The sequence below is a fragment of the Amaranthus tricolor genome, chromosome 7, assembly GCF_026212465.1.
Source record: "Amaranthus tricolor cultivar Red isolate AtriRed21 chromosome 7, ASM2621246v1, whole genome shotgun sequence".
NCBI classification, from domain to species: domain Eukaryota; kingdom Viridiplantae; phylum Streptophyta; class Magnoliopsida; order Caryophyllales; family Amaranthaceae; genus Amaranthus; species Amaranthus tricolor.
The window spans coordinates 29,554,376-29,612,921 of NC_080053.1; the positions used below are offsets into that span (position 1 = coordinate 29,554,376).

Sequence of the window (58,546 nt, forward strand, 5' to 3'; positions counted from 1 at the left end):
TTTCTTTATCGACGGAACGTTGACGATCCTAAAGGAAAGTCTTCTCTAGAGTCCAAAGAGTGAACCGGAATCTGTATTTTCATACGGATTTCCGGGTCACTTAAACTGGACCGTTACAATTAGTTTCATGCATTATTGAGAGAGCAGTGCAAATTAATTGTTATGGACCTTATGCATGGTGAAAAATTCACCATCTCTATTAGACTGACTCAATTATGTACATTTACGGCCTATTTGGTAGGTGGTAATAAACGGTGTAATGGAAGTGAAAACTAGTGTGATTTTGGTTGAAAAATGTCTTGGCTACCTTGATGGCTATGCTTGTCCCCCACTTCAATCATCTCATTTCTTCATAAAATTCATTCCAATGCATTACCATTGGGATAGTTGGTAATAGAGGGTAATGAAAATTTGTAAACAAAAACACTTTTTTTGACTAAAGTTTCATCACCATGGGAATGACATGGAACTTTAAATGAAATTTTATATTATAAATCATTCTCATTACCACTATTTAATATCACTAACTAAACGTGTCGTTAGTGTCTTAAAGTAATTAAATATGATCACTAATAATTTTCAAATTATTACTTTTTATAGTCTTAAGGTCATCATTTATATAACCTTAAAGAGTTGGATGTAAGCCTTGTGAATTCAAACCTTAATAAAAAAAAATTTATAAGTGTATTTTAAGAGTCTAAAACCTAAATCCTTGAAAATTTTATCGAACTCAAACTCAAGAAAAACCTCAGCTCTTAACTATTATCATAAAAGAGAAAATTCAAAAATTAAGTATACTCCTTTATTCTTCGTCAAAACATTGGCAAATTCATGGAAAAAAAAAAAAGAAGCATAAATTTATGCATCATATTTCACAATTGTTGTCCTTTATATTGATAGGGGGCGCTAAATTTAAATTTACAGTTCTTTAATTTGAATAATACTAGACTATATAATAAAAATGACTCAATAAATTTTTATACACCCAGTCTTAATGGACCCTATATATTATGAGATCATTTTTATTGGATTGATTCGCTGTATATTTAGTGTTTTAAAGTGATCACATAACTTTAATTAAAGTGATCATTTACATTATAAAGTGATCAATTAGAGAAATGAGTTAATTATATAGGTTCGTTTCAATATGAGACAATCTCATAAAAGGCGAACTGAAAAGAAAATCCTTTGGGAAATTCCACGTGGTAACCCTGAGGTATTGAGTTTTCCACGTGGTAACCAAAATTTTTTAAAAATCCACTCGGTAACTCTACGGTTTATCAAACTCTTTCTTCGTGACCTTTTTACACAAAAAAAACGTTTGAAAACTTAAATTACAAAACTTAAAACTTGTTATATGTTTTTTCGTGACCTTTTTACAAAAAAAAACGTTTGAACTTAAATTACAAAACTTAAAACTTGTTATATGCCTATTTATTCATTTCACCAAATCAAATTGCATCAATTTTATAATTTGATAGTAGAAGAGAATACCTCAGGAATACCACATGAAATTTCCCAAATCCTTTTTTCAAGTCCTTTCAACTCCCAAGTCCCTTTTTATCCCTAATAAATTGCTAGCTAGTATTTAGGGAATCAAGTGTCTTCTCTTAATTAGAGAGTAAATATTATTTTTTGACAAAAATAAATTTGAATTTCACCCTAATTCATCTCTTTTCCTCAATCTACTATTTTTTTTTTTAAATAGAAAGTTGCTAGTATTTAATCTAGCTAATTAGGCCATTCTTTACGTACCTATCATTTTCATGTTTTAAACTAACTATGGATCGATATCTTTGGGTCAGGTTTTATTCTAATTTTAAGGGTGACTTGATTGAAAATGAATTCAAACTCTAATATAATATTTTCATAAGTGAGTTTTCACTTGATTGAAAATGAATTCAAACCCTAATATAATATAATTTCTATTAAATTTAAATTTAAATTTGGACCTTTAGGATTCGAAAAAAGGACCCCAACATTTTGTCATTATCATAAAAGGAAAAAATCAAAAATTGATTGTACTCCTTTATTTCTTCATCACAACATTGTCAAACTCAGCATGGTAAAATGAAGCATAGTTTTTCTCAATCATATTTTACGGTTGTTGTACTTTATATCGATCGAAAGAAATTACACATTTATAGTTATTTAGTTTCGAATTATAATATATTATAACAAAATGATTTATCAAATAATATGCACTGATTTATGCAAGTCTTTTTAGATAATATTTTAAGTATTAAGGGTCAACGATATATCACTCGTATTCCTCTTAATTTTTGCAAGGCTTTTAATTTTTGGGGTAAATTTGACCACATTCCTCTATCAGTCGTCTATATCGTCTCTTTCAGAGACGTATCTTAATGCTTACTTATTGTATTCTTAATATCTACTTACATTATCCTTAATGGTTACTTACCATATTCTTAATGTCTACTTTCAATATCTTATATGTTTACTTACATCATTCTTAATGCCCATAATATTCTAAAAAATGTATAATGGGCCGGCTCAATTAGAGATGGTTTTTCAAAGAGACCGTCTCTCACAAGAATTTGTGTTCCTCTATTCCTCTCTATGCTGGAAAGACGGGTATAAATTGTCCATCGTCTTTTCTCACCCAGAACCTGTTTTCAAGCAGGGTATTGTGTTGATGATACTGATGATAAATCAAAAATAATTTTTTTTTATTATTTAACACATAAGAACAAAATTGTGTACATTCAACCCTTTCGAACTCGCACTCTATTCATCATTGGAGCTGAACTATATATTGCTGTTGTGCAATTCATAGCTGTACTGATAGTTACCGGTTCTTCATATATAGCGTGCATAATAATATACCAGCCACAACAACTCAGTACTCCGTTTAATTATAGTCTTATGGTATCTTCATTCTTCAGTACCAAAAAAATAAATAAATAAATAAATAAAATAAAAAATAATTTGTTTTTAAAAAATTTACACCATTAGTAATTCAATCTTTTATCCATTGAATAATTTTACTTTTAAACTATTTTCTAATAATCTTATGATGTTTGTTGTACTTTTGACCATAACATACCATAAAACTAATAATAGGTAATGATAGGGTATGAATAGTCCTATGGTGAAATGAGTTCATATAAAGAGCTCAAATTCATAAAATGAGTACTAAAATACGAAATTAAACGCTTTAATTAATTTATCTGATATATTTAGCCTAGTTTAAGAAGATCTCACGATCTGATCGTCCTAAGTAAGACTCACAAATACTTTAATGAAGCGGTCTCAATGTGAGACCACCTCTATTGAATTGTCCTAATATATAATTATTGTCATAAAGTAATTACTTATAACCTTATAGTGATTTATTGGCGCATAGTGAAACGATTTCAAACACAACTTACTCAATGATAATTTGTGTAAAGTATATTCCTTGATGGCGACTCTTTTTACTCAAGTGCAACCTTGGACATGGGCCATGTCGTTCCTCCCATGAAAGGCCCATGACCGTGCTGGTATACGCTAGCCCGTTGTGTAGCATCGTTCAGCATGCCAACATAAATTTTTCAGCTAGTCTCTTGAGAGACCGTCTCTTTAAGAGACGTCTGTCAAGCTCAGCTCATTAAAATTTAATATCTATTTACAATATTCTTGATGTCTGCTTACCGTATTCTTAATGCCTACTCACAATATCTTAAATCTACTTACATTATTTTTAATGCATACTTACAATATTTCAAAAAACATACAATGGGCCGGCTCAATTAGAGATGGTCTCTCAAAAAGACCGTCTCTCACAAGAATTTGTGTAAATTTTTTACTCTTTTTTAAGTACTTAATAATTTGGAATATTAATTAGTATTCATTTTTTCTAACAATTGTAATGAAGTTAAGTATATTATTATCTACAAACAATTTATTATAAACATCTTAATTTTTTAATATTCAAATTGGTGAATAAGAAGTTTTAACAATATAAATCTTATAAAACTTCATTCACAAATAAATATAAATAAGGTGCATTATTAATAATAAATTAATTTTCGCATATTTTATATTATTGCTGAAAATAAACTCATTAATTGTTAATTCATAATTATTTGGCTTATAAAGAATGAAAGCGCAAGCTTCAAAGAGGTTCAACAAAGAAAAACAAATGAAAAATATAATGCAAAATGAGAATACAAGTGTTTATGAGGTATCTTGAATACCTCCCCCTCAAATGTAGTTTATTATAATGAATTCAACAATTACAAGTATAATAAACTCCCTTATCTTGAGAACAACCTCTCAAGATCACAAATACTAAAGCAAAATAAGAACACTCTCAAGTTTCTTACAATGCAATAGCCCTCTCAACAATATGTGTGGTTGTGGTGTGTGTTACTATGAGTGATGAATCATATTTATAGCCAAGATATTCATCACTCTTAGTATTCCCTCATAAATCACCATAAACATACAATTAACATCCTAATTAACTATGTAATTAACCATAGTAATAAACATCACAATAAACATTACATTAAACCAGCAAGTAATGCACCTATTCAATGACTACACAAACATTCTGACCAAAACAGAATCCAATGCAGTCTTCTGATCTTCCGCTCGACCCGAGCCACTACCTCGCTCGGTCGAGCGAGCTTCCAGAGAAGCTACTGACTTATTCTGCACATATTGCTCGACACGTTGCTCGACCGAGCCACTCCCGCTCGACCGGTCGAGCCACTCTTTGCTCGATCGAGCGGTTGGTCGAGCCTTACACAATCTGCCTCTTTATTTGTTGCTTTGATCAAACAACCCTCATCAACCGTTCCAAACCTTAAACCACCCATATTCGACACATCTTTATCGACCCTCTCTAAAGTACAAGACAAAGCATGTTCGATTATATGTTTAAAATTAACGTCATCATTAAGATTATTGGCACTTGCTTTAACAAAGAAAATTTAAAGATGGTTATAACTAATAAGTAAATGTTAGAAAATACATAGATATTTTCTTGCCTGTTAGAGACTATATGGAGATTTTATAAAAGTTAATTTATTTAAAAATAAATAATAAATAAGTTTATGCAGTTGAGACCTCATGTAATTATCATTTCACTGCCTATTATAACTTATAACGGATAAAATTTTTCATACCCCGTATTCGTTGACTGCAACCTTACACACAAGTGCAAAACTACACTAATACCTACCAAGGCCCTCGTCAAAAAAGGGGCAGCAAATTACTACACCTAATTTTGGCCATTTAACGGTCTCAAGATTTAACAGTCCGTTTGATTAACAGTCTGTTTGATTAATATATTGTATTAAATGGTGGTAATGAGACTGATTTATATTGTAAAATTTCATTAAAAGTTTCGTATCTAATGAAACTTGAATCCAAAAAAAGTTTTTTTGTTTACAAAATTTCATTACCACTTAATACCACATCTCTCAATGATAATGCATTAATGAAATTTATGAAGAAAATGAGATGATTAAAGTTGGATAAACTTGACCATCAAGGTAGCAAGAGATTTTTCAACCAAAATTACACTAGTCTTGATTCATTACCACTGTTTATACCACCTATCAAACGGACTGTTAATACTTTATTGTGTTCATACAATTTCAAACATTTGGACACATCAATTCTTGGCCGGATATTTTAAGTTATAAAACCACAACTATTTTTCAACTGATGAAATAGCCATTAAAGTTTTCCTTATTGAGTATTGTGCAAATAACAATATATTAAGTATTGTTTATAAAAAAATATTGAAAGTAAAACTTGAATCGAAGACAATGTTATCACACATTAATATTTTGACCAACTCTAATACATTCATTAGCATATTTAGAGATATAACTTGTTAAATGCTGTCAGTTGACTGTATTGAACAATGCTGCGTAAACACAGGCGGATCTACAATAGAGCCAAGGGTAACCTACCGTTCAAATCTTTTTAACAAATTAGTTTCTGCAATTGTTTTATTCTCTCAATGTTTCACTTCTTCCTCTCATAAATACAAAAAATCATGTTGCTTCTCACTCTTGAGTCTTCATCCTTCTTTAAGTTCAGTTCAACAATGGTCACCTAAGCCTCCAACCGTTCGATCTTTCTTTATCTTTTTTCCAGTTTTCTTGTAATTTTAATTGTGTTTAAAATATTGTGTTTAATTAGGGACGGAGTAAAAATTCATAAATTTTTTTTATATTTCAAAAATTATGATATTTTTCTTTGTATTTTTAAACATTTAACATATTCTACGTAATTTAATATTAAGACTCTTAATTTTTAAGAGCATGCGCCGGTCAAACTTATTGAACATGCTCAAAACCTCCCATTAGTTTAATATTATTGATATTGGTTATTTCCTGTTGGTAGTTTAGTATTGTAGAATGTATATTGTCATGGTACTACTTACTCAATTAATTTGTTTATTTAAGTAATTTGCATCATATTACCAAAACACCCCTTGACCTTTACAGTGGACTTTGACTGTTGGTCAAACGGGCTTTCTTTTGGATCTCCCATCTTCCCTGATTGACCCATAGGGCTTCTACTTCCAGGATATCTTAACTTCCGATTTACGTTCTAACTTGAGCGTCAGAGGGGTATTTCGGGAGATCACCCCCGGACAAGGCTAACGTGTTGTGTTGTAGGAATCCAAGTTGCGTCCTTCCACAAGTCGTCGTTCCAGACCACGCTTCCATTCACAGTGTTGTAAGTGTCTTTTGCACTTCCTCGTTTCATAACCGAAACAGTTTGGCGCCGTCTGTGGGGAAGTGTTACAAAAAGTCATGGCTCCTAAGAAGAATCCCACACAAACTGCAACCGTGCATAGCACAGATACAGATACTTCCGCAGGTCACGCTAACAATCAAGCCGTGACTTGTCGTGATCTGGACATGCTAGCACGCAACCTTACTGCCGCTTTTACTGAACAGCTCCGCGCCGTCATAAATAATAATCCTGCTCCGCAACACGTATTGGAGGATATGGCGGATCAAATAAAAAATCTGCGGGAAAGGATCGAGCCCCCTAACGAGACACCCAAATCCCACGAATCTCAGGATGGGAACTCGAAGATGTCACGTTCCAGCAAGAGAAACAAGAGGCGACGGGAGAGACCAAGGACTCACGCAAGCCTCAGCAGAAGTGATCCTAGAGACAGAGAGTCTAAAACCGCCTCTCAAGATGCCCGTACTTATTTAGAAAGCAAAAAGCATAAGGCATCCGAAAGCGTCCAGTCGCTGGTGGATCGACGGAGGCAAGAGAGGAAGAGGGCGCAGCTGGCAGGATCTAGCCATCCAGCGAGTCCTGTAACCATGCCGCGGAACGAAGTCGAGGTCAATATCCTCCCTGGAGATCCTACGCCGATAATCTCTCCAATAGCTCCTGAAATCCTAAACATTCCCAACCCGGGGAAAATAAAAATCCCAAATATGGCAGCATTTGACGGCACGTCGTGCCCCGAAAAACACTTGATGGCGTACAAGAATTTGATGGTGCTGCACACTACCAACCCTTCCTTATGGTGTAAATTCTTCCCAACTACTCTTACGGGAGCAGCCTTGACGTGGTACACCTCCCTTCCACAAGGGAGTATCCACACTTTTGCCCAACTAGAAGGCAAATTTCTGGGCCACTTTATAGCCTCAAGAAGGCAGGAGAAATCAAACTTCCACCTACTTAGTATCACTCAATTGGAAGGAGAGTCCATATCCTCCTACCTTAAGAAATTTCATGAGGCGGTACTAGAGGTGACGGATTTAGAGGAATCAGTCGCCTTAAACGCCCTTATCAATGGAATGAAGGCTCAAAGGCTCAAGTTCCAATTGGTGGAGAGCCAGGTGAAGACGTATGCGGAGGCCATGAAGCAGTGTCAAAGTTACGTCACGGCCTCCGAGGTATGTCAGGCATATGACCCCAAGAGGCGGAAGTCTGACAAGAAAGACGTCGCAACTCCCCAACAATCCTCGAGGAACAGAGAAGAGCACCAGTCGAGGAGGGAAAGAAATTACACGCCGCGTCGTCCCGCGCCCCCTTCAGACATGGGACCCCCGCGTTCCCATCACATTTATACCACGGAAGGGGAATCCAGAAGGCGCAATTTGTTAGACGGAGGAAACGACCCGATGTTTAATCGAAACAGAAGGGATATTTTCTTTGCCGTTCGCGACAGGTTGCCAACTCCACCTCCCACTACTACTCCTTCCGACAGGCGCAATTACAATTTGTGGTGTGACTACCACAAAGAGCACGGCCATACCCTTGCCCAATGTCGTGAACTCAAGCGTATCTTGCATCAGCTGGCCGATGAAGGAAAGCTTTCCAGGTTCCTCAACAAGAGGGACTACGACGCGGGAGGAGAAGCAAACAGAAGGCCGTGGAATCAAAGACGCGGATCCCCCAAAAGGGAAGAGGCAAGGCGCGAAGGTTCCCATACACAGGGGACCATCAACATGATTTTTGGAGGATATACCGAGGAATACCCCACCGTCCGCGCCGCGAAAGACAGTGTCCATACTCTGCTGAAAAGACCGACAACGACCGTAACCAGCGGGCCGGTCATGAAATTTGATGCCACGACCTCTCAAACGCTGCAACAGCCCCATACTGACCCTCTGGTGGTCACCCTCAAAATCGGACAGATGAAAGTCAAAAGGGTACTAGTGGATACCGGAAGCACGGCTGATCTCATTACAATGGAGTGCTTGAGAAAAATGAAGTTTGAGGAAAAACACTTGCAGCCCCTAGATAAGCCGCTGATCGGGTTTGGGGGAAGTCAGGTCATTCCGCTAGAAACGATCATTCTCCCCGTGCGCGTGGGAGAAAGAAATGAAAGCAGGTCCATGCCCATACGTTTCACGGTAGTGGATCTCACTTTCCCTTACAACGCCATCATGGGACTTCCCCTCATTAACAAGATCAAAGCTGCAATCTTCCCTCATCAACTCTTACTGCAATTCGAGCGGGACGATGGGAAAGTTGGCATCCTCAAGGGAGATCAGGTAACGGCCCGCCAATGCCTTATAAACACTCTGAAGCGCAGACATTCCGCGACACCCGCCAAAAGGGAAAGGGAAGATCAAGACGCTCCCGCTGTCATGAGCGTGTATATGGAAAACCCTAGCACACATGAAAGGCCTCGCCCCATAGAAAGATAGAGGAAGTAGACATGTTCGAGGGAAAGCAAGTCAAGATAGGGAAAGATCTTCCTGGTACGATTAAACAAGAAATCGTGGCCACCATTGCTGAGTTCCGCGACGTCTTCGCCTTCAGCACGGAAGAAATGTCTGGCATCCCTACTAGCGTCATGTGCCATAAACTTGACATAAGACCAGGCCACAAACCAGTAAAGTAGAAGCTGCGGCATCAAGGAAAAGAGCGGACCGAGGCCGCCAAAGAAGAAGTTGAAAAATTGTTGAGAGCCGGATTTATTAGAGAATGCAAATACTCTGATTGGCTATCCAATGTCGTCCTCGTGAAGAAACCAAATGGCAAATGGAGGATGTGTGTCGATTTCACGGATTTGAATAAGGCCTGCCCCAAGGACGACTATCCACTTCCAAAAATAGATCGCCTGGTGGACTCCACAGCAGGCCATGCGCTACTAAGTTTCATGGATGCCAATGCCGGATATCACCAGATTCAATTGGCGCCGGAGGACCAAACACACACGGCCTTCATTACTAGCATGGGTGTCTACTGCTACAAAGTCATGCCCTTCGGGTTAAAAAATGCTGGAGCCACCTATCAAAGGATGGTAAACAAGGTTTTCCAATCTCAGATTGGACGAAATTTAGAAGTATACGTGGATGACATGATAACAAAAAGCAAGCACGCAACTCAGCACGCTGCGGATTTGCGTGAAACGTTCAATACCCTCCGTAAACACCAGATGAAGCTCAATCCGGACAAGTGCGTGTTCGGGGTAACCGGAGGAAAGTGTCTCGGCTTCTTGGTAGACGAGCGGGGCATCGAGGCAAATCCAGATAAGATTCAGGCCATTCAAAACATGAGATCCCCCACCTCCGTAAAAGAAGTACAAAAGCTCACGGGGTATATAGCTGCTCTAGGAAGATTCCTTTCAAAGTCCGCGGACAAATGCTTGCCTTTCTTCAAAACGATAAAGCAACAGAAATTCGAATGGACCACGGAAGCAGAAGAGTCTTTCCGCCAGCTTAAGGAGCACCTATCGGCCTTGCCAAAACTAGTTTCGCCCATCAACGGGGAAAAGCTAGTCTTATATGTCTCTGTCTCCGAATACTCGTTATCCGGAGTGCTTGTGGCGGAAAGGGAAAAGAGGCAGCTCCCAATATACTATGTGAGTCATGCATTCCGTGGCTCGGAAGGGAACTATTGCGAAGTGGAAAAGGTCATATTTGCGATAGTGATGGCCAGCAGGAAATTGAAGCCATACTTTCAGTCCAACCAGATCATTGTCCGGACTGATCAACCTTTAAAAAAGATTCTGGAAGGGAAAAACAAGTCAAGCCGCGTCACAGATTGGGCAAACCAGCTAGCAGATTTCGGCATCGAGTACGAACCTCGAACAGCAATTAAAGCACAAGCTCTGGCTGACGTTATTGCTGAAAGCACATCCCCCCCTCCTGCTGAACTTAATCAAGAATGGAAATTATATGTAGACGGGTCTTCAACACAATCGGCGAGTGGGGCCGGGCTCCTCATTATGTCTTCCGCCGGGGTCCGCATGGAAAGGGCGGTCAGATTCGAGTTCGCGGCATCCAACAATGAGGCCGAGTACGAAGCATTATTGATGGGGCTGAAAATCTGCTATGAGGCAGGGGCTAAAGAATTGGCCGCATTCTCAGACTCCCAATTAATAGTGGGGCAAGTAAACGGGGAATTCGAGGCTAAAGACAATAGCATGAAAATGTATCTGCAGCAAGTGAAGGACTTTGTTCCAAAGTTTGATAAGTTCACGTTGGAGCACATTCCACGATCCCAAAATGCCCAAGCCGATTCCCTAGCAAAATTTGCCAGCTCCGCAGATACTTCCGCGGCTCGTGATATAATTTGGGAAGTGCTCCCTAACCCCAGCATCAACTTCATGATCAATACCATCGACAGATCTGAAACATGGATGGGGCCATACGTTAAGTACTTGCAAGATCAAACGCTCCCCCAAGACGAGAATCAGGCCAAAATGCTCCAGAAGAAGGCCAAATGGTTCGAACTTCACGAAGGAACGCTCTATAAAAAGTCATACACGCATCCCCTTCTGAAATGTGTTGCTCCTGAAGAAGGAAATTATATCCTACGCGAAATACACGAAGGAGGATGCGGAATACATCAGGGAGTGCGAACTGTCATTAGCAAAGTCCTTAGGAGTGGATATTATTGGCCTTGACTCCGGAAAGACGCGGAAGAATTGATCCTACGGTGTCCAGAATGTCAGTATCACTCAAAGATAGGGAGAAAACTCTCTAATTACTTGACCGTCTTGCAAGCCGTCCTGCCATTCGACAAATGGGGTATGGATCTCCTTGGCCCTTTTCCACCAGCAAAGGGGCAGCGTAGGTTCATCATTGTGGCTATTGATTACTTCACCAAGTACGTAGAAGCAGAGGCTCTTAGTTCAATCACAGACAAGCAAGTCTGTCAGTTCTTATGGCGGAACATCATCACAAGATACGGCATACCGCGGGTAATCATAACGGATAATGGAAGGCAATTTGTCAGCAAGAACACCATCGAGTATTGCGACAAATTCCACATCCAAATCAGACTTAGTTCTGTGTCTAGGCCGCAAACTAATGGTCAAGTCGAGTCCGCCAACAAGGAGATACTAAATGGTCAAGGGCAATTGGGATGAAGAACTACCCGGAATCTTATGGGCCAGTCGAACCACCGTAAAAGAAGCCACGGGGCACACACCGTTCTCTTTAGTGTACGGGTCCGAGGCCGTACTTCCCGTGGAAATAGGAGTACCCTCTACAAGGGTCACCTACTACTCATACGACGAGAACGAAGATGGAAAAAGAGCAAACTTAGACCTTCTACCAGAGACAAGAGGAAATGCACTGTTGAGATCATGGCCCAAAAACAGAAGATGATTCGTAGCTTCAACCGCCATGTGAAAACAAGACGTATTCAGGTCAATGATCTCGTCCTCCGTAAAGTCGAAGCTACTGGGAAGATAGTTGAAAAAGGAAAGTTAGGGGCCAACTGGGACGGACCTTTCAAAGTCACCCGCGTCATCAAACCAGGAACGTTCGAACTAGAAGACATGAAAGGGAAAAAACTACCCTGTCCATGGAATGGAGACCACTTAAAGAAATTCTTTATTTAATAAAATTTGCAAGGGGCAATCAGATACTAGTATCAGTCTTAGCAGCTTCATCAGTGACAGTCTTATCAGCATCAATCCGCGACTACCTTCATTCCGCAACATAGTTGCGTTGTCATTCGAAATCACTTCTGTCATCGTCATTTGTATTCACTTCTGTCATCGTCATTTGTATTCTTATCAATCATTTATAACAGAAGTTTCATTTTCAGATCATCCGGCTCTTTTGTTCGCAAATATTTGGTAAAGATCTATTGCAAATCTTATTAAATCAGTAATATCCATAAGTCGGACCCCTTGAGAGGGGGTCCAATTATCAAATTATTCTAAGTCACCAACGAACTTGTGATATCTATAAGTCGAACCCTTAGAATAGGGTTCCAAGACCAAAAATCACTTGAAGCATTCACCATCTGTTCGGGACATCGATAAGTCGGACCCCCAGTTTGGGGTCCCTGAATTCAAAAATATTCTAAGTTTTTTCACAAAGATGTTTCCCAACCGGGACATCGATAAGTCGGACCCCCAGTTTGGGGTCCCTGAATTCAAAAATATTCTAAGTTTTTCACAAAGATGTTTCCCAACCGGGACATCGACAAGTCGGACCCCCAGTTTGGGGTCCCTGAGTTCAAAAATATTCAAAGTTTTCCACAAAGATGTTTCCCAACCGGGACGTCGATAAGTCGGACCCCCAGTTTGGGGTCCCTGAGTTCAAAAATATTCAAAGTTTTCCACAAAGATGTTTCCCAACGGGGACGTCGATAAGTCGGACCCCCAGTTTGGGGTCCCTGAGTTCAAAAATATTCTAAGTTTTTCAAAGATGCTTCCCAACCGGGACATCGATAAGTCGGACCCCTAGTTTGGGGTCCCTAAGTTATTTAAAAAGGTGTTTTCATCCGAGACATCGACAAGTCGGACCCCCAGTTTGGGGGCCACAATTCAAATATATTCAAGTTATTTTCACTAAGTTGTTTCTTATCCGCAAACATCGACAAGTCGGACCTTCTGTTAAGGGTCCTTAAGTCATCCAACCGTGACATCGATAAGTCGGACCCTTAAATCGGTCCCAAGGTCGAAGTTGTCGAATGCTACCCAAGTAAATATCTTTTAGCTGTGACATCAAGTAGAAATTATTTCTCGTCTGATGATGGGAAGAAGCCGCGGCCAATAAAAGAAAAAATATTTAAAAAACAATTCAGCATCAAGATCAACGTACAAAATTGATTATATTCAAGGTTGCAAAAGTTAATATTACAAAACTTATATTACAAGAATTAGAGATCATCCAAGAAGGCGTCTACATCTCCCTCTGGATCTTGAGGGGGGGACCCGGCCACTCCCTCGCCAAGGCTCGGAGTGAAGCTTATGAATTCTTCAACATCGAACGGCTCCACTCCGATCTCGGATAAGTCCCTGGATAAGCCTTGGAGGTTTTTGCCCTCGTCAATCAGCATATTGGATAAGTCTAAACACAAACTCTCCAGCTTAGAAAGCGCCAAGCTCTCGGAGACGTCCGAGGCAGAGGGAGGAGAGAGAGAGAGTTTGTCCAAATCAAGACATAAAGCCTCCTTTTCAGCAACAGGGTCCACTCTCTCCGACCACTCCCTAGCCTCTTCCGCGTCCCAATGGGGGTCCACCAGCACCGCTGACTCCCGATCCAAAATCGGAGCTAGGTTAGCCAAAGCTTCGTTCCCCTTCTCATTGGCCTTCTCAAGGAGGGAATCAAAGTCGACGCCTAACTCCGCGGCAGCCAGGCGGAATCTTTCACCGCTTATCATGGTACCGGCTCCCACCATTTCCGTGGTTAGCGCCCCCAAGAAACTTGACGCCTCCGGCTCATCCGAGGACAACCAATCCCTTACCATCCGCGACTTCCTACCCAAGCAAAGCTTGTATATTCTTGCCGCGGACAGCAAGGTTTGGAACTTATCCGAATCATCGGACACCTGATGCAGAAGTGACTGGTTTTGTCGCACCAGCTTAGCATGAACATCCGTCAGGTGCCCGATCTCATGGCCAAGGGTGGCCGACATATTTGAAGTCGTGTCCAAGTTAGCCACGGTCCCCTCAAGCTGCTTCCTGGCCCTTTCTCGCCATTCTTCTGTGCTAACTAAGCGCTCTTTTAATTCAACGCACTTAGCCAGCTTCTCCTTTAAGGAAGGCAGCTCCTCAAGATTCGCCCTCAGCCTCTTCAGCTCCTCCTCTTGTTCTTGGCAATGAGAAGTGAGGGCCGCCAGGGTTTCTCTGTCCGCGGCACTCTGACGGCTAAGGTTCAATTCAAACGATAGCCTTAAGTACGTCTGCAAAGGAGAATAAGGTCAAATAGATCATCCGGCAATCTAATTCGAATAGACTGAAAAACTGACATTGTACCTCAGTCGCCGAGGCCTGGAGTTGGCGAACCCTGTCGACAGGAGGCAGGGAGTCCAGATGATCGACGTCCTTCCGACTGATCAGATGGGACGTCGCCCGGTTGAAACGGGTAATCATACCCTTGTGCCCCAATTCATTGAAGAGGGTATCGGGTTGGAAGGGTGTGACCTCCCTACGACGATACACCTCCTCTATCCGCGGCTCTGGGGCCGCAGACGACTCCCCGACCGTCTCTTTGTCTTTCGGGGAGATGGGGGCTTCGGCCGGGGGAGTCGACTCCCCTCCCGCCGACCTCGCCTGTAGAGGTACGGCGGTATGTATGGTATCGAGGGAGACCCTCTTTGCCGCGCTCTTCCCGTGGGAAGGAGAGTCTCTTTTTCTCTTCCTCCCCTTCCCACTTTTCTTTTTCCTTGATTCCCTCTTCTTAGAGGGGATTACCCTTTGGGATTCATCGGGAACGTGTACTCTTCTCCTCTCCTCGAGGAGACGGAGAGCCTCTTCCTCGCCGGGCACCTCGTCAAGACCTTTCTCTACGGTCGTCGAGTCCTACAAAAGAAAAGGTTAGGAGGAATCAACAGAAATCTTTCAGAACGAAAAAATGTGTGAAGTTATACCTTCGGAGGAAGAGGTAGAGGCTTATCCTCGGGTCGTTGGATGGCCCCTTGAGCAAGTCTCAAAACACTGAATTTCTTCATTAGGTCTGGACTTTTTGCTCGAAGATTTTCCTTGGCTATCCCTGTAAAACCATGAGTTAGAAACAGGTAAAAATACCATGGAAAAGAGAAGGAAGAAATCCGACAACTCTTACTCCGATCGATAGCCAAGCTGATGCCGAATGCTGAGAGGAGGTTTTCATTCTCCAACTCAGGACGACCTGGTATCCAGTTGAGCTGGACGTTCATGGGTTTCCTCCCCAGTTGAACGTCCATCTTTGCATACTCGATTATTACCGCGTCGCTAAGAGAACATTGCGGGATACCATTATTGAAACCCGAAAGGTTGGGTTTGATGTCGAAGGAAGTCTTGATATTCCATCCTTCCGAATTGTAGAGGTAGGCAAATTTAGTCCTATACCCCTTTTGGTTATCAGGGAGGTCGTGGACTATCTTCAGTCCACAACGGTGGGTAAAAGTTATCCAGCCGCAGCCGTATGATTGAGAATTACATAGGCGGGCTCTAAATATATATCTAAAGGCGGTGAGTGTTGGTGGCACGGCCAAAACTTTACACAAGATCAAAAATGCCACCATACAACCCCAGGCGTTTGGGTATAACTCGGGCACTGAAACGTTCAAAAACTCTAACACCTCCCTAAAAAACGGGTGAAGAGGAAACCTAAGTCCTAACTCAAAAGAGGGAAAGTATACAGCTATACAGTGTGGGGGAGGAAACCTAACAGTGTCATAATTCCCCGGGGTAATAATGTTTATGTTGTCTTTCAAACCCCATTTTTGAGAGATGGCTTCCCGACGGTTGTCTAGGTCTCTCTTGGTTTGTAAATCTATGAAATAATTAAGGGGACCGCCGTTGGGAATGTAGAATGGAGGAGGAACTGGCGCTGCGCTCTCCCTTCCAGAAGACTCGGCTGATCCTTCAAGGTTTTCCATATCTACATACAATAACCCTTCCAGGTCAGGATTTATTCGCGGCAAGTAATTGGGAAAGAAAGCAATACTCACTTCCCAAGGAGCAGTTTTCATAATCTCCGGAGGATATATAGGGGATACAGACGACTCATCCCCGGCTTTTATTGGTTCATAATGGGGGGTGATTCTCACTGAACTACTTTCGTCCGAATCATTCATTAATAACCCCTGTTTATTAAAACGTCTATATGCTACCAAAGGAATTTCTGTCGGGATATCCGAGTTAATGTCGATGTTAGCTATTATCTCATGAGTAGCCGTGACATCCATATTAATGAATCGAAAAATAGTAGGCGAAACTTTTGAAGGATTGGGGCTAATTTCATAAAATTAATTTAAAAATTAAATATTCAAGAACGCGAAGAACAATCTGAAGAACAGTTTGAAGATAATGTGAAGAAATTCAAGAAATTTGAGGAAAGATTTGAATACCTTGAAAATATTTTGAAGATTTGTCAGAAATTTGATGAAGTTCTGTCAGAATCCTTGAAGATCTTCGAGAGGATTGTCAGAAGTTTGAAGAAGGGATTGAAGATTCTCAGAGCGTCTCTCTCTACTTTCTCTTTCTAAGCGATATGAAGAATTGAGGGAATTAGTGTGTTAGGTGAAGAAGGAACTGTTCCAACCACCCTATTTATAACAGCAATAAATGCCTTTGGGACTTGATGCATTAAATGGAAAGGAGAATTCCAAACGGGAGCCGGGAATAAGATAAGTCGGACTCCCCATGAGGAATCGTAGGGGATTTTTCTAAGTGTTCAACACTTTCCGTAAGGTCTACAAGTCGGACCCTCAATAGAAGGGAAATATTGAAAGATCTTTAAAGTGTCAGTTCTTAACTATAGCCGGGAGATCGATAAGTCGGATCCCCAATGTGAGGGGAACCTCATCTCTTCAAGCATCCAGTTAACCAACTCAGGCAACCGTCGGGTCGATAAGTCGGACCCCCAAGGAGAGGGTGAATGTGGAAATTTGTTCTAAGTCTTTCCATATTTGAATGCGTCCAGGAAGTCGACAAGTCGGACCCTAAACTGCACCTCCAAGAACGAAAATTATTCTAAGTGGAAAGTTGCACATTCAGCTGTCCGACTTATGGATACGGCGAATGTCATGCCGCATTATCTTTGCTCTAAATCGTCGTATGGATAAGGTGAAATATTTCAGAGAGTCCGTATGATTGATAACTCGGACTCCTTGGAATTCTCAGTTATGGTGTAAAAATTCTAAGTATGGTATAATCTGCATATATCCGTATGACCGAAGACACGGACCTGAATGCCCCTCCCGCGTCATAGGAAAGCTAGGGATATGTTTTGTGGTTAGTATTAATATTAGTCCGAGAGGTCGATGAGTCGGACCCAGAATTATACTCCAAGGATGATAAAAATTCTAAGTATGGGGTTGACTCATTCCACTGTCCGATTTATTGATTCGGTGAATCCATTTGATGCGTTATCTAAGAAGGCCATGTCATCTACCTAGGTCTGTATAATCTGTGATATCCATAAGTCGGACCCTCAACTGAACCTGGTCCAGGGGAAAATTCTAAGTATGGGAGATCTCATGTATGTCCGTATGATCGAGGGCACGGAATACGGTACTCATTCCGGATCATGGAAGGGCAAGGGACTTGCTTTGACGATATCAAGAGTGTTCGTATGGTCCATAAGTCGGACCCTCAGGTGGTCCTTATCACTTTCGAAATATTCCAGGTGCAAGAAATTTTCATAACGAATGTGTGGTAGAAGATGTGGACTTTGAAGTTCTTCAAGAAATAGTCACGCCTTCGTTGGTTTATCCTAACTTCAGTTTATCAATAAAATTGTTTGATTTAACCGTGTGGTAGACAAGTCGGACCCCCCTTGGGTCTAGCTTGCTAATAAATAATCAAAGTATTGGGTGTTTCCGTGGCATCAATAGAGTGAAGCCAGGATCCAGACTTTAATTATCTCACAACATGGTATATGTCACGGCTCTATAAACTGTATACTGGGAACAAGGGTCCTTTACGTATAGAGCTCATCCGTCAAGTTGATAAGTCGGACCCCCCAGTGGGCCTAGATTTGAAAGAATATTTCAAGTATGGGACAGGTTATGTGTGATGTCGCGGAACATGTTGTATGCGATGTCGCGGAATAAGTTGTATGGTATGTCGAAGATCCGCATCCTCTCCTCTACGATTGTGCTGCTGCCTTATAAATACGCCTAGGGCTATTCCGCGGCATGCTACAAGCCGCGGCTTTGTTTGTCTGCTTAATTCGGATTCAATATGCTTTTGTACGACCACTTTGAAAAGTCATATCTTTTTCAGCACAACTCGAATTTCGACATATGAACAGTCAATCCGAAGCTTACGAGCTCAATTTTCATGATCCCTTAAAAGATTCACCTAATTGGGTATATGTTCATGCTTGTGGGGCTATTAAATGATCATTATGATCATATCCCTTCACTGTGACGGGCACGTGATTTTCCGCATAAAGGAAGATGTTTTCTTTTGCTGGGGCTATCTCTTCACATCATCCTTCATGCGTGGGCTTAACTGTCATGGTACTACTTACTCAATTAATTTGTTTATTTAAGTAATTTGCATCATATTACCAAAACACCCCTTGACCTTTACAGTGGACTTTGACTGTTGGTCGAACGGGCTTTCTTTTGGATCTCCCATCTTCCCTGATTGACCCATAGGGCTTCTACTTCCAGGATATCTTAACTTCCTTCCTTGGAAGCAACTACCAGTGGGACCTAACTTCCCACTCACCCACATTCTTTGGTCATCCTTCTTCTGGGGTGGATAACTGCCCACTACCTTCCACTCTCCATCATAACCATCAGTTGTTGCCCATTATTCCCATGACCATCCACTCCTCCTCAACAATAACTTCCTTTCCTTCATTATAAATAGGGGCATTCACCAAGAAGGAAGGGGACATCGGAAAAATATAGCTTTCCTAGTATCCTTGCTTACATTACATCCTAAGCTTATCCAAACACTAACACTAGCAATCTCAATCTCGACATTCCTTCTTGTATTCATTCAGCAACCATTCATTAACTTCCGATTTACGTTCTAACTTGAGCGTCGGAGGGGTATTCCGGGAGATCACCCCGGACAAGGCTAACGTGTTGTGTTGTAGGAATCCAAGTTGCGTCCTTCCACAAGTCGTCGTTCCAGACCACGCTTCCATTCACAGTGTTGTAAGTGTCTTCTGCACTTCCTCGTTTCATAACCGAAACATATATGTTTTTGATAAGTTTGATGTTAGAGATAACCGTTTTGAGGAGTCCTTATTGGAAAATCAAAATAAGAAAATGCAATGGTGAATGAATGTTTTATTGAAGTTAAGTTATGAATATTATCCAAGTAATGGTTGGCTTAATGTCTAGTTTTTGAGTTGTTGGAGGTCATTTGATTCTAACTAAATAGTAAATATAGAACAACACCTCTTTCTTCTGTCCTATTATTTTTTCCCAAAAAATAATTAGTGGAAAAATTAAAAAAATGAATATAGTGATAACTTATGAAAAAGTAGGAAAAATATGTAGATCGAGATAAAATGATAAGTCAAATTTCTAGATGAGAATTGAGTAATAAATGTAGGCCATTATGTTAAAAGTAAAAATTTAGCAAATTTGAACGATAAATTAAAATGAAAAGTGAGATGAATTTAGTTGGACAAAAAAGATAATTATTTTTATGCAATATTACAAACAAAATTCTACTAAATTTATGCAATTTCATTAACATTTCTTTTATATTGGTGCTACCTGTAACTTTATATCCTGGATCCGCCATTGGTTGTAAACCATAATATACACTTGATTTGATGTCCAAAACACCCTTTTTTACCGTTATACACTTGCATGGAGGGATCCTCATCTTGTTGGGGTACCATGGTTGGAAGGGATCGTCATCTTGTTGTGCACCACTAAACCATGATGCCTGAACTTAAATCCTTTAAAACAAAATATGAAAATATTTCATTTCAATTTCGTTAAGTGGCTCCAATTCCACCTAGCTAGGGTGGAATTTGAGATAATCGAATGTACGTAATCTTACCTTTATTAATGATAAAACTTACTAAAAGGTTGTTACCGATCAACTCTTAGTACCAAAAATCTTGAAAGCAGCCTTTTGCTTTGAAAACGTTATGCCTTTTGTATTTGATTGTTTGATGATATTTTTTTTGATCAATCCAATTATAGCATATATGATCTTAAACGAAGTATTAATTCAAATGAGATAAACTATCACACTTACTACAAAATCTAAACTTCACGTCACTCGCACAATTACCTGCATGGATTTATTTTACTTGACAATTTTAAAGGTTGTAGTTTAAAGTCTCTTGTTACAAGCAATCTTCATGGAACTAATATCTTGTCTTTCTCGTATACTCTACAATATGTTTTGTCGAATTATTTTCAACAGCGCTAATTATATAGATGTATATGTTAAAAATATTTTAAAAAGTGCGGTATTATTTTTTTTTTTTAGATTTAAATTTCACTTTTCAAAATAAATTCGAGCAAAACATAATATCATGTGGGGAGTTTGGCTGATTAACTACCGAACATGCTTATCATGCGTGGAACAAGGGTGCTCTAACAAGCCATATGGACAAGGTGTTACCCTCCCTTCAACGAACATCAGTTTAAAATTGTTATAATTATAAGTGATTCTTTATTAAAAATTTAAAATAAACGCAATATGATTACGTGTAAACAATACTTTTTGAAAAAAAATATATATTGTGGTACCATTGGAATATTAAGATTATTTGAGTCATTATTTTTGAGAAAAACTTCAAAATAAAAAAAAATATATAAAATAAAAAATAAAATAAATAAATAAAAACTCAATAGCAATCGAGTGTTTTGAGATAACCAATAAACCCATTTAAACCATAAATTTCCACAAATAACATGAGACAAAATAGCAATACTCCCAATCTTCCATTAATAAAACTCCGCCGTAAGAGTGGTAGACATGGCTGAAAGACTATCCACCACCGTAATTCAGTCGGAATCTCCATCACCCAACAATCCTTTTGCTTTTCTGTCTCTTATTCCTAAGTTTTTTTCACAAGCCTTTGGTAACAATAACACTAGTAATGATAATGAGAAATCTGAGAAAAGGGGTGATGGTATAGAAGCTTCTGGAACCAAAACTAAGACCCAAGATGTTGTGAGGTTTCGCAAAAGTCAGTCTGAAGTTCCTCCATTAAAGGTTGAGAATGAAGATGCTGAAAAGGATACTAATCCTATCATTCTGTGGCAGGTATTTTCTTGTCAAACACCCATTTTTCCATTTATTTGCTGCTCAATTTCTTCGTTTCTTTATGCAATTGGGAAAGAAATTGGTTGATGGGTAATTGGGTATGACAAAATCAATAGATAAGAATTTCAGGGTTTTCAAGAACTTCTCTCTTGTCATTCTTAATCATCAATAGAGAAGAATTTGCTTGTCGGTATTAATGGCATTTTGGTCTGTTTCTCGGCTCCATTTCTTGATTTCTGGCCAACATTCTTGGTAGCCGACTAGCTTAAAACAGTCATTTTTGACATGTCGTGTTCTCCCACAATGATCATCACGTCAAAAATTATTTTCTGATCTTTTTTAGCAGCTAATTATCCGAGGAATTAATGGTTCTCTGTTCATAATACCTCTTCGTATGATTTATAGTCGGATTTGGGCATATGCCATTTCTACAGCAGATAACGGATCTTGAATTAAAATGTGGGGATATCTCTTGGTAGTGAATCACAAACTCCAGCAAGAAATTGATATAATTGGATCTAATTGATTTCTTTGTATGATATTATTGTAAATTTGGAAGCCATTTTTTCCCCTACCATATAAGGTTTCAATATCTTTCCATAGTGCCTTGGTTGTGGGATTGTCAAGATATTGATTTACAAGATTTGAATGAATGTCTTCGATAATCCATGAAAACACCAGAGTCCCTTTGTATCCATTTTGAGTATTTAGTGGTGTGGTACAAACACCTCAGCTACTGATCTTGAATGATCAGTAATGAAGAAGAGAAAAATAAGAGGAAGGAGAAGAAGGAAACAGAAAAGAGAGAAGAGTTTATGATTCTTATTGATTGAATGAAATGAAATACAGCAGCTCTAATACCATATATACACATGAACAATTTAATAAAACTAACTAACAAACTCTAACTGTCATAACTAGACAGTTTATTAACAAACTACTAAAAACACACATGCCTTGCACACACCATGAACTTGAGCTACTGACTACAACATTTAGGTTCGGATTGAAAAGGAGGATTATTGGCAACGATGTGATTGAGCCTTCCCTTTTCGCTAATGGACACGTGCATGAGTCTTGATCATTTAATTCAATTTTGATGGGTATGTTTATAGGTAAGATTATTTGTTTGGTTTGAGGTTTTATTGGAGGTAAGAGATGGTTTGTTCATTTCTTCAAACAATTGTAATACTTGCTCCATTGAGATTTGAGATTAATTGTTGGCTTTGGTTCTGGATTTTGTTGTTTTGGTTGGTTTCATTGGCATTAATGTTCGACATTTTTAGGAACTGAATAAAGACTACTCAAAAAATAACTAACTTCTCCTAAAATTACTCTACTTGTCTATAGGATATTGTAGTGGTGATCTTGGTCTTGATTCATTGATGTTAATTATCTAATCTTTCAATTCTTCATACAATTAGATAGAGATTGTAGTGAGGTTTTTAGTTGGTAATTTGGTTGAGAAAAGCTTTTGGGAGGTGATGAAGATAATTTTGGTCTCATTGAAGTAGTGTTTGGTTGAAAATATTGGTCTAATAATGAGGATTAGATGCTTTGTTTCTAGCGGAATCTAGGCTTAACTGTCATTTGATTAAAAACCCTATTAAGATTAAATTGTCTAACATATAACACAACCGAGTTGTTTCTACGAAGATAGTGTTTGGTCCACCACCCTTTAACATTATCCTGAATTCGCCACTAAGTTTGTTTGGCGACTACTAAAATATTTGTGTGGAACTAATTTACCAATAGTTTGTTCATGAGATTTGTTGAACCAATATCCTTTCAATTACATAGCCTTCATGTATGTGCTTTCATCTTGATATATGTAGGTGTATACTTTATTGGGTAAATTATTTTGAGTATTCAAACCAAAATTTGGGTTTTAAAATCCTTTGCCAATGGCTTAGGTTCCTGTAAAGATTTACTTTTAAGCAGGCTCTTGTATGAGAGTACTGAGTACAATATGTTGAATGATTTATACTCGTAGAGTCGTAACATTTGTTATTTGGAATTTTCATTTTGCCAATAATTCCCATGTTGGATCTTGTATCCGGGCAATGGTATGGCGCTTGGGAACTTCATTAGCTCATAACCCGATAAAAAATCACATAATAGATGATTCGGATGTTTGTACACACACTTGAGGTTGACACCGATACTCTAGTATGAGTAACATAGCTCGTGAAGAAGTTTGCGCAAGTTTGCAAGATATATTTGGATTACATTACTTAGGATTGAATGGAACCATTGGCAATTGCAGAATTTCGTCAATGAGATTTTTTGGTTTAGGAACTAAGAGTCACCTGAGATTTGGATATTCGTTAGGAGATCTATGTAGGAGTGATTGGAGAAACCTTATTGACTTATCGTAGTTTATTTTATGTATCCGGGATGCCTTATCCCTATCTTGTACTTCCGTCATTGTGTTTGGTTAAACTTTTTCTTTATAAAAAAAATGGCGTTGAGATCCTGAATTTCGATAGTTTGAACGCTTTGACAGATCTATGCTCTTGGTGGGTTCATTGTCTTGAAATGGGCGTGGGGAAAGTGGCAAGAAAGGAAGGCAAACGAGAAAAAGCACTCGTCTGTTGAAGAGCAACCTCCTGCTCCACCCTCGGATGAGGCTGCAGATTCACCTCCAGCTCCACCCTCGGATGAGGCTCTGGATTCACCTACACCTCCACCTCCACCTACAGAACCAATTGCGGCTGAAGACTAGTTTTGCCTTTGTAACTGTGTGTTCACTGATCAAATTTTCAAGTAGTCCTTTAAATTTAATAGTGGTGTGAACTGTGAAGACTTCTAGATTAGGTATCGAAAAAAGATGACAATGTACAGGGTTGGCTTGTTTAAATGGAAGAGTGAAGAGTCTGAAGACTGTTCTGGCCCAGTCTAGAGTTCTTACAAAAAACTCAAAAGTTTTGGAGTAAAAATTATCTAATTTTTGAAAAAAGTATCTTATTATTTGATTTTAGCTAGATTGTGTCACGAAGATTATAAATTAGCCTAATAGTTGAAGACTTTTATTCTCCCTACTTAATTTCAACTATATATAGTCGCCTACATAAACCGCCGCCTATATAAACCAAAATAGATCAATGTAAGATTTATTGAACCTACGCCACCCGATGAAACTACTAGCACCCCCGCGTTACAAGGTCTAGTTTTATTGTATTGTCTTCCAAATTCCAAACAAGAAGCAAACTAAAAACTAATTGTAGTTTGTAACTTGAGAGTAGTCAAAATTGACGGTTCGAAAACATAAAATACACTATGTCATTGCTTTAAATGTGATTATACATTAAGATCAAGGCTTTTTCATTGTTGTTATCGGTATGTAGAATCCTTGTATATTTCTTGATACTAAACATAAACCAAAGTTCGATTCATATGGCCTCCCTGCAAATTACAAATATAGGCTTCACTTACAAGCTCTAGAGAACTTTAAATACAGTAAGTGTATACAACAGAATACTTGATACTGCATAATTTACAAAGAGTGAAAAACTCAGAAACAATTGACTTACTACTTCAAAACCTTACCTTCAAAAAAATCAGCTAAGGGCGATCAAGTCATTTGACGCCCAAGAGCTAAGCCGTCTAGCTTAGCTCTATCCAAAAATGGCTCCTCGAAGCTCCAACTATGAATATCAAAGCAAAGCAAATAGCAGTAATAACTGCCTAACACAGCAAGGAACTACAGAATCTCAGTGTGCAGCATACAGAACCACCTGTATTGTAGTGGTTTCTTCTTCATTTGCAAAGATTTGACGGAAATCCATCCTTCAGTTCTCTCCATATTCGAATACTTCTATGTCGTTCGAATCGCAATCAAAAGCATGCCTTCTTTCTTCCCTTTATGCAAGCCCAATCTCCCAATTCCGAGACTGAAATGTCTTCCAAGAATGAGGAATAGCGTTCTATGACTGAGGAAACCTGCACCAATACCACTCTAAATTAGAACTATTTAAGTTTCCCACCGGATCGGATTTTTAGTATTAAAAGCCATTCCAAGTTTTAATTGAATATCGTTCTATGTTAGGGTCAGGTTGTCCAAAGGCACGGATAGGAACTAGGACGAGGACAATTTTCTTTTTACGAAAATTCTGCAATTGTTTTGGGACAGCCACAGGCACATAAAGAAATATGTTGCAGCTATTTTAGAACAAAAGAAAGTAAAGACAATGAATTACCTGTTCATGTAAAATCCCAGATAGACCAACAGTTGCTCCAACTCTCGCATGAGAAACAATACCATCCGCCAACGCCAGCAAAGGATTTAACAATATATTTGCAATGACTATATCATATTTATCCATTTGTATGAATTGATCCGCAGCTGACGTCTTAGTGTGTAGAACCTCCTGCGCCTTTTCGTCTTCAATAGAAGTTTCGTCTCTTGAAGGAACTAGTATCAACTTCAACTTCTCGGGTTCTATACTGTTCAGTTCAGCGTTCTGACGGGCAGCTGTGATTGCTTGAGGATCAATATCAACTCCAACTGATAAAGCAGCACCTAACTAGTCAACAGAAGAGGTATCATCAGCAAACACAAGATCAATTAAACAGGCAACTGGAGTAGCAGGCGTTGTGGAATTTCAGCATAGACAATAAAAAAATCAGGGTAAGTGTAGAGCTCGTTGTCCCAGGACAGACGTTAAGGTTAACTAACACTCAGTCTTTTCAGGAATCAACGTCAGTTTGTGCGTCTGCTTGACAAAATACAGGAGATAAGATTCAACTGTACGGTCCATCAATTTTCACTGCCCTTTCCCAGTACAAGTGCCAAACTTATTTGTCTTGATTACTGTAACATAATTCGCTGGTTAATATGCTTTTTTAATTCGCGATTCGCTCATGAATCTAAAATAGCCAAAACTGACCATAATTCGCTTTTTTAATCAGCGATGAGAACAGTGAATCATCTGACAATGGTCTTGACTATGCAACTATAGTACCTTGTGTGTGTGGAACTGGGGATTACTTTTCAATATTTCAGACATTTCAATGGAGTAAATTGCAATAGTTCTTAAAAACATTGAGGGTAGGAGTAATGAGATGTTGTATGCCTTTCTACAACATTTAGCAGTTTACGTTAATCAGGACAAAATCATTTTATTCAAAAAAATCTACTTCTACAAGAAAAGTGTTGCAACTCATTGAATAAAGTTCACGTCCATGATTCTCTTCATACTAGGCTTTAAAAGTTACAAATATACCGTAAAAAGAAACTATACCCAAATATAGAAAGTCATATGTTAACGGAATGGAGATAGTGGAACAATACAGAGGGTTTCTGATAACAATACTTTTGTTTTAAGGATGATAGTATACCTTTAATGCAGCGATGGAGAGAATTCCAGACCCTGTGCCATAGTCCAAGAAGTGTTCACCTCCTTTAACAGTCTGGTGTAGCAACAGCAGACACATCTTAGTTGTTGCATGCTCTCCAGTTCCAAAAGCTAAACCGGGATTTAAAATTATATTTGTTGCTCGTGCATCCTGCAGGAAGGTAGATACTTCTTTAAATATATGAACGATCACACCATATTAGATACTTAGATTTTTAATATACTAGTATTAACAGAAGAAATTATGAGTGTAATCGAAAGCTGTCAGCTAGATAGCATAATCATTTATCGACAGCCAACACAAACAAGACAACTACAAAGAACGTTAACAACGTATTCTCAAAAAGAAGATAAGAAAACAAAGACAACAACACTCATACCGGAGCAGTTTTCCACTCGGGTACAATCCAGAGGCCTTTGGTTACTTCCACAGGATCGAAAGATTCCTGCAAAAATTGATGAACTACATCAGGAACTAAAAATACATGGTTATTTAGGGAGGGCATAGAACAGCATCAGCAATTAGAAACAAAATGAAATGGGATTACAAAAATGAAAATGTAGAATTCGCAATGTGAAATGAAATAGCAAAGAAGTGGCGGTTTAACCTGAGTTCTTTTTATCCAGTCATATGGATTGTACTTCAAGAGTTCAAAAGTTGGCATTTCTATGCCAATCGAATCAGCAGCATATGATATGCAAGAAGTCACATCTCCATTCCCAGAGAATATTGAACAAATGCTCACCTGCATACATAAGTTATGGCATGATGTCAGATATAATTTTTTTCACATTCAATACCCCTGGACCCTGAGACACACCCATAGCAGAGTATAGATTGGCATACTGAAGTTAAACTAGAATTACAGATGATGAACATAGTACGTGTTTAATACGCAACTGTGTATTCGGTTATGTTTCGAATTTGGATCGGGTGCAGTTCAGTCCAGTTGAGTTTCGGTTCAATAGAATTTCGAGTTTAATGTGAAGTGAGTTCGAGCCAAAGTCAAATATGTTTAGAGAATTATGAGCCATGATGAGTTGACAAACTTGTCAGATCGAAGATATATTTGGCTCCATTGAAGATCGATCGGGTAAGATTCAGTCTGTACTCTTTAAATCGGGTTGAATATTAATTTAAATGGGTTCGGTTAAGAATGATTTTGGTTGGTAATTGGTTAGGGTAGTACTTTAAACATTTTGTTAGCTGAATTCACTTTATGTTGTATGGTAATTTGGTTTAATTTTAGATCAGATCACTGAAATGTATATAACATCAAAGCGTAAGAAATAGGAGTAAGCATATATGCTACAGCCTACATTACAGCAGTCACACTATCTATGCTATCAGCATGCAAAGGAACAATGTAGATCAGTCATAAATTTAATTGACAGCTGTATATGAGGGAAAGAATGTCAAAAGAAACATAGTTCCATGAAATTAACTACTAGTCCAGGTTTTGCATTCAATGTACCTCATCAGAATCCTCGTAGTCATCATGCTCATCCATACTGACAGAATTCGCACCAAAACTTAAAAGAGCTTCTGAAAATGATTCCTACATATCAAGAGTAAATCAAGTATTTGAAAAACTATATTTAGCCCTCTTCCTTGTATAAGAAAAGTAGAAAAAAGAAGCCTTCCCATCTCCAAGTATGCTGAGTTGCAGACATAAACAACAGTTTAACAGTTTTAATGTATATGCTTTCTCTATCCCATTAAAATTAATAAAAGTAAATCGCTTACTTATCCCTTGAAACGATCAAATATTAGATTTGATGCCCTGAATTGGCTACTACACACTGGTGACTGGACACAAGTACATCCACTGTACAAAATAGAAAATTTGCAAAAGTTTGCACTAAACTAAACATTTTATGATCAGTCCAGTAGCAATATAGAAGAGTAGCTTAGTGTTTTACAGTAGTTGAAGGTTTCTTCACAAAAAGTAAAGATATAATCACTGAAGCTTAATATTATGTATTTCATGTTTTTCGTAATTCTTGTGGAACATATAAGAGTACACTTGTTGAAGTTCAATGTAATGAATTTGAAACCAAATTAACTCAACTTTTAGCATCAGAAATAATGAGCCCAAGAATCAAAGGTATATCGTCCGATTTCTGAATTCCAAAGATCAAATTAAATTGAAGGTCGATAAGCCATTAAACATTTCTTCCCAACAAACTGGAGAAAATAAATCACACAAATACGTCTTGCACCTATATTATGGCATTGACCTCCCCTCAATGGCAGCAATAACGCATTGTTTGGATTGAGGGATTCGGAGGGATATAATGTTCGTAATTTGGATGCCAACATTCTAGGGGAGGGATTTGAAGGAATAAAGTTCCTTAATTTTATTAATACCCAATCTCTCTAACCTCTCTAAGGGGCGTATTTAGACCCGGGCTGGCATAGGCCATAGCCCGGTTCATGAAAATAAAATAGTATGTTAAACTAATGTTCAATGTTCGAACCCACGATTTTCTATAGGCTTTGACAAAGACACCTTCAGCTAATTACACCATACCATTGAGAGGTCATATAATATTGGTCCAGTTAACAAATTTTTTTCTGAATTCGCCCTTGTCTAAGTGAAGAAATATTTGGAAGGAAAAGCTTATGCTCTTCCTCCCCCCCCCCCCTTCTGTTGGGATTTTTGTGACTCGAACCAAGTCCAAGATCATGAAGAAGATGAATCAAGTGTGGGTCAAAAATGTTGGATGCGCGGGGTGCGAAGATCTACGTGGGGCGTGGAGGCACAGGGTGCGGAGTATTACGCGGGGCCCGGAGAAGCTTCTGTCTTAGGCAGAACGCTGGGCATGTGCCGCGGAGTTCTATGCGTGGCGCGCGTGTGGGGGGTGCGTAGTTTATGTGGTTTTGCGGTTTCTTCACACGTTTTTGGCAGTTACCTTGTTTAAGGGCCGGTTACTTTGTAATGTTAACCCTAATTCCTTTTTATTAAATGACATACTATATAAACCCCTCTTGTAATGCGACATAAAATGAGGAAAAACTAAGAGAGAAAAAGTTTGAAGAGGCACTGTTGTGGTTTCTCATTCATCATGTAATCTCCCAGTTTATAATGAAAAGTTTATTCTCGGTGCCGGTGGATGAACCACGTTAATTTCTCATGGTGATTTCTTTATTGTATGTTTGATCTTTATTGCTTCCGTTATTGTTTTCGATCTTTTCTTCTGCTGTCGCACAACACCTTCTATCCTTCCTAAACAAGGAAGTTTGCCCCTATAATTCTCTCATTTGCCTTTCCGTTCTCTCCCTCCCTATTCTCCCATCCGCCCTCTTTCAGTCCTCCATGATAACAAATTAGCAACCCAGTTAATCAAAACATTATCCATGCCGGTTTCAAAACCATTTCAATGCAATTTGCATTCTTGCGACAGGACTCACATACATAAACCAACTCCTATTTCTGTCAATAAAACCCTTTACGTATACTTTTCAATATGTTTTTCCGAAAAATAACCTTCCTACATAATAAGATGTTCCATCATTCTTAAGCAATTCACAATATCCAATTATAAATCATAAAACATATTAATACTACAGTTAAAGGGGGTAAATTTCAATAATTTGCTACATTTTATATTTTTGCTTGTTACAATCAATTTGCTACACTTTCATTGGAAATAGTAGTAAATTCAAAACGTTTGTTCTATGTTTCCTCATTCCGGAAAAGAACACCCAACATTTCTAAACGAACAACTAAACATAAATAAGAACTAAATTTTCAATAAAAAGTAAAAATATGTATATGGTAATGTGATAAGAAGGAAACAACATACAGCGACATCTTTACGGCATTTGATGAGGACAGAGAGATAAGGGGGCAAACTAGAATCCTTGGAAGAGAGTGAACCCGTAGCAGCAGGAGTGGAAGAAAAGCGCCGCCATTGTAAGATGAGTTTGAGCTTCGAACATGAAGAACTATGTTGAGGGAGGTTTTGGGGAGAGAAGGACGAGAGGAAACGATGAAGAAGACGGTGGGTTGTGCGTCTAGGAATTTGGAGACCAGTAGTGCAGGTAAGGTGTTTGAACAAATGACTCAGTGAAAATCCCGACATACTAACCGTTTCCTTTGTGCTTGTCTACAGCGAGCAAACTTTGGTAGTAATCGACTCGCGGAAGACTTGTAAGCAAAGTTGTTAGTTCATACTTTTCGGTCCTACTAAATTTACTCGTTTGTTACGTAATTGATAAGATAAAAATATATATTGTATGTACTATATTAAAATAAAATTAAGTAAGATTTTAATTTCACATAGGTTGTTCTTAGAAACAACTGCTCTTTTCATTTTTTTTGTTTATCTGCTTTAAGTTTGTTCACTTTCAGAGAGGGAAATTTAAATTAGATTTTAAAAATATATATTGAAGATAAAATATATTCATGTGAGATTTGTTAGATTTATTTAGATGTAAAGTTTTTTAATATATAATTTTTATAGTTTTTTATGATGCGTACTTAAAGATATTAAGACTTAAAATTTGCTAAAAAGTACGTGCAAAAGGCAATATTTTCAAATTTTTAACTTAAATAGTTGGCTCAAGCTTAAATTTAATTTTTATATTTGTCATCTTAGATTTCTAAATAAATCATAATTTCTAACACCAATGATATCAAATTGTTGGTTAAAAAATCGTAGGAAAATTATCATAAATAATACAATCTTTTATGTATTTTCCTACAATAATACTAACTTTTGATTAAACATGAATAATACCAACTTAAAAGGGTATTTTTCTAGAAAATCCCTAACATGTTAAAAATCAAACTATAGTTAATTATAAGACAAAAAAAATTGGTTAATTAGTTAATAAATTAAAGTTGGTATAATTTCTAGGAAAATACCCATAAATTAATGTTATTTTTGATTAATTAATAGTTAGTATTATTGTAAAGAAATTAACAAAAATATATTATTTACGGTTATTTTTCCAAAATTGTATCTCTAAACACCTCCGACACTAGATGAGTATATATTGATAACAAGGTAATTGCCTACGTTATAGGATTCCAAGTGTTCGCTTGTGGACTACATCAACTTGAAGAAACCACATCCAACTGAACTAGGTGGGCTATATAACAAGTAAAAAGAATAAGGCCCCAAATATTAAGACCCAACTAACGAACTTTTCAATTTGGGTTGGACACCTAAATCCTAATGCCCAATTGGAATTTAATACTCAAAACACAAATTCTCAAATAAGACAATTTCATGTTGAAACTGTTTTTATTGGTTAATATAATATACACTTATAATATTAAACTCACTATTTACGGCCTATTTGATTAGTGGTATAAAATGGTGATAAAACTGGCAATGGAATTAATTTGTAGTGTAAAATTTCATCAAAAGTTTCATATAATTCTCATGGTAATGAAACTTTGATTACAAATTTTTTATTTACAAATTTTCATTACCATTTAATACCACCTCTCCCAATAGTAATGCATTGAAATGAATTTTATGAAGAAACTGAGATGATTGGATTTGGACAAGCATGGCCATCAAGATAGCCAAGAGATTTTTCAACAAAAATTACACTAGTTTTTTAGTCTCATTACCATCTTTTATTACCACCTACCAAACGGAGCGTTAAGACCTTAAAGTGATTAACTATAATCTCAACAAGACATACTCCCTCCATTTCTTTTTAAATGTCTCATTTGCTTTTAAGTGACTATTTATTAATTACTCTCAATTTGTATTTCATTCGTAATCAATGCATTAAAGCATAGTCAAATGAGATTTTGTTTGATTCGTTTGAACATAAGGTTTATTAATATCTAACTTTTTTTAATTTTTTAATCATACATAATTATCGCTATTAATATTTAATTAGTACATTGACAAATGTGCAAAAAGCAAATGGGACATTTAAAATAAAACATAATAAGTATTATAATCTTATACTGATCATTTATAATTTTAAAATAATCAATTAAACTAATGGACTAGTTGTCTATTTTTTTTTTCTAATATTTCTTTTCAAATGAATCTATAATGAGTTGTGACTATTACTCCGACTATTACTATAATTTCACCACTTTTGCATCACAAGTTATTGACTTATGTTGCACAAATTTTATAGGTAGTGATTACCAATAAATGAATGGGGAACATCTATCTAATACTTCATATAAACTCACAAACCTTTAGATTACCCATTCGAGAAGGAAAAGGGACATGTCTAGATTCAAATTAGATTTGCTTCCCTCACAAACTAATAGATAGTGACATAACATTAATATTCAATACTTGTATTTACTTATCATGATATCAATATAACAAATCATGAGAGATCTAAATTTATAAGATGGTGTTGCACAACTATATATATATATATATATATATATATATATATATATATATATATATATATATATATATATATATATATATATATATATATATATATATATATATATATTGTAAGGCATATTTAAAATAAATTTTACATTCACGTCGATAATAAAGTGTGAAATGTAAAATATAGAGATAAAGCAAAATAATTGCTAATGCACCATTATAGTAACTAATACATTTATGGTAGAGATGAAGTTTTGGGAGATGAAAAATATTTATAATCCCCAAACACTTAACTCAAACACAATAGTGTTAAGTGAAATATTATTCACCATTTTATTTAATTAGAAATAATACTATGAAAAACAACAATGAAAAATATTTATAATCCTATAACAATGTACTTAAGATGACTAAATATAAATCTAAATAAGTAAAGACGAAACTTTCAAAGGTCAAGCAAATCCTTATAAGAGTGCATAGGAATTTTTTAGATCTTTTAATTATCTTTCGACTTTTCGTAAATAATTTTTAAGTCAGTTAAAAAATTAACGTTTAAGCCAAAATCAAAAAAATTACTCAAAGTAACTTTTTCACTTTCATTTGGCTTTAATTTATTATTTCTCTAATAAACAGCAAATAATCAGTAAATATTGTTAAATTTAGTTAGAGTTAATGTCAATACAAACATATAATCAGAAATTAAACACGAGTTGGACGTAATTCATAAACCAATAAAAAAGCATCACAAAACCATAAGTCTAACAAAACTTAACAAATAATTTTTATCAAACATCTCATAATCAACAATTAATTTTGACAGTTAGTTTATCTGTTAATCTTGTAACTAATTTAACTACGCAAGAGCTGTAGTTGACAATCATGTGATGTACCCAACAAAATAATTTTATAATTCTTTCTTTAAAATATAAGCTGTCCTCTGAATTTCGTGTAAAACCGGTATAGTATATAGGATAGGCTAGTGGCATCAATTTGATTTCTTTTACTTTAGAACAGTTGAGAAACCTTTCATTATTTATGTAGTATAATTTATTTAAAGATGGTTGATTTGATTTAAGTAATGATAATAATTAATTAATTAATTAAAATAGCTTACTGTAAACCTGTTCTTAAAACAGAAGGTAACAGAAAAGAGTAGCAGAGTAGCAGTAACATTAGCACAAAGTGGGTCCCGCAAAGATACGGTCTTCAGACCAACGCCGGTCAATGCGGAGAAGCACAGTACTTCGGATTGACCACCCTTTCAGTTTTTATTCGCACGCGCTTCTTTTTAAAGCATTCAATAATCAATACTATACTAAAAACACTAATTTTTAAATAAGATGATCTTACGGCGAGACCATTTTTATTAGATTGGCCTAATATATATTTTTTGTTTTAAAATGATCACTTATAATTTTAGTACAATTACTTTTTACAGTCTCAGAATGATTACTTATAACCTCAAAATGATTACTTATGATCTTAAAATAATCAATTGAAAAATAGGCTATTATGGAAATTAAACTAAAAAAATAGTAAAAATCAAAAGTAATAAAAAGAGTATAATTTGACCCTTTGATAAAGTAAAAGTACAATTTTTATCATAATACTCTCTCAATTCCAATTGAATTAATTAGTCAGAATGATGCATTAGATGTGGATATTGCATATTAATTCAATAACAAACAAGGGAAATTTTCTTTTACATTTTGATTTTTGACATTCTTTCTTATTAGAAATTTATTTATTGTTAGAAGATAGATATAAAAATAAAAATCATGGGTTGAAAATGATTAATTTAGTTTTGATTAGTACGATATATTTCAAATGGGAAAAACATTAGAGAATGAAGGAAATAGTAAAATGAGTGAAGCAATAAAATAAAAAACTGTTCAACTAGGCTGACATAAAATCAAGTAGAAAATAATTAGATTCAACTTAAAAAAAATACGATTATAAAAATAAAAACCATATAAACATATCAAATTATACTACTACATGTTAAAGTGAAAATAATCAGACTTGAAACACATAATTTAAAATCTAGCTGGTGACTTGAATGAACGCCGGTGAGCATTGAGCCCTTGATTGAAAAGTATGCATTCAGATGGCGAGTGAGAAAGCAGAGCATAAATTGCCGCGTGAGTAGAATATAGAAGACAAAACGCTATTTCCGCAATTCGTGCGGGTTATTACCTTTTTCTCTATTTAAAAAATGATGATGTACCGACTGTCCAATACCATTGCGTTGTCACGTGCGCACGTGACACCTTTGCTTCTGTCTTCACTTTGAAATTTTTTAATTTGCTTACTGAATTAAAAGCTATGCAATGTCCGAATTTATTTTAATTATTATATTTTATGTTTTTATGAATTGTGCATTTCATTTAGATTTGTTTAGAATTGGTACCAAATTTGTAAAAATGTAGAATATTTAGAGAGATGGAGATTTTTATTTGACGGATAAATTACTTAAACATATGGACATGGGTCTTGAATCCTAAGGGTCTAGACCCGATTCGACCTTAATTTTAAGGGTTTGAGTCCACCTATTTTTGGATTCATAGGAAATGTGTTTATGACCTTAGGGTCGAGTTCTGGTCTACATGTTGAGATCTAGATTCGGCCCATGGACCCATATACATTTTTTTTAAAAAAATTATATATTAGTATCATGTGTATTTAATTGTTTAATTTGAAATTTTGTTATATTTTTCAACATTAAGTGATTTTGAAATTTGTCGTTTCATGTAAATAAAAATGTGGTCGTTGTATCTATACTTTAAAAATTAATGACTTGATAAATATTTCATTATAAGAATTTGAATGTTGGAAAACTTTATATATTTCGCTCAATTAGTATAAAATATTAGAAGATCCTCGTTAGTCGAAAATATTTAAATAATTTTATGCGAATGGTCGAAAATTATACTTCATAATATATTTTTTAAGAATTTTCAGGAAAAAAAATAAAATTGTTCTGGACCTAGATCCAGACCCTAGACCCGCGTCCGGGTCTAAAATTTTCAGTTCCAACGGATTCGGATCCGAGTCTGGGTCCAATTAAAAAATCAGGGTTTGGATCTGGATCTTGTTGGACCCAACCCAGATCCGATGCATGTCCATCCCTAGTCACAATAACAGTCGATGGTTTCATGGTCAACATAAAAACTAATTAAATATTCTAAAAATAACAATTTTTTCTTTCACCTCCTCCTCCTCATCATCATCATACCCAGTGTATCTCGCTTATAGAAAATTATGGTCAGGATATGGGGAGGGAAGAACGACGTCGACAGCAGCTCATACCCATAGAAAAGAGTACAGTCAAAGAGTCCCTCGGTTCGAGAAAAATCTTCAAAGAGAGAGAAACCTACAACTTACAAATAGAATAAGCACAGATAACTAAAAATAAAGATAAAAGTAAAGAAGAAGGTAAAGAGCGATAATATGAAAATATTCAATTCCTCACCTAACTTCCTAGCTTTGTTATGAATGTACTTTTATATAACATAACTTCGTTTTTTTAAATTTGTTACATTATGCTCAAAAACTCTTACCTTTAAGACAAACAAGCATTAGCCGGCCTCTTGGTTTCTTAATCTTTAAAAACCATATAAGTACAATACTCCAATCACCTATGGTTCTTCAAGATTAAGAAACCAGTTCAATATTGTAATCCTTTGTACTAAAAAATAAAGTTGATGTTCATACTAGGAACAAGGAAAAACCACTACTTTAATGCCTTTTTTTCCTTATTTAAAATTGTTTATAAATCGAAAATTTTAAATTAATTTAGTTGTTTAAGGGTTTCACATTCATTCTATTCTAATGTCAAGAGTACGTATCTCCTTACATATAAATAGATTTCTCTTCTTTTCTATATGGATTTTCCAGTACACCGCGAGTAAAAAAAATAATATTCTAATATAGATCAATAATATTCTATAGATCAATACATTTGTTTATTGTGATTATGCTTGATGCTTAATGTCTCGCTAGGGCAAATGAGTGGAAGACTATATCATACTCCTTATTCCTTAAGATCTTATTCCAAATCTATCTCATAGTCATGAAATATTTTCAAACCTTTGACCAGAAAAGATACCATAATACCAACCTCTTACAAGGCCAGCTGTGTATAGCAGACAATGTAGAGTGTTACAACTCGTCTATTTTTTTTTAAATTGTGATATTATTCAAATTTTGAGTGGAAACTACTTAGAATATTTTTTTTTTTATTTTTCTATAATAATTCTATTTATTTATCAATCATAAATAATCCTAAATTTAGGGGTATTTGCCTATAATAAATTTGGGTAATTTGATAACTTGTTATAGTAGGTAATTCACAAAAAAAAAACTGAAAATTAAAGTAAAATTAAAGAAAATTAAAAAAATTTACATAAAAATTCCGAATAATTAAAAAAACCAGAAATTCTTTTCAATATTTTTTCGACATTTTATTTTAGTTTATCTTTTTTTAAAAAATTAAAAATTGCTATAACAAGTCATCTGATTACCGAGTTTATTTTAGGAAAATACCCTTTATATTTGAAATTATTCATGATTAATTAATAGATGGAATTATTGTAGGAAAATCATGAAAATATTGAATTATTCTAGGTAATTTTAAAATTTTTTTATCCATTTTATTTTTTTTTTCTAAATTTGTATGCACTTTTAAAATTTTGCAGTAAAAAATGAAAGAAGCTAAGTAGTATTTTGTTTAGGTATCCGCCGTTAGATTGTCTTTACACAAGTGATACAACGTATAACACATGTTAAAGGTCTAACCATTATCCTTAATTTTAGGTTGAAATAGTTATTTAACATTGACTCAAAAGTGAATGAAACAAAAAAAGTCATACATGTTATTTTAGGTGAGTTTTTCTAAGTAAAATAGATAGATAAAATCATAAAATGTAAAATGTATGATTAGTTGTTGGTTGTTGTTATTAATGATCAAAATGATAATATAGATTAATATAATCTAGCTTAATTAGAAAAATTACCTAACATGGTATTAAATGATCATGTTTATTTCTCTTGTTAAAATCATTCACATATTACCATTTGACAAAGTGGTATCAACTATCAAGTGATAATGCAAAATTATAAAAAGAAAAGACAAATTTTTTATTAAGACTGTTTCATCGTGAGACGATTTATTATGGGCTGACCCAAAAGCTAAAAGTGTTAGGTTACCTTTTCAATTTCATTAATTTTTTCTCAAAAATTACAGCAGTTTAATTTTTTGGGCTACTTATATGGACTCGTATCACAGTGAAACGGTCTCATATAAGACTTGCTGAATAAAAGGATAAAACTAAAATAATATATATTTTCACCATTATCATTTACTATCAATAATTAAACATGCATGAATAATTAGAATTAAACATCAGATTACATAGAAAAATGAACAAATCTAGCTGATAGATTCCATTACATGTTGACCATCTGCCTTGAGTTGAGGCATTGTTGCAAAAGACAAATCTTCGCTTATTATATATTCTTGATCGTTATCTCTTGTTATTAAAATTGTTGAAGAAATTAAAGGTCAACAAATGTCATTGTAATCTAAATAGTGTGTGCAATTCTCTTGTTTCAATTCTTTAATAAGAAAGTTTAGTATGGAATTAGTCTATTTTAATGTGTATCAATATTAAAAGTTAAGGTATGAAAATATAATATTATTCCATTTGACAAATACAATACAAATATTCAAAAATATTTATTATTTTAATACACATTAAAATAGTGTAAATTAAATTTATAAAAAATTTTGCAACCAGAAAAAGTCTCCCTAACAAGTTATGCTTTGAGGCCAAATTACCAATTCAACAATATCAAGAATGTAATATTGACACACATAAATGTCCTTTTGGACTTCGAGCAACTCCTATACGCCAAATATACTTTAGAGTCACAATATATATCAAAACATACGTTAAAACATAATTTGCTTTTAGTGATATATATTTAACAATATTTAATTTAAATATCACTATTTTAAATTTCTAATAGTATATATAGTGGATTTAGCAATATTTATTAAACCCTTTAACAGCATAATAAAAATCATACTAAAACCTTTTACGACATAGGATATGGTGACATTTCTCATAAATGCCACTATAGACTATAGTAACAATTACATATGCCACTAAAAGTCAAATAAAGTGTCACTAAATTATTTTACAGTGGACTTAAAATAAAAACCAACAATTATTACACTAAAATATAAATTAGTGACATTTTTTTAATGCATTAAATCCAATATCGCGAAAAATTAAATTTGTTGTAGTGATATTTCATATAGATACATAAATATAAATATTTTTTGAATGCAAACACAAAGAAATAGTTGATGAAATGAATAATTTGAGTAAGATTGTCAAAAGTTATATTGTCGAAGAAAAAAATGCCAACTTCGCAAATTAAAAGAAATTTTTGTGAATGACACACCTTATTCAAATGGATACCTTGATTCATTTTATGATCCTACCATAATAAAGTGCTATAATAATATAATTATACTTGTTTCATACTAATAGTTTTGATATGTGATCATAAATATTTGTTTTAATGAATTTACTACAATTCTATAATTTTTGATAAATTTATATTATTTCTCTTTATTGTATTACAAACTCAAATTATTTGTAACTCGTTTATTTATTTACTTATTATTATTGTTATTATTTTAGTAGAAAATGACAAATATGACATATTCCAAACTAAAGCAATAAGAAGTACATGCCATTTGCCAATTCAACCCTTAAGAACCAATCTTAGCTACTTGACACCTCCTTAGCCAAACAAAGCCCACTTGGTTGTTGGATCTTACTATTATTTCTTCAATTGTATCCAACCAAAAGATCCTAACAGACAAAAGGGTAAAACAGTCATTTAATCAACCTTACCCCACCCACCCCACCCCAAAATGTGAGCAAAAAATACCTCTCTTTTGCCCCCCCCTTCATCTCCTTTCCCAAAGTCTCATCTTACATTTTTTCTTAGGGGATAGGATAAAAGCTGTCCCCACCTTTTTCTTTTTGTCTTAATAAATAGTTACCGTCTAATTTGTCCTAATAAAAATATCATAATTTTATTTTAATTTTGTCTATTTTATTTTATATTTTTATTTTACATAATTTATATTATTTTTTTACTTTTTCTTTTATAATTATAATTATATTTTAAAAATTTTTAAAGGGACTACCCATTTATTTCATAGGATTTGTTATAACTGCCTTACTACTCCTTCCTATTCAACTTATATGTTTCATTTTCTTTTATGATCAAGTCACCTTAATTGTCTCATTTCTATTTTTGGTATGGATTTTTGACTTTTATGCCCTTAGTAACTTTATCCTATTTTCAATTATACCCTTCATTACCCATACTAATTTTCCTCCCTTACATTAAAAACCCATAATACCACTCTCTTTTTTACCCTTAGGATTCCACTTTTGACTTTCCTTAAAATTCGTGAAAAGTCAAATGAGACTCTTAAGGTGAATAGGAGGGAGTATTTATCTTTAATTATAAGTCATGCTTTTTTAAACTCATTGACGTAGGTATTAATTTATCTTATTTGCACATTTTGTCAACTGTTGTTAAATAAACACTTTTTCGTTAATCTTTAAGAAGATATATTATGTCTAATAAAATTAGTTTTATTTTTTTAGTCTGTTTTATAGAAGTTGTCTCATTTTTATGTTTGATTATAACCCTTAATCCTTCCTTAACTTTCATTATACTTTTGACCTATATTTTAATAATCTTAACCAAATATTTCTTCCACATTATTGAAAAATATAAAGCATTTTAAACTATTTATATGTGAAGCTAATTCTTTGGGAGAGTGGGATTACTTATTTTAGAAGTGTAGCAATTCTTTTGTGATAAAGGAGTATATTATTCATACTTCTATACTTCTATCATTCATGGTATACTCTTATGGTCTCCCTAATCCCTAGTCCCTACTAAACTTTGTAGTTATATCCTCACATTTACTAATTCGTCCCATTGTTTTTACCAAATCTCTCCTTGTTTGCAACAATCAAAGAGAAAGAACCCTTTTTTTTTTTAATGTCACAAGTGATAAACATGAAGAAAGGAAGCACCTTTTTTGTTCATTCTTGCTATAAACAATCTAGCTTTTGCTAAACTACTCTGTTTTTCTTCTACCCAAAATAAGAAAAAAGAAAAAACAATCTTCCTCGGTGTTAAGTTAAGAGCAAAGACAGAGTAAGAGAAAGAAAGGGTTTGTTTTGAGAAGTGAATAAAAGTTAGAGAGAGAAAGTTAGAAATGGTGGGCTCAGGAGCAGGAGATAGGAGCAAAGAAGCAGTAGGGATGATGGCCCTTCATGAGGCCCTCAGAAATGTCTGTTTAAACTCAGACTGGACTTACTCTGTCTTCTGGACCATCCGTCCTCGCCCGTAAACACTCACTTTCTTTTTCTCTCTCTAGAAATCATCCTCATTTTCTTTCTATATTTGTTTGCTTTTTGGGGGTGATTATTATTAGTGAAAATATGATGTGGGTTTTAGTTAATTAGGATGAATTAGTGAGTAACTTCAAATGGGTTGTGCTAAAAAAACCAAATCTTTTTTCCTTTTTGGATGTTTCTCTCTCTATAAATCATTCTCATTTTCTCTTGTATGGTGTTTGGGGATGATTATTAGTGAAAATATGATGTGGGTTTTAGTTAATTAGGATGAGTTAGTGATTAACTTCAGATGGGTTGTGCTAAAAAAACAAATCTTTTTCCTTTTTGGATGTTTCTCTCTCTATAAATCATTCTCAAATTCTCTTGTATGGTGTTTGGGGATGATTTTTAGTGAAAATATGATGTGGGTTTTACTTGACTAAGATGGGTTAGTGATCAACTTCAAATGGGTTGTTAGACTTGTTAGCAAAACAATGCTCCCTTTTCTTTTTGGATGTTTATATCTCTCTAAAAATCATTCTCATTTTCTCTTGTTTGTTCTTTGGGGATGATCATTAGTGTTTGGGTTTTACTTGATTAGGATGGATTAGTGATTAACTTTAAATGGGTTACAAAAAAATCATATTCCCTTATCCTTTTTGGATGTTTCTCTATCTATATATCATTCTCGTTTTCTCTTGTTTGGTCTTTGAGGATGACTATTAGTGAAAATATGATGTGGGTTTTACTTGATTAAGATGAATAAGTGACCAACATCAAATGGGTTTTACCTAAAATTCCACTTCTTTTTTCCTTTTAAGATTTTTCTTTCTCTATAAATCATTCTCATTTTCTCACTATAACTTCTACATGTTATTTGGGGATTTTTTTAGTGAAAATATGATGTGGGTTTTAGTTAATTAGATGAATTAGTGGTTATCAAAAATCACACTCCCTTATCCTCTTTGGATGTTTCTCTCTCTATAATCATTCTCATTTTCTTTGTTTTTTAGGATGATTAATAAAGAAAATATGATGTGGGTTTTACTTGAATAAGATGAATTTGTGAAATGGGTTGTACCAAAAATCCCACTCTTTTTTCTTGTTGGATGTTTCTCTCTCTATAAATCATTCTCATTTTCCCTCTCATAACTTTTAGTATAAATTCTTTCTAGGGATGATTAATGGTAAAAATGATGTGGGTTTTTCTTGATTAGGATGGATTAGTGATTAACTTCAAATGTGTATTACCAAAAATCTCAATCCTTTTCCCTTTTTGTATCTTTCTCTATAGAAACCCCACTTATGTCCCCTTGTTTTTGTCTCTCTTGAAAGCCCACCAAGTACAATAAATCAGAAACACTTCCAAGAAGTAGTAGTAGTTGTAATTGTTTCATTTTTATGATTGTTATCAAGTTTTCTGAAATGGGTATTTATTTTTTTTCCATTATTGCAGGAGAGTAAGAGGTGGAAATGGTTGCAAAGTTGGAGATGATAATGGAAGCTTGTAATTATTCTTCTTTCGTCTTCACTCTAAAACTCAGAGCTGGTGCAGGGGACCATTGAATATTGATAGTGTTTTTATTCTTTTTTTTCCATGATTAATTTGATGTTGAAATCTTTTTTGTGATTTTCTTGGCGCATTAAATGATGATTAGCTTTAAATGATTGTTAATCTCTTTTTCCTTTTTCTTATCTTATTATTGGTCTTGATTATAATAGCACTCTAATTTGATTATTATCATGATCAACTTGATTTTTAAGTGCCCTAATGATTTAGGCCTTATTAGAGTAGAGTATTCATGATTGATGAACTTGTTATATTGGGATTTTCTAGGGCTAGTTAACAAGGGCGAATTCGAGGTACTAATATAGGGTAGGCAAATACTCATCTTTGCATATGTATTGAAGTCTTGCGTGCAATTTTTCTATGATATATGTTGCACAATTTAATATTGAAATGCAACACCATGGTGTTATGCATCAACCATCAGTTTAAGCTTTTTGTTGAGTTGGTTCCTTTGGACGGTGCACTCAAGTCACCCATTCCAACAAACATAAATTGGATTTTTAATCAAATGATAGTGGCCCGAGTAGGCCATGGCCTAGGCTGGCTCGGACCTGGATTCTCTCTTGCTTGACCAATCAATTGTTTATGCAAAAATCCTGCTTTTATGGTCTTTGAACTCATTTTTCCTTTCCCCTTTTGCTTCAATTTGTTATTTTTATACAACTTTCTTAAGTATTTTTAAATTGTCAACTTGCCAATCTTCTTTAATTAATCACATTGATTAAGCTTCCTGTAAATTACTTAGTTTATTGCTCCGAACTTAATTTTCTAGTAATTTTTTTTCTTTTTATTTATGGGTGACACCCAAGTCAGTTGGACTCGAACTGATATATTTGAAATGAATGGTGAAGGATGTTGATGTGGGAAGACGGGTTTTGCCGAGGAAGAGGAGTAGCAGATTGCTTGGACGAGATGGATAGTGAAGATCCGGTCAGGAAGTCCTTCAGCAAAATGTCCATTCAGTTATATAATTATGGAGAAGGGTGGGTACTTGGTAGGTGTTATTATTATATGTGTACTCCATTTCCCTCTCCTTATCTACCCTTAGAAAAACCCGATCTTGTTGGGATTAAAGTTTTGACATTGTTATATGTCTGGCCTTGAGAAAAAGAAGTTTATATAGCTCCAATATTGAACTCGAAAATAATTCCTAAAAGTACTTCTATTGCTAAACCAGCATGATTTATTCATCTAGGGTCCATAGATGCAAATGTGACGCTTTTTGGTGCTTTGTTGGCTTTTATATCTTGCTAATTTGAATTGTTCGGTATTAATGCAGGTTAATGGGGAAGGTTGCTTCTGATAAATGTCACAAATGGGTTTTTAAAGAGCCTTCAGAATGTGAACCAAATATTTCAAACTATTGGCAGAGCTCATTTGATGCTGTATGTACTATCAAGTCAATTTTAGCTTATATTATTACTTACAGTTTGATTGGCTCTTATTATAACATGATTCCTCGAAAATTTGCGCTGTTTTTAGTTGTACAATGTTTTGATGTCGATAAATGACTCACATAGTCCTGATTTAGGAGTCTCATGTACGCAACCTTATCGCTTTATTGGTGTAATAAGAAAAAGGGTGTTTTTGTTTGACTTTTGATAGTAAACCTTATCTACAACTACGCATAAATAAGTGCACATCCGTTAATAAGTCAGTTTACTTTAGTTATTTTATAATTTCAAATCAAAGAATTATAGATTTTTTTGCTAGTGTACTATTGTTTGACAAAAAACGTTTGTGCATTGGAAGATAAGTATTGAACATACGTAGTAGAATTGGGAGTTTTGAGATGAAAACAAGCGAATAATTTATGAAACGTCGAGAAATTAAAAAGTTAATATGGGATGGAACGGATTCATTTTGTTCTATATGTAGAATATGCAAAAGCTAGCACATCATTATCAATGGGAGGAGGGAATTACGATTTTTCAATTTTTATCTACCAAAAAACTCTGGCCCTAGCTGATAAATTTGTTATTAGATTTGTACACAACAAGACCCGCATATAATGAGAGTTGACTGCACACAAACCCGATGAGGTTCCATCCTAAAACCAATTGGTATTAGGTAGCCCATCAAGTATATATGACAGTCAACATCTCACTAATACTTCGATGTTGGATTACATCTGAGTTATTTACCAACACTAGCAATACATAATGACGAGATAATTAAATATTTCAGCAATATTTTGTTTTATTATGGTCTACTTAAAAGACACTAAGATTAGTATATTAGAAAGGAATGGAAGATTAAGACATATTTGGGCTCACTTGGTTGCTACTGCTTTTATATGGCCCCTCAATTAGAAATTTTAGATTTTCCATCATTTCATGGTATATATGTTTAATAATTATGTTTAGGACCAGTAACTATTCTTATGATTTGATCGTTGTATTCGTACAGCTTCCTCCTGAATGGACTGACCAATTTGAATCTGGTATTCAGGTTAGAAATTTTAACTTCAGTTTGATTATCAGCGCTAATTTTTATGTTTACTTGTGTTTTGACTGTATTTATCGTGTGCTCTTGTTATGTCGTATGAACAGACAATAGCTGTGATTCAAGCTGGTCATGGACTTCTTCAATTAGGTTCCTGCAAAATTGTGAGTAGCCTCGTCTTCTCTTTTCTTTTTACTCATTTCTCGTTTTTTATATGTTCTTACGAGTATATCGTCGTGGTATAGTCACTTGTAATTAGAATACTCGCAGGGGCGGATAAAAAATTGACGAATTCATTTAAGACCCTGTGCAATTTTAAAAAATTATGATATTTTTCTAACAACTTTGTATCTTTAAACACTTAACATATACTACGTAATATTGTTGCTCGCAACTTTGTGGGGCCCTGTGCGGTCTCCCCTGGATACTCAATCCATGAGTATTTGAGATTACTAGATATACATTAGACAATACATTATGGGGAACATAGTCAAAAAGCAAACCTTTAGTTGTCATTAGAGCTTGATTAGCAGCACAATTTTAATATAAAGCCCCTTTTTTCAGATGGGATTGCTAAACAATTTGTTAGCACTAAGCAACCTTTTTAAGCTAAAGCAACTTTTTATGCACTTAATACTGTGCAGTTAAGGTAGCCAGGTGCCTTAGTGTCTTTATTTGTTACAACATTTCATTACGCGGATCTTACCGAGTAGTTTTCACTTGGGCTTCCACTAAGGTAGAGTTTGGAAGGGTTAGATGTACGCAACCTTAACCTCATAATAACAACGAGGTTTCTCCAATGGACTTCTGGTAGAAAACATTATGTATGTATGTATGTATTCGTTATGATGCATAGTTTAGAAATTAAATTACTAGAAAAACCTTAATTATTAATTTTTCAGTTTAAAACTCGGAAAAATATTTGGGGAAAAGATGTCTCGTCTAAGAACAAAATTGGTGATGATGTTACTAAAATGTGTAAATTTGTGATTCAGATACCTGAAGACCTCCACTTCGTGCTACGAATGAGGCATACCTTTGAATCTCTAGGCTACCAATCCGGCTTCTATTTATCACAACTTTTCTCCTCAACTAGAAATGCTTCCTCTTCTTCCACTTTTCCCACAAAGCAGCCCGGCCCTCCTTTGGGCCCTCCTCCGCTCTTCAACTGGGGCCCGCGCCCTATATCGTCTCCAGCTCCAATGCTTGCACCTCCAAATTTTCAGAGACCTCTTGGATTCCCGCCTACTAAAGATGAGCCTCACATGTTTTTAATGCCTCACTCGTCCGAAAATCGGATGGGAGAAATGATGGGTGAACACGAGTCAGATATCAAATGGCCTAATGGACTTTCATTCTTCAATGCTCTCACCGGAAGGGCCGATGAAGCAAAACTGTTATTTAGCCCGGAAAACTTGGGACACAAACCCGATCAAGTTTCTAACCCTGAGGGTCCAAACCCGAATATGCAAGGTGCGGGTGGAGGGAACCCAAATGAGTTCCTAAGCTTGGATAGCCATCAAGAACAAATGAGAAAAAATATGGAGAACAAATTCAAAAGGAGCTTTACATTACCTGCTAGAATGACTTCTTCAGCTTCCTCAACTTCACTTGATCATCATCCTCAAAACCCTCCAGAATACCGCAATCCCGAAACTGGAATGTACCCTGATGTAATGGAGACATTCTTGGATCAATAATAAGAGTGGATGAATCAATCTGTTAGAATGGGATGAGGGTGTAGGAAACTTTGTAACTAGGTTATGCTAGTTTTCTTTCTTTTTGTTTAGTTAGTAGGTTTTGTTCTTAGATTGTTGTTTATGTACTGTTCTGTTCCTTCTCAGCTTTAGGCTTATGTTAGTTGTTTTCTTTACTTATCTTATGTTTTAACTAAGTTTCTTCACCAATTTATTGTAGTTTATGGGAACATAAATTCTAGTTCAAGTTTCCTTGCCTTCTCAATTCGCACGCTCCTCAACTTGGAAAAATGTACAATTTTTGTGGGCAAATGTAATGATTTTGTCCCATTTTGCACCATCAATATGTTATACTTTCTCTATTTCATTCATTTTGCATTAATTATCATTTTGTTTTGTATTTTACTCATTTGACATTATTTTTATTTTTGGACAATGATCTACTTGTTTTTTTAATTTCATCCATACATTTTAACACTCTTTTACTTTCATTCACACAATTTATTTTCTCTTTTTATTTATTAGCAATTTTTTAAAAATCCTACAATTTCTCTTTGGTTCAAATCTATTGGGACAGAGAGAATATATCATTTGACAAGTCTAATAAAGAGTAAGCAACTATCACGAGATAATATGTCAGTCTTTGGTTGAGTTTTGGGTTAATTTTAAGTTGGATTAAAATTTGATAAGTCTAGCTAGTTCATTTAATTATAAATTAATTCAGTTGGGAAGGCTATGCATTTATCTATATTATTTGGTTTATGGTCTATTTTTCCTTGTACTTTTGTAATAAGGGGTCGATTCTCATTATTTACCGAAAGATTAATTTTTCACTTTATGACCTTAATAAAAATCATTCATGTAATCTCTTCATATCCCTCCCCTTCAAATCTCTGCTCTTTCATTTTGTTATCTAAAGAAGCGATTATGCATTCTTTTAAATTCCTTTCTTTTCTTTTTTTTTTATTTCTTTACATCTAAACACATCGTAATAGTCAAAGTCTCACTGAAAATTGGGCCTACTATGAAAAAGTAAAAGAGCCCTTCTTCACTCGAATTTTTGAAATACTTAAGAAAAAAAAATAATAATTAAATAAACTAAGTTCTAAACTTATTCCAAAAGTAAGCGTGAAATTCCCAAACTTGAGGTTTGGGTCTGTTCGCAGTTACTAACTACGAACTCCGAACAGGTCAAAAAAGACAAAAATAGCTGTTCCCACTTAGTATCTGGGAACAACTATTTTGTCCTGTTGCTGTTCGCAGTTAGTAACTGCGAACATGTCAAAACAGGTTGTTATGAATAAGCATGTGTGACTTGAGTGCACATTAAAGGATGAATTCATGTGTGTGACTCTTGGTTGATGGAAACTAAATGGGTGTAATTATGTGGAAGAGTATTCATGAAGAATTATGGGTGTTAATGAGGAATAATGAAGAAAATGAAAGGGTTTGATTTATTGTATGCTCGATCAAAATTTTGACAGAGGAAGCAGTAAGGTCGCTCGACCTACCCGCTCGACCGAGCGAGCCATTTTGGTGGGTCGAGCGGTCAGACAGAATGCTCCAGATTTTGCTGATACTCGCTCGACCGAGCCGCTCGACTGAGCGAGCTCTCTGATCCGGTCGAGGATCCTCTGATATGCATGGGATGCTTGTTTTCGACCTTTCAAATCCTTAGAGTTATTTCTTAGTATTCATTACTCAATATTAACTATGTATTCAAGTGAGCTATTGATATTCTAGTATCTAGTACTATATATATAGCTCTCATACTCACACATCAAACACATCAAAAACACAATTCTAAGCCAAACACATAGCCTATTGTTTTTATCTCTTACTCAATTGTAATTCTTCATTAAGAAGTGTTGTTTATACTCATTCTTGATATAATATAAACAGAAACTACACACCACGGAGGACGTAGCCATCATTGGGTGAACCTCCTTAAATCCTTATGTCCTTTTGATTAGCTTACATTGTCAAACATTGTTTTGTTCATTGTTGTTTTGTATTGTTCTTAGCATCGTAACGGTTTTGGCAAACGTTTTCACAGGTCAAATAGTTGTTCGCAGTTAGTAAGTGCGAACAACTATTTTGTCTTTTTTGACCTGTTCGCAATTAGTAACTGCGAACAGCCCCAAACCTCAGGTCAGGTTTGAGAATTTCACGCTTACTTTTAGAATAAGTTTAAAACTTAATTTATTTAATAATAATTATTTTTTTTAAGTATTTCAAATTTTCTCTTCACTCCAGATCCAAAATTGGACTATTCTCTACAATCTACCTTTTTTGGCCCAGGAAAAATTCTATAAATATTTACAAATCGGTAGAAAATTTGAATATAAACTATTAATTTATTTAGGTAATCTTACTAAAAAAAAAATCTCTCACAAGTAGCAGATAAATATTATTGCTTTTGATAAGTAGAACATTTTTCTTGTCCTAATGTTAAAACCCTTTTTGTCGAGCATAGCTTTGACTTCAAATCAGAAAACCTTTTTTATCATCACCAATCAAAACTAATTTGATTAATATTCTTAGTGAAAATGAAGAAAGCATAATATCAAAGAAACATATATGTGCTAATGTGCATGCATGGGCGAAGCTGGCTAGGGTTTGGCTCCGAGGCCCATCCCGACGATTCGTTCATTTTCTTCGAGTTTGGCCATATTATAACTATTAGAGCCATATTACGTCAAAAATTTGTTGGTTCCATGGTTAAAAAAGCTTTATTAGTGTATGAGTGCATTACATGCAGTTCACCATTCTCATTATATTCAATATATTTCGATCATAATAATTATAATTAGAGTCAAAAAGAAAAAAAATAACATCAAACTATACCTTTATCAAAGGACTTTACGACTGATGAGACTCTCAACTCGATAATGATGAGACTCTCAACTCGATAAAAAACTGCAAATGAAAATTGAGACAATACATTGCATGCAATTGATAGTTGATGATTAATATTCTAATCCATTATCCATACATAATAAGTAGCATAAATTTCTCCTGCAGTTTCCAACACTTAATTAATTACTACATACAAAGTCTTAAATAATTAATAATTCCAATATTTGGTGATCAGAAGTGGCTTAGATGACAGCCAGTGATCAGATGGTCATAATGATGACAGAAGAGAGGGAGCAACATTTAGCCATATTTTTAATTAAGTCAGCTGAAAATGCTTATAAATAGAGCTCACATTCCCACCAGAATAGGAAATCTGATTAGTTTTGTTTGCTGCCCTTTCCAACTGTGTGTTGGGGTTAGACCCTTTTGTCTGGCTTGACGACCCGCCTTCTCCCTGAGACTCCGATGAGCTTTTCCGACGCCTCTCGTTGTGCCCTGCTAACCGCCTCCTACAACTCCTTTTCGTCTCGTCAAACTCGCCTAGCTCATGAAACCTGTCAATATTGTGCTAATTTGTATGAGTACGACTAATGTAAAATGATGTATTAATAATGTATGCGCTTTGTGTTTATGTAAAGTTTCAGATAATATTTGTTATTAAGTGACACGCATCTAATTTTGAAAGTCTAGCTACTTACAAACCATGTGATATACGTAAAAACCACAGTTAAAATGGCTAAAGATAACTCAAAATGAGCTGAACTGAACTGAATAACGACTTTTTGATAAACTCAGCCAATTATGGTATTGAAAAAAGATGTTGACTTTACCCTTTTTATGCGTCACAAAATTAGATCCAAGGGCAAAGGTAAGAAAGTATCAAGGGGATTCAGATTTGAACCTGCCTAGGCTAAATAAATTATGATTTAGTATTATTTAATTAATCTACTTATATTGAATTGTGTAATATATAATACAAAATAATAACAATCAAATTGGTATTTACTAAACAAATTAGAAAACGAGTGTTTTTAACTATTCTATGTACTAGTATCTTCAATGAAGTATATATGTTTGCCATGTAGAGTGCACTAATTAGACTTGAAAGCTGAGTTGGCATTTGTCTGTTTCTTAGAGAATAAAATAAAATTTGTTGTGGGGAGGGTAAGATAAAGGATGTTGACCGTTTACTTTATGCTCCAATACATATGGTAAGGTAAGACTCAATTTCAGCCTCACCGGTCACCTTATACGGTTATACCGCTGATCTATATTCTTCAATTCTTTTTCTTTTTTATAAGGTCAGATTTTGTCCATATATTTTCTCAAAACTTTTATAGTATTAAATAATAAAAATAATAATAAAAAGTTAGAGTAATTTTAGTAGGAAAATATCTTGATAATTGTAATGATTATGCTTTTTATATGATCAAAGTTTGTAAAAAAACTTTTTTATAATCAAAGTTTCATTACTATGAGAATGACATAATACATCTCATACAAATTTACGGTACAAGTCGTTTTTATTAGAACATTTTAATATCAACAACCAAATAGGCCATTAGTTCCTAAGTTGAATATTTTATTTGATGTAGGTATTTTTATGTTTGAGAGAATATATTCTCACTGTCTCCTTGATAAGATAATGCAACAATCTCTACAATTGCATAAGAATTAAGAAAATTAATAAGATAAATAAATTGTTTTGATATGATTAAAAATGATAGAAAATAAAGAAAATGTGTGAATATTTAAGAATTATGGTTTAGCTTAAGGCCTTACTAGTCAATAGTTTTCCCTTTTAACTTTGTGAAATGTGTGAATTATCAGCTTATCTCTTATAGAAAGAATTGATATCTTCTCCCCTTATCCATAGAGATTTTCTAACCTATCTCCAAATCTAACAAAATAAGTGATGAAAACATAATCCATAATAAAAACATTGTAAAGTAAAGAAATGAATCAAAATAAAAATATTGAAAAATTTATAAAAAAGGAAATCTTATTACATCTAATTATTTTATTTTATAATGTATTATCTCCAACATTTTTATATGAATATTATCTCTAACAATAGAAGCGTAGATTACAAAATTGATACAAATGTGATATGAAAATTGAGTTTATATGTCGGTTAATAATTTATAATTTTTTAATTTCAGATTAATATTAGATTATTTTAAATATATGACTTGCTAAATTATAAATATTTCTTATTTATACAAGATGTAGAAGATATTTACTATTAAAAGTGAGTCATAAAGTAAAATATTGCAAAATTAAAATGGGACGATCAATGACACGTAGCTTTCAATACTAAAACTTGCGAAATTGGCCAGTGATCAGTGATCATTGATCTGATCAGTTAGTGATTAATGATCAACGATGACATTGTACACCATTACTAACAGAATCAAAAGATTTAGAAGTCCTTATTATAAATTTTATGATGTCCGTTCAAACAAAGTTTTCTTATCGAATTTCTTGGAGAGATTTGAGTTCGATATAAAACAATACCTCCTCAGTTTACTCTGTAACCTTTTAAAAAATAGTTTTCTTATCAAAAGTATGGACTAATACTCCCTCCGTCTCATAATATTTGCTACAAGTATATATTGCAAAAATATCAAAAAAAAAAAAAGAGAAAAGGACATAATTGTGGATGAACTGAAAAGAAAATAAATATATAAAAAATATAAATCATAAACTAAAATAAAAATTAACGAATTTTATGAAATAAATTAAAATGAAAAACATAAAAAAAAAAAAAGGACAAAGGGGGTAATGAATTGGACTAATCACAAAGTTTTATACCATATTAAAAAAAATGTAACGGATGCTTATCATTTCAAAAATTGAACTACTTTGAAACCTTGTTTCTAAATCAACATCACTTAAATCATACTTCACGTGGAGATAAGATGAAAATATGGTATAAAATCCAAAAAGATAGAAGTACTTTTCATGGACTTATTTTGAAAAAAACAAAAAGAAAAAACAAAGCAAACAACAAACTCCAAATTCTTTCTTAAAAAATCCTAACCTCAAAATAAATAAAAAGCAAATTTCTTACAAAATAAAATGATATCTAAAATTTGATAATCAACAAGAAAAAAAAGGAAAACATCAATATATTCATATATCATTTGAAGTATATAATTTTCATAAACTTAATCAAACTTTTACTTTTAGACCAAGCTACCTCGGGCATGTAATAACAAAAATTATAACCTAAGCTACATCAACTTTTGCTCCTTTTATTTTTAATTTTATTATGTATTTTATGAATGGGCAATATTAGGCATTATATTAAATTGTTATTATTTCCTTCATACATTTAGTGAATTTCACTTATTAAAATAAAAGTATAGCAAAATTTACAATATCAAAATATATAGTCTAAAAAATTCAAAATACAAATTAAATAGCACTTCTATAATTATTTTTTTTTTTGAGATTATCTAATGATTTACTCCCATACTAAATTTCTCAAAAAAGTATGACCCACAAAAATTTAACTCTACCATTATAAACTCCTAGCAATTTTCAATCATCACTTAAAAATCTCTATAAATTCCCATTTTTTATAGTATTAAATTGATCATTATTTATAATTTTAAATTAATTATTTATAATCTTAAAATAATAAATTACAATTTTAAAGTTGTCAATGAAGAAAATAGACAAATTGTATGTGTTCATTTCATAATGAGACTGTTTCATATAAGATGAGAAGAAAAATCTCTTGGTGATGTTAAAATAGAAAATTTGAGCTCTTGACATCTAAAATTCTGACTTCGTGTTTTAATTTTATGTTTTTTTTCTTGTTTTTATAGTATATGGTAAGCTAAGGAAAAGATTGGACACAACAAGAATTGAATTTAAATTCTCTATTAGGAAATCAAATTCAAGCTCATATTCAACTGAGATAAGATCCAATTATATAAAAAACACAAATATATAACCGATACTTCTATTACTTAAGAAAATTGTAAATTATATTAAAATTTATTTAAGTTAATATCCTTGCACAAGAAAAAAAAAATTTGGAATCTAAAAAATTTAGAACTAGACCGCTTTACTCCTTCTAATCGATAGTCATGTATACTCCGATCTTACTGAGATGAAACCCGATTTTGAAAATTGATGAAATTTGAAATTAGAAATATAATGAGAAGAAAAAAACCTGCTACATTGTTGACAAAAGCGTTGAGGAATTCCGGCAACAAGAACAGAAGGAGCCTTAGCATGATACTCACAAACCTTATGACGACGATGGTAACGTTTAGCATCACTCAGATCTGCCGTACATTTTTCTGCTTGACAATTAACCATATGCATTCCTCTTTCATTATTACCTGATTTTCTACCACTCATTAGTCTCTTTTGTTTCTTATCTTCATTACTACTTATACTTTTTGTAGTAAAACCCATCATTTCTTCATCTTCATCATCATGATCAGACCCATGATCATCAACATCATCTTGATGATCATATGATAATGATGAAGAGTTCTTAAATGGGTTGTTGTTGGAGGTGTTGGTTGTTGTTGATTTTGATTGTGATTTGTCTTTTTGTATCATCATCATCATCATCCTTTTGTTGTTGTTGGGTTCTGGTTTGCGGAATTCCATGAAGGATATGAGGGAAATAATGCAAGGAAATTGTGTTGGGAAGCTAGAGAATGTTGTAAGAATGGAAGTGGGATGTTGTGGTGAGTTTTTATGTGAAAAAAAGTGGAAAAGTTTAGTGAATTTTTTGAAGAAAAAGAAGAGATTGTTATAGATTAAATGAGGACCACCATAATGGGTAGAGGTTATTGGTACATCTTGCATGACCTCCATTTTGTTTGGAAATTTTCAATCAATCGATTCAACCAAAAACTTAATTTGATTGGTTAAGGTCCCAAAATATGTTATATATTTTAACATGCCACTTCATGCAAGAGTCCTTTGGGTTAGAAGTGTGAATGCAACACAGACCCTCCTCATATCTGGTGTGAAGGGGTGGTTGAGATTCGACTCTGTGATCTCTTGTCACGTTGACTCTGATACCATGTTAGGAAACTAATTTAACCAAAAGCTTAAGTTACGAGCAATAGGAGACTTAAAATTTTAACTATGATAATTAGTCACAATAATATTAAAATTTTAATCCAAAAGATTAGGGTGATCGTTTGTTTCATGATTATGAGATGTGATTAGATTTTAGTGAGTTGAAGGGAAACTTAGAGAGACCATGAGCTTTTATACTATCCAATATTCTTTACGATTTTTCTTTAAGGAATTTGACGTACCTAATTTACATTTTATGGTGAAGTCTTTGCTTGCCAGTTAAAGAAAATTAAAAACGATGATCAAATCATATTATTTTGCATTGCAAAACTTTTGGTTGATTTGTAAAGGATAATTTGGCTCATAGTGTTATAGGTTTTTAGTCATCATCATCACTACCTTTGAGAATTTTCTTTACATCATTAATTGTGAAAAAAAAAATTCTTTTCCTTAAAACAATACATATATAATACATTGTTTGATGATTGAATCAATACAATTTTGGAAGATATGCATAACCATCATAAGGAGAAAAAATAGATACTTGTCATTGAGCCATACATATTTCTAAAAGTTGGTGAGTATATAAACATATTTTCATTTTTAATCTCATATTTTCACTTTTCTTTATCATTTATTTGGGTGTGCTTTTATATTTCATTTTGAATTAAAAGAACACATACATGTACGTCATTTTGTTGTCTACTATTATTATCATAAGTAAAAGAAAAGGTAAAGAACACTCTCAGTATCCCGCACAAGACAAGATTCGAGTGGGGAATTTTTTTTCTTGAAAGATGTTGATAAATCATACATGTTCCTCTTAAAGAGGGAGTAAAAAAGATACATGCACTAAAAAAAAACCCTAACTAATACCTACGCCCATTAGAGATCGAACCCCAAACCTTATAAGTAAAAATTTATTTTGTTTCTTTTAAGTTTTTCCAAAATATGTTCTAGTTAACAAATAATGTCTGAACAAGCTCCATATATCCCATTATTCCTAGTTAGTTGAACATGTTCTATATTTCAGTAGCATTATAATTATGAGCAATGTACGTACATCCTGCATGCACTGATGTGCAATAACTAAAAGTGACGATGAATAATAAAATGAATTGACCAAGAATTTATTATATCAGTGGTTGCAATAGTAAAAGTAACAAGAGGGAACTCTTTATACTACCTTCGCTCTAAATGACCTGTAATTAATTGTGATATATTACATGGATAAATATTATTATTAACTGTAAGAAAAATAATGAAATAGAGAAGTATTTTATATATGTTTCTTTTTGACTACGCTCTTAGTTTTTCCAATGCATTTTTTAATAAACATATTTTTAAATGTGTATAATAATAACTTATAAAAAATTAATATAATTAAAATATGCATTAAGACAAGTATATGTATCAAATAAGATTTCACTTAAATATATTTATCTTTACATGATATTTAGAAATAGTTATAAAATAAAGTGTACTTATTAAAAAAATAGAAAAAATTGTTATAGCTAGTTTCCTTTATCCTTTTCTTTTACTTTTACTTCGTCCTTCATCACGCGTGAGTTTTGGTGAGCTAAAGCACTAATCATTGGACATAATTGGTCTTAAATCCTAACATTTTAATTTTGATACGTTGCTTTATTTTATAATATTTTTATTTTTAATAATATTTTTATTACTTTTTATAATTTTATTTAGATAATTTGTTTTATATTTTTCACTTTTATTTATTTTCACATAATTTAATTGTTTTTATTTTTTCTAATTTGATATCTATGCCACTATTTTCTGTTGCAAATTATGATGAGTGAGGGTGTACATTATTGCTACGTATCCCTACTTCCCCATTGTTGTCTTGTTCTACTTTAATAAGCTTCTTGTCCTATGTTTGAAGTTTTGTAATTACTTTTACTCGTTAACATGATTGGCATAAGGCGAAAAATTCCCTACGAGTAAGAGAGAGGAAAACGGATAATTGATTTTTTATAGATAGTGAGAATAAAACTGCTATCCCAAGGTGCTAGTCATGTTTGGCCAATCGAATTGCAAGTTAATTCTAAAATGAATTAATCATATTCGAATCAGGTGTATATCAGTTATGAACCTAGTCATCAGATATATGTCACGCCATAGCCCACAAGTCAAACATCATGTTGGGCTTGGGTTGATTATAAGTCATTACATCTAGGTTCAACCTACTAATCGAATATTAGGTTTTAGAAATAGTTTAATCACAAATTTATGTGTAAATAGTCTCACCGTGAGACGTTTTTCATATATGAGATGAATCAATTATATGGGCTCCTTATTTAAGGTCTTCTGATCATCAAAGCGGTCTTTCAAGTAGCTGTAGATTAGTTTGTTACAGCTTACTATATAATCCAAGTATACTAAATAATAGAAAAGCCCCATTCTGTGATATTACCTCCAAATTGAGTACAAAGACAATGCACAAACTTCTTGTAATCAATTGAGCCAAAGTTTAAGTCCTAGAAAAAAACTAGGAGGGTCAGATGATTGGATTCCAAAGCTGAGATGCAAAGTAGTTGTAAGTAACTAAATTGAGGGAAGACATCCTTTGAGAGGGACAAGTCTTGTAGGTGAAGTACACCTTTTTCTTCTAATTTGTTATAACTATTGCTTAGGCTCTTCATTACATCCACCTATGTAGGGGTTTGACGCTCTTTAGATCTCTTGCAAAAGTGGCTGATTTGACTAGCTGATATTGAATAATGAACTTGCTGTTATAACAAATTGTTCAATTATCTCAAAAAAAAAAAGATTTTTAAAAAATAGTTGATTCATAACAAGTTGTATTACCATCTAATTTAGCAAACAGTAGCATTAAATAGTTTGACTATATTACAGATACCCTACCATCTACTTGCGTCAAAATGAACAAAAATTGTCCAATTTACCAAACATTTCCATAGTCTTTTAACAATTTTAATAGTTATAATTCTAAATCCGTCACTGCATTATTACACAATCTTGAATTTCACAGCACCTTGGATGGTAATGAATGCAAGAATGCAATACAAGTACTATTCATGAATTGATCATATGAGTAAAGTCTATTATTGCTTTGTCCACTCATGAAAGCTTTCATTAATATAATTCTTTAGTCCAATGTATTGCCAGTTGCTAGTACTAATACCTTCATCTCCTTTCCTTTTCAC

The 58,546-nt window shown here is 34.4% G+C and overlaps 5 protein-coding genes across 10 annotated transcripts; 3 read left to right on the forward strand and 2 right to left on the reverse strand.

Moving 5' to 3' along the window:
* The first annotated feature begins 9,163 nt into the window (after positions 1–9,163).
* On the forward strand, positions 9,164–11,359 carry LOC130818679 (uncharacterized). The gene is made up of 3 exons (XM_057684838.1): positions 9,164–9,340; positions 9,476–10,363; positions 10,508–11,359. Exons 1-3 carry the CDS (start codon positions 9,164–9,166, stop codon positions 11,357–11,359), a joined length of 1,917 nt encoding a protein of 638 aa, XP_057540821.1.
* A 9,837-nt stretch (positions 11,360–21,196) lies between these two features.
* Positions 21,197–24,558, forward strand: LOC130817697 (uncharacterized). Its single transcript, XM_057683547.1, has 2 exons — positions 21,197–21,601; positions 24,108–24,558. Exons 1-2 carry the CDS (start codon positions 21,311–21,313, stop codon positions 24,324–24,326), a joined length of 510 nt encoding a protein of 169 aa, XP_057539530.1. The 5' UTR covers positions 21,197–21,310; the 3' UTR covers positions 24,327–24,558.
* A 163-nt stretch (positions 24,559–24,721) lies between these two features.
* On the reverse strand, positions 24,722–31,145 carry LOC130817696 (uncharacterized). 2 transcript variants are annotated; one of them, XR_009043845.1, is made up of 8 exons: positions 30,769–31,145; positions 28,434–28,517; positions 27,567–27,704; positions 27,339–27,404; positions 26,942–27,109; positions 25,801–26,127; positions 25,151–25,543; positions 24,722–25,006 (listed from the first exon to the last, which is right to left on the reverse strand). XR_009043845.1 is itself a non-coding variant. In XM_057683546.1 (7 exons), exons 1-7 carry the CDS (start codon positions 31,045–31,047, stop codon positions 25,439–25,441), a joined length of 1,167 nt encoding a protein of 388 aa, XP_057539529.1. In that variant the 5' UTR covers positions 31,048–31,145; the 3' UTR covers positions 24,722–25,438. The 2 variants fall into 2 exon arrangements, 1 of the variants encoding a protein (XP_057539529.1); XM_057683546.1 differs by having other exon boundaries at positions 24,722–25,543.
* A 9,982-nt stretch (positions 31,146–41,127) lies between these two features.
* LOC130817704 (protein RICE SALT SENSITIVE 3) lies at positions 41,128–47,712 on the forward strand. Of its 5 annotated transcripts, none has more exons than XM_057683555.1 (7): positions 41,128–41,745; positions 43,192–43,242; positions 44,157–44,288; positions 44,585–44,690; positions 45,715–45,756; positions 45,858–45,914; positions 46,746–47,712. In XM_057683555.1, the coding sequence occupies exons 1-7, from the start codon at positions 41,615–41,617 to the stop codon at positions 47,448–47,450; spliced, it is 1,224 nt and encodes a 407-aa protein (XP_057539538.1). In that variant the 5' UTR covers positions 41,128–41,614; the 3' UTR covers positions 47,451–47,712. The 5 variants fall into 5 exon arrangements, with proteins under 5 accessions (XP_057539538.1, XP_057539540.1, XP_057539539.1 ...); XM_057683557.1 differs by lacking the exon at positions 41,128–41,745 and adding an exon at positions 41,753–43,107; XM_057683556.1 differs by lacking the exon at positions 41,128–41,745 and having other exon boundaries at positions 41,753–43,611.
* Positions 47,713–50,391: 2,679 nt separating this feature from the next.
* Positions 50,392–55,078, reverse strand: LOC130817665 (squamosa promoter-binding protein 1-like). Its single transcript, XM_057683499.1, has 2 exons — positions 54,493–55,078; positions 50,392–50,860 (listed from the first exon to the last, which is right to left on the reverse strand). Exons 1-2 carry the CDS (start codon positions 54,939–54,941, stop codon positions 50,623–50,625), a joined length of 687 nt encoding a protein of 228 aa, XP_057539482.1. The 5' UTR covers positions 54,942–55,078; the 3' UTR covers positions 50,392–50,622.
* Positions 55,079–58,546: the final 3,468 nt, after the last annotated feature.

Coding starts and splice junctions, on each gene's coding strand:
- LOC130818679 (XM_057684838.1), top strand. CDS start 9,164: ATGTTCGAGGGAAAGCAAGTCAAGATAGGGAAAGATCTTCCTGGTACG. Junction 9,341..9,475: donor TAAGACCAGGCCACAAACCA/GTAAAGTAGAAG, acceptor GTCCTCGTGAAG/AAACCAAATGGCAAATGGAG. Junction 10,364..10,507: donor ACTATTGCGAAGTGGAAAAG/GTCATATTTGCG, acceptor TGGGCAAACCAG/CTAGCAGATTTCGGCATCGA.
- LOC130817704 (XM_057683555.1), top strand. CDS start 41,615: ATGGTGGGCTCAGGAGCAGGAGATAGGAGCAAAGAAGCAGTAGGGATG. Junction 44,691..45,714: donor GGCAGAGCTCATTTGATGCT/GTATGTACTATC, acceptor GTATTCGTACAG/CTTCCTCCTGAATGGACTGA. Junction 45,757..45,857: donor AATTTGAATCTGGTATTCAG/GTTAGAAATTTT, acceptor TCGTATGAACAG/ACAATAGCTGTGATTCAAGC.
- LOC130817697 (XM_057683547.1), top strand. CDS start 21,311: ATGGCTGAAAGACTATCCACCACCGTAATTCAGTCGGAATCTCCATCA. Junction 21,602..24,107: donor ATCCTATCATTCTGTGGCAG/GTATTTTCTTGT, acceptor ACGCTTTGACAG/ATCTATGCTCTTGGTGGGTT.
- LOC130817696 (XM_057683546.1), bottom strand. CDS start 31,047: ATGTCGGGATTTTCACTGAGTCATTTGTTCAAACACCTTACCTGCACT. Junction 27,705..28,433: donor ACTACGAGGATTCTGATGAG/GTACATTGAATG, acceptor TTATGTATGCAG/GTGAGCATTTGTTCAATATT. Junction 27,110..27,338: donor CCGAGTGGAAAACTGCTCCG/GTATGAGTGTTG, acceptor ACCTTCCTGCAG/GATGCACGAGCAACAAATAT.
- LOC130817665 (XM_057683499.1), bottom strand. CDS start 54,941: ATGGAATTCCGCAAACCAGAACCCAACAACAACAAAAGGATGATGATG. Junction 50,861..54,492: donor TTTTGTCAACAATGTAGCAG/GTTTTTTTCTTC, acceptor CAATATTGACAG/GTTTCATGAGCTAGGCGAGT.